The sequence below is a fragment of the Lathamus discolor genome, chromosome 6 (genome assembly GCF_037157495.1).
Source record: "Lathamus discolor isolate bLatDis1 chromosome 6, bLatDis1.hap1, whole genome shotgun sequence".
NCBI lineage: Eukaryota > Metazoa > Chordata > Aves > Psittaciformes > Psittacidae > Lathamus > Lathamus discolor.
In genome coordinates, this window is record NC_088889.1 from 27760792 (window position 1) to 27832880 (window position 72089).

Consider the following 72089-nt stretch of genomic DNA (forward strand, 5'->3'; position numbering starts at 1 on the left):
ACTGGACCAAGCCCTGAACAACCTATTCTTACAGGTGACCCTACTTTGAGTAGCAGGTTGGACTAGAGACCTCCTGAGGTTCATGCCAGCCTGAACTATCCTGTGATCCCAGGGCCCTGTCTAGACATTCAATTCCCTCTAATCCCATGAACTTCTTTGGGAACTGCAGTTTCTCAGCACTATTATGAAGAGAAAACAGATTCACAAGATCACGTCTTGCACTGGTGTAAAATGGCAAACAGCTGCTGAAGAAGCAGCATTACCCAGAGACTAAGACACTGCGTCAGGCCTCAGAAAATGTAGGCATTCCCCGAGAAAGGCTCTTTTATCTTCTGGCTGTCTGTTCCTCTCTCTTTTTTCTTCTCCTATATTTCGACAAGGAGTTTCTTTGGAGAGCAACTGCCTCATGGCACTTGCAGTCTATAATAAAGCTAAGTTTCAATTTCACTTGGGACTTCATGGCTCAGATATTAGGTAAATAACAACAATTCAATGCTTTCAGTAAATCTGTGCCAGTTTACACCCTCATAAGGGATAATGAAAGCCAAAAGGATCATGTACTTTCTAATTATGTACTCTGACCTCCAAATAAAAAATTGACTCAGCACTTCAGGCAGTGCAAATAATTACTACAGGATTGAGGCCCTGAAATAATATACACTATTGTTTCCAAATACGCATTTACAAATTTAAATTCTCCACCTTAAGATGTCTAAGCACAGGCTACAAAAGCCAACTCAAAAATGAATGTTAACAAATGACCTATCCATCAGCCTCAAATACTTGGAATATGAGAGTACACTCAGAGAAAATGGATTTAGATTTAACAAGGACAGGCATCTTTGAAAGTTGACCAGAGACTGGGAAGGACGACATGTTTCAAATATTTGCTGCAAAAAATACATGCAAGTGCATGGACTGTCCATCAACATCCATGGGACAAAATCCTGCCCTCCATCAAAACTAATGACTCCACATGCAAAGGAGAGTGATAAAGGGCAAAGTGGGACTGCTGTAGGAATGTCTACCTACCAAGTTCACACCTGAAAAATTTTGCTGTCTGGCAGTCTGCCTGAGCAGAGGAGGATGGGTCACACTGCAGAAAGGTGAGGCTTGAAATTATGAAATGGGTTAGCTTATCACTCATCCTGGCAGACTGCAAATACTATAAAATCCTCTCTGACTGTGGCTTGCAATAAGGTATGTAACATAGTTCTATATTTGCTCAGTGTCAATAGAGGAAAATTCCTCCTGCATATTTGCCCTTAGAAAGCAACCCAGCCATTAGACTACATGCTCAGAAAGATTCTTCAAAAAATTTGCACACAAAATTTGCAAACTCTGTCCTGTAATTCCTTGCTCATTTGAAAAGTCTATTCAGCCAGTGAGTTAGCTCCAAGGCATTCAAAGTCAAAGACTGATTATTAAAATTGTCCACTCTCCTTAAAATCGTACATATGTGTGTCTACCTTGTACAGTTGTACAGACACACGTGCATGCCCAAACAATCACAGCATCTATATTCGGTTTATGGGAAGGCACGGGGCTTGCATAGGCTGACAGGCAAGTCCTCCATTCTGGACTGGGAGCAATTTAGTCCAGAACAGATACCACCAGAGGTTCTTAGAATATAGGGCAGCCTGAGCAAATAATTTGTTGAGGTTGAGGGGATTCCTGTCAGCAATCACAAAAGACAGATAGGCCTTTTTCCTCACAGTCTAAGAAGACAATAGGCAGATGTAAACAGAAAGAGGGAAAGCAATAATGGATACTGGGACCCAAAGACAAAACCTGGTTAAAACCTTGCATCTGTGAAGTTTTTTGTCATTACTCAGTTCTTAAGAAACAGATAGCAAGTTACAGTCACTTTCCACGCTGTCCTCAAGTGTGCAAGACCTCCCTGCAAAGAGATCTGATAGCTGTGGGGAGGGATCATAATACTATGGACTGCATTTAAACCCAGATCCTCTGGAGCTATTGCCAGTAGACAACTAATAATCTGCTTAATAGAGTTTGTCCCATGCTGCAGTATTTTATGTAAGGCCAGTGGAGGAGATGACAGTTTGGAAGCCATTAAACAACAGTTCACTAGTAATTCACTTCTGTGCAATGAGCCAGTGTAAACAGATAATTTAGTCCAAAGTGTCATAGTAAATATTTGAAAATAAAAAAAAAAAAATAATGAAAGTTTAGTATGTTGGCTTTTGGTTTGTGTTTTATTTGGAGTGGTATCATATACTAGCCAAAAGTCATGTTGCTTTCACATAGTTCAATTAAAATCTTGGGTTCAGAAGAATTATGTAAATTGATGATTCAAAATCACTGATGAGTGGTTACAAATATTGCCAGGTAGCTTTGCAATCATTTGTATCATTCATTCAGCCTAAAACATTTTCCAAGAAAGCTTTAAAATTCCATACAGAAGCTTTCGTACAGTGCTTCTACCTGTTATTTCACTAGCTTAACTACAGCAGTCTGATATGTCAGTGGCCATGGAAATCCTGAGGGGGTGGAAGGGAGAAGTGAAAGAGATCTGAAAGGAAAAGTGAGTGTGAGGAAAAGTAAAGTTTAAATTCATCCAAGGAATTAGTCTCAATTTCAAAGTAATATTCATAGACCATTTAGAATGTCACCATACTTCTTAAAAGCTGTGATTGATGGTATCTGTTGGCAGGATAATGTAACATGAAAAAGAATATCGGACTGTATTAATTTTTCCCACTCCTTTTTTTTTTCTTTTTTTCCCCTTTCCAAATTTGTGGGTGAATTTTAATGTGTATGAGACTCAGAATGCTCCTAGGGGCCAAGTGTGCCGTATGCAGGAGCTGAAAAGGCATCTCTGAAGGTTCTGCCACCATATGTTCTGCCACCCCTTCACAGACCTGCACATGCTGCTTCATACTTCTGCTCTACTTTGGGCATTGACTCATGGAGGACTTTGCTCCATATTGTTTTTGCTGAGTGATGCTATCCCAAGGGGCTGTTTCATGATGTGATCAAGAATGAACTAGAATGCATGAGGTGACTTAACTGAAGCAATATTACTGAAGTTCATTCTAAGAGTTTTGGATGAGAAAAACCTAAATTTTTTATTTTTGAGCCCCAGATTCACTAAGGAGTCTTGCTGGGACTTTCCCCTGTGTCCTGTTTCTCCTCTGGTGAAAGCATCGTGGTTTGTAGGATGTACCCCCAGGCTGCCAAGCTCCATGGCACTGCCTGAATGGGTCATTTGTCATAGGGTCCCATGAAATTAATGATGATGCACACTAGCAGAAACAGAAGATAAAGGTGCAAAGCCCCATGATGGCTAGGATATAAGGGAGCTCCCACTGCCTTCTGTACATGCTATGGTAAACTGGACCCAACCGTCACTTGCAGGCCCTGGAGCAATGTCATCATTTCAGCAGATGCATCAGTAGAAGAACACAAATGAATATGTCCATGTGTTACATGACTTTACTCTGCAAGTTCATTTTTCAACCTGAAGGCAAAGAAGGTGATGAAGACACGGTGGTGGAGTAGACAGAGGCATTGTGGACGGGACCATAAAGGTGTTATGACCCAGCAGCTGCTTCGAATCTGTTAGGAGCCTTCTTTGTACCACACTAATAGGCAGACACCAAGCCAGGATGATCATCTCAAATCCTCACATATACAATATGGCATAGGAAAAGCACTATCAAGAGGCTTGAAACAATATTGTTTGTCAGGACTGGTTTCATGCATAAGTGATACTGGCAGCTATGCTGCAAATGCCACGCTAGGGTTACGATGAGTGCTCTCACCATCTCCGGGCTCTGGCAAGGGGATTCAAGGTTTCCAACAAGAAACACAGAGCAAAATGCAGACGTTGCAAACTCATGCAAATTGAGACTGAAACAAAGGTCAGTGCAAACCCTTGTGAACTACTATTAATCTCCAAGATCCTCAAGGCTCTGATTGTGCATTTTAATATATTGAAAGGTTTTCACTTTTGCAGAACTAATCAGGACACTGACTGGATCCTACACCTAGAGAATCAAAAGCCTTTCATTTCCCTTGGCATTGCAGGCAGAACCTCAGGATAGTCAAACCCAGTCCTGCAAGGTTTTAGTGATTGAAATTCTGTGTTTGCATGCCAGTTTTCCAACTGATAACTCTTAGAGTTGTCAGGACATAAAGACCTGAAAATAAGCACATTTCTAGATGACCATCACTGTATAATTAGTCCATTAAAATTGTCAAGATGCTACTTTTGGTTAGTTAAAAGATGCATCAAAATCATTCTATTGTTTAAAAATTGAAGGCAATTTCCCCCTAAGGAGAAAGAAAGCTTATTCCTTCACCTGTGATTTATGATCAGGGGTGTGTTGCTGTTATAGCACTCTGCTGACTTCCCAAATGGGCTTGCTGGTAATTTTGAGTTGTTGATTTCAGTGTAACTGCATGTAAGCAAGTTAAAGTCAACGAGAGCTGTGCTGGGAATGTGTAAAGGTGTGCAAAATTTTAAGCCCTCTGAAAAAAATCAGACTCCAGACTTTTCGTTGTGAACACTCAAAGACAGCTTTTGACTTCACCTCAATCCCCATATGTAAAATGGAGATGATAACCGCGCCTTGGCACACAAGGTTTCTGTAATGATCAGCTCATTCAGTTTGTACAGAACACAGAGGATCAGAACCTCCAGTGCCCTGAAGCTCCAATCTTTTACATCAAACAGTGACCTGGCCTCAGGCAGAACATCATTCATGCCAAGAACCCTTCTTAATTGGTGGCCATGTAACACCGACATGTTGAGCTGGTTTCACTGTGATGCAATGTATTGTTAGATGTGTACATTCTCTGATAAGAAAATGTTTTGCAATGCAGCAGATTCTTGTTTTTACATCAATAATTACATTTTGATTGTGATTTTCATTTTGCAAAGATAGTTTTGAATGAGCAATACTTGTGTTCACAAAGCTTGGAAAAAGCATGCACAGTGTTATAGGAAGCTAGAGGAGCTACATGATTTGAATTCATATGTTCCTTTTGTTCCTTTTTTTTTTCATAGTTTTAATAGATAAACACTAAGAATGGATGATTTGTAATCAGCTGTGTGAGCCTTGCTCTGTATGCATGGCATAGTTTTCCCATGGAAAGCTTTGTTTTCAATGCAAAAGTTTACTTGTGAAAAATTATACATATACAATTTTCGGCATATTTCCAAAGAAGAATGACAAGGCTGTCTCTGACAGTTTGGCCCCAGAAGTCCCAAATCTGCAATGCTTGTTTAGATGAGTTTGTTTTATTTTTGTTGAACTTTTTTTTTTTTTCCTATCCAACTTGTACAAACTCTTTGCATATATTTTTAATACACATGAATAAAAGATATTCCTGCGGACTGATGTAGTACACAGGATTTCCAGATCAAATGTTTTCCTTCTCCAGGTGAAATGTGGAATTGAGAGATAGCGTTGTCATTATACTGTATTATTTGTTTGTTTGAACAAATATGGCCACAGCAATCATTTTCATCGATTTTCTGAGAATAACAGGGTTTTTTTAACAGAAATCAATAAATGCAAAATTTTCCATAAAGCCTTCAGTGAAAAATATTCCTCCTTCAACCTCATGTATATTAAAGTGCACAGAATATGCTGACTACCATAATGCAATAAAAGTGATTACTGTGAGGCAGTGGAGGTGATTAAATATCACACAGTAGTCAGAGTTACCTGAGAATATTATGCATCCAACACTCAGGAGAGTGGAAAAAAACCCAACATCACAACAAAAAAGTTATTTGGAAGTTTGCAACTCCCAGCCAGACATGCTGTTCCATACATGGCTTTATAGATGGAGTTTTTAATGGATGCGTGACTTATACAATGCGGGCATAGAGCGGGCATTGCCTTACACAAGGCAGAAAAGTTCATTAGAAGGAAGGCAGCTGAATGTCCATTGTAAGACACATATTTTGACAAGGAAGGTTTAGGTTCTCATGAGAAAACAACATAGCCAAAGGATGTGCCTGTTTACAATTGACGTGGTTAAATATTGAGGAGCTTGTTCAACTGGTTGCTGAGTGAACTGGAGAATTTACTGTTGGCACTGGGGAGACTAATTCCTCACTTGATGACTACATGACTTAGCCACACATTTCTAAGTCCAAAATACAGTAATGATTTAAAGCAGGGAAAAACCATCAATTAGTCATTTTCAAACTCCCCCGAGGTATTGAAAGTATGGAAACTATTATTTGCAGTGGGTAGAAGTAACTCAAGTCTTAAAGCAGAATATGTTGATGATGGCATGAAACTTTAACAAATACAAGATTCTTTGGTCTTCTTACTAAATTTATTGTCAATATGGGCGAAATCTGAGGAGGGAGTATGAGTAATGAACCACAGATCAGAGAAATCCCCATAGATACTCTTCTAGTCATTAGAACATACATTCTCTGTTGAAAATAGATGTACTGGAGTTGATTTTTTCTACTGGACCTCTTCTTCATATCCTCCATCTCCCTGTAGTGCCAGACTGCAGCTCTTTGTCTCATTGCAGACCCCCACTTTTAATGCACTACCAGCTTGCCAATCTAGTTTTTTTTCAAAACTCTCTAAGCCTCAATTTATTCCAGATCTTCCTTTAAATGAGAGGCATGAGAAAAGTAACATAAACAATGGGTCTGGTCACAGGAGTTCTTAAACACCTCCAACTCTATGCTACCTTCCGTGGAAACTGTAAGTTCTCAGTTCACCTTCTCTGAGGCCTGACTTTTGATTATTCATCAAAATATTATGTTGACTCCACACCATTGATCTTATATCTCCTCTATTTCTTTGCTATAAATACACACAGTTTATTTGGCTGAAGGTATCTGCATTTTAACTTTCTTACATCCCTGTGAACTGAGTAATTTGGTCAAAATTTGTATAAGTAACATTCCTTTACATAGATTTCTGCTTCCTGGAGTCCTGAACAAAGTTACTGGTCAGACTTGCTCCCATGAAAACATAGCCTCTGAGTTCTGTAAGCACAAAAGTATACACTTAAGTCACACTGCCCAAGCTGGAAGAGCTCTGCCCTGCTGCTCAGCCCTGCAGACCTGTGTCCATCCAAGCATGGCTGTGTAACCCCCTGCCTCATGCTTGATTTCCTTTGAGAGCCACACCCCCACATTTAAATCCCTTGGAGGGAGGAGCGCAGGTCTAGCCCAATACTTTACGCATTTCTCTAAGGAGGAAAAGGTCTGTGGTGTTCCAAGAACTGTTTATGCATTCTACCAGGTACTTTTTCTAATCTGTATTTCAAAACCTACCCTAAAAGCAGAATACCTAAGTCAGAGGCTCACTTGCAGTATCTAGCGGGAACAAATGTTGGCGAAGGATTGAAAGAGAATGTATTTTGCTTGAAAGATTAAGAAAAATTGAAAAAGCATCCAAGATTTAAAAAAAAAAAAAAAAAAAAGTCTATCAGTGTCTATTCACTGAATTTGGTAGATTTTGGATTTTAATGGGGGAAAAAATCCTATCTGATCTTGTATTAAAAATAATTTAACATGATAAACAAAACCATCATCCTAAAGCACCTGCTGTCAGAAAAGGTTTCCAAGTGCTTTATGAGCTGAAGTATGAAGAATATTCTGCAACCCCTGTGTATAATAAGGGAAATATCAGATGTAAGTATCTTGGCACAACTCCTCCTTACATATTCCAAAAACCCAAATGCTTTTAGAAATTATTGTGTAGCTTCTTGGGTTTTTTAATCTCAGTTATATTTTTTAAGCGTTATTACTGTTGCTATTATTATTAGTTTATACTACCAAGGTAATCTAATGACCAGAAACAAATCTAAAAGACAGCAAAGTTCAGGACTATATTTTTCACTAGCATTTTTTCTTCATATTCTCCATACTCCTGTCTTTCATCTGAAAATAAAAATCACTTGAAACACCTTTATAAATGCAAACCTGGCCTTTACCCTGTTAAAACAATGCCATGCTGAGGCCATGCTCAAACACAGTAAGCCAATGGCAGCAATGAAGCTCTGATTGTGTTTCTCATTTATCTTAATAGGATGATAGCTTTAAATAGGAAAGCCTACATTGTTTTCCATTGAACTTTGATGATAAATTTCTCACTTGTTTCAATGGGGCATGCCCTGGGACAAGTGAATTGAAAATGCACATTATGTTTAAATCATTGTTATGAAATGGTAAAATAATTTATACTGTTTCCCTGTCTTTTTCTCTTGGATTCAAAGATTTTGCTTTTATTGGTTAGCATAGCTGTGATCTAGCAGAAACACAATCTAAGCAGAATGTGTCTATGTACAGCTGGGTCACTTTGAAGGGAAGGAAGGAAGCTGAGCTGAGAAGGTGAATTGATGAGCCTGAGGCATTTCACCGGTATGAACAGGGTGGATTACAACCAGATTCTTGTATTAAAAGCAGAGCATGGCCATACTCCAGCCTAGCTAAATACAACCATAACTAATTCTGCTGGGCTGAGGATAGCAACCCAAGAAGTCTGGGTCATGGATAGCACTTATGAATCCAAGCAAGGCTGCAGATTGGGTGATATCTGGAATTGAAAATAATAACGTCAGAACTAAACTCATAACTTCAAAACTGAATGCCAGCTGGAGAAAAAAAAAGAAGGCACAATGTAAGGACAGAACAATTTTCTGAGGTAAATCTGGATAGACGAAGATATATGAAAACACCTTTTGATTGTTTTTACACTTTAGTCATTGTTTTTGAGTGAGACAGCACAAACAAGGAATGCAAATCACTGCATTATTGGGAGAAATCATAACATAAAGACTGCACTCCAGATGTCTCACTTTAGAAGATGAAGAACATAATGCTTACAATTTCCATATCAGAAGGACACAGACACATTTTTTTTTATCCTTCTCTTGGAATTTCTTTTATTTACCACAATTTCCAAGACTAAATTCAGACCTGAGGTGCTTACTATTTTAATAATTATTTCAGAACCCTGTCTTTTCGTTATAGTAGCAGCCAAAGCCCTAACATTCATACCCACTTTGCTACAAATCATCCTATGTACAACCAAGATTGTACCTTTTCTCCCCAAAGGCAAAAGTTCTATTCCAATTTCCTCGTGTGGCACTTCCAGTAGGCCAAGCTGCAAGACTAGATGCAGAATCTCTGAACATTTATCTGCATTTACCCATAATCAGAACTGCTGGACATGAACCATTCCTAAACCAGAAGCTATGTAGCCTTGTTAGTACTGCACTGTGCCTGATCTAACCCACCTTCCTGAGATTCAAGAAAGAAGTAATAACATGAAGAGATGGAAGAGGTTAGGGAGAGAAGGAAAGAGAGAAATATTGTTTGAGCATGTAAGTACATAGTCATATTGAAAATGCTGATGTAATGAAGCAGCAAGGCTGCTTATATTGAAATGTAGAGAAAAAATATCGCTGCTTCAAATCAGTTTTGTTACCAAGGCGAGAGTGTGAACAACTAGATTAAGTGAAAACAAAGATAAAAAAATTACCACAAATCCTTCACACTGCCAAAAGTTGTATCCCACTTGGTGAGACATCTATATGCTCTATGTCCCAGCCACCTATACTATCAAGAGAATTGTCTTATTCATGTACACAGAGATTGTCTCCAAGGCTTAATTTAGCACTGACCTTTGGAACAGATGTGGAGTCATACCGTAACCCAGAGAAAAACAATAATAATGCTGAGTGGATAGATATAAAAATTGCAATCTAGGCACCTCTCATCAGAAGTTTAGACAGGTCTGGAAATGTTGCAGAAGGTTGCAAAGTCTATCTAAATGTCTTCTGGATTACTCACCAAATGTATGTACCAAATCATTCCCACGAATAAAACACCTGGCAGACAAGTAATTTCAAAATTTGCGCTGTTTTGAAAGTTTTATACTTTATACTGTTGGGTTCGGTTTCTTTAATCATCATTTATTCCTTTTACAGCAATCCTTTGGGTTTCATTCAGGATTATAGAAGATCAAAGGTGTCATATTTGTCTAAATAAGGTAATGGTGTGCCAGTTAGTCATAGAAATAGGGCGGCTGTTGTCTTTCTATGTCACAATGTGGCTGCACCAAAATGCAAGATGAAGAGTGCAGTTAAGTGACCGATCACAATCTTCTCAACCAAATTGCTTGGAAGCAGCCTGTCTGCTAATAAAAGAACAGAAAAAGAAATATTAAAAATTATGTCAGGGATTTAGTTTAGTCTTAAATCCTTTCAAGACAAAGGAAAATATTCGTCAGTCTGAATAGATTGTGAACTTGGTTTAAAATCAATGGGTCATTAATATAGGTGAGAATGTCATAAAATAGAGCTACCTTGTGTGAATAGACACACAATGAAATGAATTAAATTTAGACCTAGATATATGACAGAAGTGTGATTGATACTGAATTCAAATCAGAAAATTTACTTTGAGTATACAGTGGGATTTTGAGAAATGCTCGAAAGTATAATTGTATATGGTCAATGGATAAAGAGAATGATACCTTACCAAACACAATAGTTCTGGAAAAAGAAAAAATAAAGTGCCACACATCATTTGCAAAGAAAAATATTATAAAGAAAATTGTCAAAATGACTTTATGGCTACACCATCTAAGGAGAAGCTATTACTGCTGGACCAGCAGTAACCCACTTAATTTGTGTATGCCAGTGTAGTAACACAATAGTTTCTGCAGACAAACACTTCCCACAGGAATTAATATCTAGTCGTTAGTTATAAATTTCACTGTTATTTTAAAGAGCAGTGTCATAACATTTTTGTATTACTTATTTCCACCTTCCCCCCAAAATGCTTCAGCAAGCTTTTGTATACCTGTTTAAAGATAGCTCTTAATTAAGTTTGTGTGTCATTTGGGCATCACATGAGGTGATCAGCATAAAAGGCACTTAATATTTGTGGAAGGTTTTTTCTGTTTAGCTTTGTTTCGTGGGTTTTCTTTGTGTGTGTGTGTGTGTGTTTTGTTATTTGTTATGTTTTGTATTTTTGTATTTGTTATTTGTATTTTGTTCTTTATTTTTTAATATCTATCATATTTGTGTGTGTGTGTGGGGGGGGAATATTTGGTATATATAAGAAGTCTGAAAACATCTGTTCTATTTTAACTTGGGTAATAATTCCACCATAGTGTCCTGACTGTATGAGGTCTTGCACAATCTTCATATTTACAGCTTGTGATACTAACAATCTTGTGCCCAGTGCTTGTGTACAGCAAGGTTCATTTGCCTAGAGGCATAACTGATATTTTACTATTCAAAGTGTCAGTCACATTTACTGTTGTGAATTATATTTTGTGTGTTGCACAGAGCTGAACAGACAAAAGGGTGTTTGTTGAAAAAAAGTAGTAAAAAATACAATTCCTCACTTGTGCCCATGTTTCTTCAATATGATCCTGTTGCTTTCCAAAAAGCCACCTTTATTTAAACTAGTGTAAACTCCAAGACACAACAGTTATATCCCTGCTAGCAAGCCATAAAATCAGACCTATTGCCTGAGCCCAAAAAGTTCCATGCAAACTTCATGCAATCCGTATCATACTGAAATTCAATTTAACCCTTGACATGATGTGTCCTGAGAAGAATGCTAAAGACTTTAAGTTCCTCACTGGAGGTTATTTAATAAAACCCCTAAAGGATTCAATATATCAAAAGCCTGTTGGGCAGAGTGATAATAAATAAAGGCAAATTACCTTTTTGACACACTTGAGGTTCTGCCTTTCATGACTTATGAACCACTTTCTCTCTAGTGGAGATTATTTGTAGTAATGATGTACAATAGATTGGCTTGCTGCTATCACATACACTTTTTAGTATTAAAGATTAAAAGTATATCTGTGCTATATAGATGCATAAACACACATGTAAACACATGAACATTACAACTGGAGACTATTGTACATACCTTGGAAGGTTTAAATCGAAACGAAAGAAAGAAGCAAAGACAAGCTGAATGAGGTCAGTAAGTTATTGTCAAACCCCAGACCTCTAGTTTCAGCAGTAAAAATAAATGAGATCAGTTTCACCGGCTTTATGGAAGCAAGACACTAGAACAACGTATTAACTCTCTAAATATTCCATTATGTGGTCAACAGTAAATAAAACATCATAACCTCTTATTATGAAGGGCACAAAAATGATGTGAAGACTAAGTCTCTATTTGAACATGTTTGTGTCTATTTTGGTTTTCACAAGAAAACATTAGCTTGAATGACAGGTAAGAGAAATCTTATGTTTATGAGAAAAAATTAAATTATTATATGACCATTAGTGTAAAAACTATTATTTGTTAAAGTCTTAATCATTCTCATGCTATCTGACCAGAACAAAGCTCAGGTCTTTTCTCAAAGTGTTTACCTTCTATGTTTCTATAATTGTCTACTTTCATGAATACAGGCTATTGACTATTTCTCATCTGGTTTCTGCTCTTTAACACCTCTGGCTTAGACAGCCCAATTCCTAGGGAGCATTGGTAGGAAAACTATCCAGGCCCTGAATTACTTAAAGCCTGATGACTTGCAGAAACTGTTGACATATTTTATGAACACATGAGGAGTCTATACAAGTATGTGTTAGGGTTTTAGTTTAAGCATGTTAACAACATTGGAATAAATTTCAATGTTGTATAACCTTCTGTGGTCTACATACAATTTTGCAATATATTATTGAATTAAATATCTCAGTTTACTTACACATAGACTGAACTCCAATCAAAGGAAATCTAACTGCATCTAGTAAACTACTGAATGCTTGTTAAATATGGAATAAGCTGCATGGAAATATAGATGACATTGCTAGTGAACAAGAGCTAGAAAATCTGAGAGGAATAGTAGTCTCCCAGCAGAGTTTGGGTAATATTCTCTGCTGCTGCAGTATGTAGGAGCTGTTTGGACTGCCTGTAAACTATATTAACGAAAAAGGGAAATATAATCCCCATTTTCAAGAAGGGGAAAATGGATGACCTGCGGAATTTCAGGCCAGTTAGTCTCACCTCTGTGCCTGGCAAAATCTTGGAGCACATTTTCCTGGAAGGCATGCTAAGGCACATGAAAATCAACAAGGTGCTTGGTGACAGCCAGCATGGCTTCACTAAGGGGAAATCCTGCCTGACCAATTTCGTGGCCTTCTATGATGGGGCTACAGAACTGATGGACAGGGGTAGAGCAGTTGATGTCATCTACCTGGACTTGTGCAAAGCATTTGACACTGTCCCGCACGATATCCATGTCTCTAAATTGGACAGACATCAATTTGATAGGTGGACCACTCGGTGGATAAAGAGCTGGCTGGATGGCCGCACACGAAAAGTTGTGATCAATGGCTCTATGTCCGGCTGGAGACCAGTAATGAGTGGTGTCCCTCAGGCATTGGTGTTGGGACCAGTCTTGTTTAACATCTTTGTCGCTGACGTGGACAGTGGGATTGAGTGTGCCCACAGCAAGTCTGATGATGACACCAAGCTTGTGGTTCGGTTGATATACTGGAAGGAATGCCATCCAGAAGGACCTCGACACGCTTGTGAGGTGGGCTGATGCCAACCTTATGAAGTTTAACCATGCCAAGTGCAAGGTCCTACACCTGCGTCAGAGCAATCCCGGGCACAGCTACAGACTGGGCAGAGAAGAGATTCAAAGCAGCCCTGTGGAGAAGGACTTGGGGGTGCTGGTTGATGAGAAAATGAACAGCTTTAGTGTGCGCTTGCAGCCCAGAAAGCCAACTGTATCCTGGGCTGCATCAAAAGGAGCGTGACCAGCAGGTTGAAGGAGGTGATCCTGTCCCTCTGCTCTGCTCTCGTGAGACCTCACCTGGAGTATTGTGTGCAGTTCTGGTGTCCTCAACATAAAAAGGACATGGAACTGTTGAAACAAGTCCAGAGAAGGGCCAAGAGGATGACCAGGGGACTGGAGCACCTCCCATATGAAGACAGGCTGAGAAAGTTGGGGCTGTTCAGCCTGGAGAGGGGAGGGCTGCATGGAGACCTCATAGCAGCCTTGCAGTATTTGAAGGTGGCCTGTGGGGATGCTGGGGAGGGACTCTTCATTAGGGATTGTAGTGACAGGACGAGGGGTAACGGGTTAAAACTTAAACAGGGGAAGTTTAGATTGGATATAAGGAAGAAGTTCTTTCCTGTTAGGGTGGTGAGGCACTGGAATGGGTTGCCCAGGAAAGCTGTGAATGCTCCGTTCCTGGCCTTGTTCAAGGCCAGTTTGGACAGAGCCTTGGGTGGCATGGTTTACTGGGATGTGTCCTTGTCCATGGCAGGGGGTTGGAACTAGATGATCTTAGGGTCCTTTCCAACCCTAACTATTCTATGATTCTATTATCATAAATTAAGATCTGAGCAGACCACAGATATGGAAGAAACCATACACAGACCATAGATCATAGCACTGGAAGGAGTTTTACAGTGCTATCTCAGACTTCATTTTGTTCTGTACATTTTGATAATGTACACTGGGAAAAAGGAGACTTTCTGCTTCATTATCTTTCCCTTCCTTGTAAAAAGAGAGAAATAATTCTTCCAAAATAAAGAAAAACCCTTCCATATCCACTTGGATTTTTAATATTGTCAGCATAGCTTGCAGAATGATTCCCTTGGAGAGTCCATCTCACCAAGTCATTGAGCAGTGCCTGTGCAAAGTTAACGAGTAATATATAGAACATGCATTAACATCAACACAATGAAAGTTTGGGACATTATTGCCTTACTTCACAGATTGAGAAATGGGATTACAGAGATGCAAGAACACAGAATAAGTCAGTTAGCAAACTGGTGTGAAGAACTCAGATTAAACTTGAACGCCAAAGGTCATGCTACACGGCCTTTTCTCTGAGTCACCCTGCCTAAAACAGCATTACAAACTCAATAGCTCAGCAGATACTCAAATAATATAAATCTTCTTTTTCTAGTATCTACCTAAGTTTCTTTATAGCTCAGTTACCTTAGACAATCTGTGACTTATTTAATATGTCTCAAGCTGCCTAGCTGTAGAACGGTGGCAAGAATAGTAACAAGATGTTTGGGAAAAAAAATGGTATTTCACAAAAATACACAATATGAGGGAATTTTTTTTTCTTGGTTATGAAAATCTGGACTTCAAAATAAAACTTTAAGATTCTCTGTAACTTCTCAGACAATACATCTCATTTACAAAGAAGTTTCTCCAAAATTCTGTCATGAGTACAAGGAGATTCTAAACCCAGATACTCAAGTGTGAAGGAGGAAAAGAGCTGTAACTGTGGATTTCATTGCTCACTTCCAACCAAAATCACAGATCCACAGGACTTTCTACTTAAATGCAAGTCTTTAAGCTAGCTTTGTGAGCAAATACCTTGTGTTATCTGTGCTACGAGTAAAAGCCAAAAGATGAGATGTAAAAGCTGTTCCTAGAAGTAAACACAAATCCCACTAAAACGATATCCAGTTCTGCCTTGGCTTTATGGATCCAAAGTGAACAGATGAAAAAGGATCATAGGATCAGAAGAGCACACTATTTTCATTTATAATGCTTGCATTGCAGTTCATGAAAATACAAACACAAGGTATAAGACATGATTCTCCGAGTCAGCTTTTTGCTGCTGTTGGCCAGTGGCATCATGGGGCCATGCTTTGAGTCAGACTGGCATGGGAAAACACAGCAAGAGCATGTGCATTTTATCACGGCCTCCTCAACAAACTGCAGCTCTTAAGCAATTCTTTCACAGTTAAACTGCAGGCTCCTTTGAAGACTTATGTCTGGTTTTCAAATATATATGTATTAAAAAAACAGTAGACAGATTTCCAGTTGGTCTGCTGGGGCAGGGGGTTTGGATGCAGGGGAGAAAAAATGGGGAAGCAACTGAAGCCTGCAGGGAAAAAATGGAGTCAAGCAAAAATATGATTCCATATGTCATTGATTATCACGTCATTGATTAAAAGCGAGTTTCTTGCCTCACTCCCCCCGCAAGCCGGTAACCACAGCTATTTCATAGGGGCTTTCTTTGCCCTGCTCATTTCATATGCACAAAGACTACTGTTGTGGTTCAGACAGTTTACATTTGGTGTGTTTGAAGAGCAAGAGAGAAAATGTCCCACTGTTTCCTACAATATACTGTTGATGCACAGAAAGTGCTCCTAATTTTAACTGCCAGGATGCAAAAGTTTTGCCCCTACAGTGGATGAATATCTATCCTACACTTACTTTGTTTGAATGACGAGGGATCGAAGGGCTTTCACTACCTGGGTAGCAATGCACTGCCTAACGGGTAAGAGTTTTCCATATGCTACAGACATGCAGTTAAGCACATCAGATCTCTGCAAAGAGGATTGCAGGTGTGTTGCTTTGTAAGCTCTGAAGCACTTACTGTAGACATAAAGCAAACCTTGAAGCACAAAACCCACAAGCAAGCAGAATAACATAAACAATTACTTTTAAATCCTGTGGCAGGCATCACTGACATATTTTCAATGTTTATTACACACTTAAAAAAAAAATATCCTTGCCACAGAACTGTGTTATCATGAAACTACATATGAACAGAAATTGTGAATAAAAGTTGTGCATTTCTGTGGGCTTTTTGAATTTGAAACTGACTCTTACTACTTGTTTATATGCTTTCTGAAGTGTTTTAATGCTTTTGAAATCCTGGTCTTGGTCTTAAAATCCATGTAGTCTCTAGTCAAAAGTATAGATTCTAAACCTGAAAAATAATGATCACAATGAGCTCAGAGATAACCCTCCCAGCATTTCTGGAAGATTAAGGAAAACAAATTTAGGTACAACTGCACACGTGTAGCAAATCATAGAATCATAGGATCATAGACTGCAGGGAAAAGAAAGTGAACAATTCTCAGACACCACACATGACACCGTACCCGACACCCTACACCCCAGCAAAACAAGCAAACTCCTGCTCAGCTTTCTAGAAGAAATGACCATACAGATTCTGAGAAGATGAAGGCCAGCTGTATCTGGTTCCTTGTATACTCACTTAGTACGCCCATGCCTGATTTGGCAAACAATCCTATCACAGAAGAGGTGATCAGTGTAAAGGAATATTAAATCAGTCTTAGATTATATATCAAGTGATTAAAACTGAATATTTATATCCCACATTACAAATAAATAATATTTGCTTCTGGAGTGGTGGACAAGATGGGCTTGATATTAAATACAGAATTCAGCTTGGGATGTGAATAGTAGAATTTTAAAATTGTGGCAGTCCAGAAAATAGAATTAGGAGTACAGCAAGATTTGCATATGAAGATTGCAAGAGCTAGAGTGATTTAGTGGTGAAAAAGAAACACCAAAAGAGATTTAATTAAGGCATTTAAGATTAAGAAGGGTAAAGTCAAAAACTAGCCGATCCATCTTTTTAACTGTGTCTCAGAACATGAGAACAACAGGAGGGTCACTTGAAGTTAATGACAGGTAAATGTAAAACAAAAGAGAGAGAATAATACTTCACACAGCATGTAATCAGCCTGTGGGATTTCTGTCATGAAGGGTCACTGAGTCAAATACTTCAGCTGAATTTTAAAAAGGGGAAGGTAATTTTATGACCAAGATGATAATTTTATGAACAATGGTATTTATGTTTGCTAAAATAGAGATTGTTAAAATTCACATGGCCAGGCATAAGACTATTACCAGGAATACATTCTACTTCACTCACTATCCACTTCAGACTTCTCCCACATGGCTTAGCTGTCAAAGGACATCTTCTGATTTGATCACTACTGTTTTAAACATAAGTTGAATGTCATCCATAAATGATAGGGAGATTATCCACTCTAATGCAGAGACCTGAAAACTGGACTTCTGACTGCATCATAAGCCAGTTACAACCCTCCGAAGCTCTGAGGATACCATGGACTAGACGTAGCTCAGGTTCACATGACTCGAGAAGGTCTACCACTGAAATCTGTATGGCGTCTATCAAAGAAAACTCCATTCAGAGAAACTCTAGAAAATAGACAACTTCCTAAAGTAAACACTTCAGCTGAGCTAGAGGTGATTGAACATTGTGCTGCTTACTTAGAGAGCAAGGAAGAGTAATTTCCTCCAGTTTAAGAATTACAGAGTGAAATGTTATGAATCAAGTGATGATAATGATCTGAAGAGACCGCCATAATGCATTCTTCTATGAACAATACTTGGCCATTTTATCTTTCTGTCCTGGTATCTTTTGATCACATCAGACTTCTTAAAAATTATTGTTACTGTTCAGTGCCACAAGATTATTTGAGAGGTGAGTTGATAGGGAAACAAGTGGAGATTGTTCATATTAGTCAGCTAAACTTGACCTATCAAACTAATTAAAAAAAACCCATACTTTTCTCTGTATCTTCCATCCCTGAAAAGTCTTGTATTTCTGTATTTTTTGGGAAAGTTCTATGAATAATTTCAATATACAGTCTTCAGTGTGAACTGTTAAACATACAAAACCTATTTCTCAGAAGTCCGCAGAGAATCCTAATGGTTTCTTTAAAGTTTTTAGGTGAACTACCTAGACTGAAAGCTGCTAATGTGCAGATGTAGTTTTGAGGAAACTTGCACAAAATCTAGTAAAAATTATGTTCAGGAAAATAGCTGCAAGCTGGTCTGTAACGTTACTTAAAGATACAGCAGGAAATAATTGGTTCCACAGTACAAACCTACCAATATGTTTCATTAGCAGCTTTATTATAGAAACAAAATTAATTCCTATAAATAAATGTCCATTAATTTGAATTAATGTGTAAATATATAGCAATTACGTAAAGGAAGGTGAAGGGGAAACCTTATTAAAATAGCATGGAACATAAATAATAATAATAAAAGATAAATATCTTTAAATTCTCAGCTTCACAACTTGAATTCTGATCCCATGATAATAGCATTATTAATGTAATGTTTAATTACTAATAAGTAAAATAATGGTGATTATTAACATGGATCTAAAAATCCATTTCCCTGGATGCAGAGTTTAGATTGTGACTCTAATCCTCTTTATTAAAAAAAAAAAAAAAATTGTAAAAATAAAATCTGGTAATTAGTCCAGAACATAAGTCAATAACTAGGGATTGCAGAGCTGTGCTTGTTCTTTCAGTACTTTCATCTCACAGAACATGTTTATGAACAAGGTTGCAAGTTCTGAGTTGCTGCTGAGCCATGTGATTACAAGCCAGTGCTGTTGTAGTCAAAGGCTTTTCAGTGTGATTTGGATCACATGGTAACTTGCAGCCAGCTGAATTTAAAATCCCAATCATAGTACTGACACTGGAAACCTGTGTCTAGCAGTTACACCACTCCCCCAATCAGACAAAGGAAATGCAGTATGTAATTATATTTCCAGCAAACAGAGCTCAAAAATGAACTGCAGATCAAGACATCTTCCTAACGTATTGTCAGTAAAGCTGTAAGAGCAAATGCATTTGAGAAAATCACAGCCTAATCCCAAACAATTCACAGAGACAAAAGTAATTCATTGAGCAATTTATTAAAATACATTCAGTTCTGGTTTACACTTACATGAAGGTTTTAATGTATCTGAAAAACCTATAATTTTTCCTTCTCCCTCTTTGTTCTTTAAAGCAAGTTAATTTTCTCCATTTGCAGTAGAACTGCTGTTACAGCTTCAGCCGTATTCTGCATTTTATCATGACCAGATTCTACTCGCCGGGGAAAAAAAAAATCCATTTTAAGGTAAACATCATTGCCTACCCACAGATTGTGATGTTTACTTAGAAAAGATTCTTTTTAAATGGAATGACATTGCAGTGAAAATGCATAAAAGAAGTTTTTCATCTCTGAGGGCCTGATTCTATTAAAGTAAGTTCAAGTGACTCCATTGACCTCAGTGAACTGTGGTCACAAATTGTCTTAATTGAGAAGAATTTAATGTGTGTGAGTGTGAATAGATGAAACAAGCTATGATACAGCTGAGGTGGAGAAAGTATCTTTGATGATCAGAGAAGTTCACTGAATAACAGTAAGAGTTCTAGAGTGAGTTAGACAAACATCTCCCAAGAATGACATAGATGCTTTGAGAGAGTTGTTAACAGCCCACCACAATCTAGGAACCAAAATAGTTCAAAGGACTGCTAAAGTAAAAGCTGAAATATTTCAAAGAATTTATTTTAAAACACTAAAACTATAAATCAGGGAACAGTGAACTCATTTTTAAGCGTCAAATGCAAACATTTTATTAACAAGTATACATAGAATATAGTTTAATACATGCAAATGCATCTAAATAAATACTAGTAACATTTATAAACTTAGCTGCATTTCTTGAACTGCTAGGAAAGATTATTTGACAGCAATATACTAGATATAAATTTTGCTCCGGCCTCATTTGTTTCATTTAAAGGAATCTCCTCAATTTTGCAGGTGGGAACCTCAATATGAACATAGGTTTAAAAGAAGGAGAACATCAATCTGAAGTAAAACCTTCTTATTGTTATCTAATTATGACAAGTGGATGTACTTAATTTGTCATCCTGTCTTTGGGCAGACTAGATCTAACCTTTCACCTGAGTTTTATATCCTGTGGTTACCTAAACCAGTCTGCTCTTGGTCTGTGGTCAGTTCTAGCTGTGGAGGTTAAAAGTTAATTCTTTTTACAGTGTTCTTGTCTATGACCATTTCCTTTAATTCATCTTTCCTTGACATTTCTTTTTGGCCTTAGCACAAAAGCTGAAGTTATAGAGCATCCTAAGGCCTATGGAAGATCTATAGCAGCCTCTTATCATGACTACATCCCCACAATCATTCTCCCAAAGGAGGTGATCCTGCCCCTCTATTCTGCTCTCGTGAGACCTCACCTGGAGTATTGTGTGCCGTTCTGGTGTTCTCAACCACTTTGTTGGAACAACTCTGGGAGAGGAGGGCCACGAGGATGATCAGGGGACTGGAGCACCTCCCGTATGAAGACAGGCTGAGAAAGTTGGGGCTGTTCAGCCTGGAGAAGAGAAGGCTGCGTGGAAACCTCATAGCAGCCTTCCAGTACCTGAAGGGGGCCTATAAGGATGCTGGGAATGGACTCTTCATTAGGGACTGCAGTGACAGGACAAGGGGTAATGGGTTAAAACTTAAACAGGGGAAGTTTAGATTGGATATAGGGAAGAAATTCTTTCCTGTTAGGGTGGTGAATCACTGGAATGGATTGCCCAGGGAGGCTGTGAATGCTCCATCCCTGGTGGTGTTCAAGGCCGGGTTAGAAGAAACCTTGGGTGAGTGAGATGGTTTAGTGTGAGGCGTCCCTGCCCATGGCAGGGGGGTTGGAACTAGATGATCTTGAGGTCCTTTCCAACTCTAACTATTGTATGATTCTATGATTCTAAGTTGTGTGTTAGCTTGTTTTGTGATGTATATATTAAAAAAATCTTAAAAATTAAGGAAAATCTTTCCATGTCAAATCCAGCTGGACAGAAGCTTAAGGAAGAACTACTGATGCTGATGATTATACAGCACAGACCCAAAGAAGCAAATCATATTATCAAGCCACACTGATTCATGATGTTCACTCACTGAGGTGAATATGACGGCGATATAGGTAGTAGGTTCCTCTGTTGGATCCGCATTCCTGTGGGGACATCGACATTTGGAGTTGCACTGTAAAGTCATTCTTTGCTTCTCAAGGGCATATGTATTGTATGGAAAATCTCATTCTTGCATTTGTCCAATGATGAATGAGCACAGTGCAATGAAAAATTACAATATTTTTTTATTGGCAGCCTTTATACTGGCAAAATTTTATACTGCAAGCTCTCTCCATGAGGTATCATGCATTCCGTCCTCATTTGAATGTGGTCAGAGTGTTACAAGAGGTTAAAGCTTTCTCTTTTAATGGAAATGTTTTTAACTATGTTTACTTTAATTAAAAGCTAAAGCTGAAGAACTCCTTGACAATGCCTTGAACTCTTGGGTCTGGGGCTTTTATTTTGTGCTGAAAATGATAGTTAAAGTTACCTGTTCTGCACTTTAGATGAATAGATGAGAGAAAATGATAATGTGTTAACTACTGACATCATTTACTACTTTGTTTCCAGGTTTCATTAACCTTTGTGTGCCAGTAGTCCAGGGAATGCACAAGTAAGGAAGTAAATCTCAGGCAGTTTTTCTTTTCTTTCCTTTCCTTTACTTTCTTTTTCCTTTTTTTTTTTTTTCTTTTTTCTTTTACTAATAAAATCTATACTTTGTATTATTGTTAGTGCAGTCAATAGCAACATTTTGACTCTATGCAAAGCATTCTGGCTAAGACGTGAGGACACTGCAGACCTTAACTGGTGTTCATTCATTTCCAGTAAGAATATTAAACTTAGTGTGTGACTGGATTTTATCATCTTTAAAACTGGCATAGGGAATAGCTCATTCCCCAGAGAATTTCACTGAGTTAATGCAGTTAGTCATAAATATTACACGTCACTAGGAACAGAAAATTAATAAAATCAAGGCATCAATCAATGTACAAAAAATAAAAGAAAGGTAAGACAAAATATCTGAAATATTTGCTTCTTTTTTTTCACCAAAATTTTACATAGGACCATACTGACCATTGCACCAAACCACACCAGGACCAGATTTTCAAAAATGTAAAGATTCAGCTGAGTATGAATACCAAGTGCCTTGTAGGACTGCTCAAAAAGGTGGAAAATCAAGACATTTGTGAATAACCAAAAAACACACATTAAATCAGTGCTACATCCAAATGCTACATGGTTGTCATTATTAATGTATGGCTAAATGCAATATACTCAACTGTTCTCAGAAAAATATGGGTTACTGGGATGCTCAGAGCTGAAAAGACATTTGACTATTCATCTCACATTTTTATTATGAATATTTTCATTTAAATTTACAGCAACATCTCTAAAACTAGGATGTTGCAAGATGCCAAAGATTCACAGGAGACTGGGAATCTGGTAATAAGACTTTGGTAGAGGAGATAGGATGTACCTAACTACATCTATTTATAAATTATGTATGATAAGTCTCTTCTAAAATGTTTTAATCATTGGTTTTCTATTTGGACAGCCCAAAAGCATATGGACATCCAAAAGAGTTACTCTTGTCAGTAAGTAAACTTTCATTGTGTAGGTGGTAACTGAGTATTTAAGCAATAGACCTTTTTTAACAGGACTTGAAAAGACTTGCAATTCTTGATCCAAGCTGAGACCTGAAACAACCTGAGAGCACCTGAATGCTTCTATAGCAGGCCAGATCATAAAAAATGTAATGAGCCAACATTCATGTCTCAAGAAAGCTGTTTCAGCTGAAGCTGATTTCTTGTTGGCATGCTCCTCAGCATAAACAGCAAGGGTAAAGGAAAACTCCTGTTTGACAGAGGAAATCTTCCATATCAGACTCAAGAAAGACTGGTAGAACAGGGTAGAGGATGCTCGCTGCTGAGTTTTGTTGGTTTTAAATCATTAAACAGAGGACACCCATTTCCAATCTGTTAATTCAGTGCCTTTCACAGGCACTAATCACATTAAAATAATGTGGGCAGTGCTTTCTATTGAAATTTTATCATTCAATATATCAGAAGAATGCATTTTCTTTCATGATTTTAGTTTATATCCTGGCAGCAGAGCAAATGTGATTTCTTTGACTGATGGCTTGTTGCATTTGTGTGCATATTTAATCAACAATAGACTCAACATATAAACAGTATATGCATCTATGGAGTCATAGCCAGCCACACTCTGCTGTCAGATAAACCAGGGTAGTTCAACAGTAAATGCCACTGAAATCAGTGGAGTTTCTATGGGTTTACAGTGGCGTAGCAGGGAGCAGAATCTGTTCCCCTCTCTTTAGCTGCTGAAATACAACCACAGTGTACATGAATAAGGACACCAAATTGAAACCCCTGGTCTTTCAGTACATTTGAAATTCTTGCATCTGCATTCTGGCTTTAAATAGTTTAAAAAGAGGAAAGAATAGACTTATGGTTTAAGTTAAAGCTCTGGAATAGTTTTAATAACCTAATTAATTTGGGGGCAGAGGGAGATTATGTCTTGAGGTTCTGTGGTACCAAAAGCAGAAGCCCCAGTAGCTCCATCCCACCTTTTGGGGGAAACAGATCCTGATGGCCTCCCTGCCTCCCATCAAGGACAAACCAGGTCCAGGAGTCAACAAGCCCACTCCCTTCAGCCTTACAAGCTCAACTGGCAGAGTGGAGGCGGTACCTTATAGTTACAGAGGGGATGTAGCAGTGGCTTCCCATCCCCTCCATCTACGAGGTAGTATTTTTCCCCAAGAAAGGGATAAAGGCTGGCCCTGAAATTGTGTTATCCTTAAATGGAACAACTTGAGCCCTTGCTTTGTTTGTTTATTTTATTCTTTATTTTTTATTTATTTTTTATTTTATTCTTTATTTTAGAAGTGAACTTGAGCCATGTCTTGTAGAATTTTGCTATGAAAATCCATGTGCACTGAGCATTTTATAGTTTTGCAGTTCTACATGCCTTCTTAGCTCCAGCACAGGCTGATTCAATAAATGACTGTCCTGGGTTCAGCAGTAACAGTCATTTTTTCTCCTTCTTGGTAGCTGGCGCAGTGCTGTGTTTTTTACTTTTGGCCTGGGAATGGCACTGATAGCACCGATGTTTTTAGTTACTGATCAAATATTTAGTCTGACCAAGGACTTTCTGAGTCTCATGCTCTGCCAAGGAGGAGGGGAAGCTGGGAGGAAGCAGAGACAGGACACCTGACCCAAACTAGCCGAAGAGGTATTCCGTACCACAGCACATCATGCCCAAGATGTAACTGAGAGTTACCCGGCAGGGCTGGTTCATTGGTCGGTCAAGCTGGGTATCAACGGGTGGTATTGTATCCTCTTCCCTTGTTATTTCCCTTATCATTATTATTATTGGTGGTAGCAGTAGTTCTTTTTGGCGCCCAACGTGGGGCTCGAAGGGTTGAGATAACGACAGATCTGACCAGAGTGTGTCTAATAATATTTGTGATAAGCATTCATTGTTTTAGATTTATAGTCACTCGTCACAATGCTGATTTATTGGCTCTCAAATTGTTGTTCCTGATCTCACAGTTTCAGTATGTCATACCTTACTTACAGCCAATATCGCTGTGTTAGTGTTTATCAGGTGGGGGGCTTGGTCTAAGGTTCTTGTCTCATTGTACTTTATGGTAATGACTTGTAATAAAATAGAATCATTGATCATGAAACTGATCTGGCTTATGTTCCCAGTGTGGTCACCACCTTTATACTTTGGGAGGTATATAATAGAAGTGCTTAGCAATTACACATCTTGTTTCTCCTTCTCAGGTGGTCAACTCATGAAAAAGACATGCTCTTATCCTCCCACACACCCCACCCCCCAGACTGTTTACAGCATCGTTTGAGAGTTTTGAAGTTTTTGAATGGCCTTTAAATACCATTGAGACCTGTTTGCTGATTGTGATGGGGATTACCATGTTGGCATGCTTACAGAGTGTGTTTTGCCCACAACTATTTTGTCTGATTTCAAGAGTTAAGCAGAGTCAGGTTTGGGCCTTGTCTGGGGTTAAACAGTGATATAGGAGGACCCCGAGATATAGGATTTTCCCCAAGGCTGGACAGCCATGATTGGCAGGGTGTGTGGGATAGTATGGGCAAGTATCTAGGTCAGTGGGCCCCTCCAGTACTTTGGAATTTCACCACCGAAAAAACGCAAAATCCAGAAAAATTAGTAAAACACTTAAATGAGGTGTGTGGTCAGTCTGGCCATACCAGAGATGGACAAATCTTGACAATGTGCTGGGGCTTGGCCTATGCTTACAGGGCCTTGCTCAACACTATCCAGCACCTTCAAAAGGAAAAAAACGTCCCTGGATCTGAGGGCAAAGCAAGAGTCAACACAGCTACTCCAGCTCCAAGCGCAGCAGCTACACCACTGACAGTGATAAGTAGAGCAACTACTCAAATTTAGCCTGCAACAGGCAGCTCAGATACCCCAGCTCCAAGCACAACAGCTACACTTCCTCCAGAGACAAGTACAGTCGCTACTCAAATCACAGTGATAATCATTACAGCTAAACCAGAGGACCTTCTTTCCAATATCAGTTGCTCCTGTACACAAGAGGAAAAGCAAAAAAGAGGCAAGAAAGATGAAGCAAGATGAAGAAACAATGTACTCACCACCCAGGCCAGCATCTGATCAGGAGTCATCATCACATGATGATGAAGAAGAGGAAGAAGAGGAAGAAGAGGAAGAAGAGGAAGAAAACTGTCCCAGGACCTCAAACAACTGAGAGATGATCTATCTGATCTATCCAGCTCCTCACACGTACCAACACACATCTCAGCTATGAACAAAAGTGGTCCTACTGTTCGAGTGAGAAGATACAGAAGGTATATGCCACAGGCCACCCTATGGTTTTACCTGTCGGATCATGGAGAAGACATGACAAAGTGGAATGGAAAACCTACTTTAATTTTGGAGGAACAGGTGTGTGAATTGAAGAGGGGTGCAAGGGCCAAGAGCTGAGGCTTCAGTCTCTAGTGAGCAGGTTCGCAGACGGAGTGGAAGAAATTATTTTACTCCAGCTCCTGTGATAACGAAGAATAATCCCTTTCAACAAGACTTAAGTGTCCAATGTTGTGATGACTATTAGAGGGGCCCTGCCTCCAGCCAGGTGGAGGTAGGGGACAATCAGATTTACTGGACTGTGTGGATCAAATGGCCTGGCACATCAGTCCCACAAATGTATAAAGCTCTAGGAGATACTAGTGCACAGTGTGCCCTGATACCACCAAGCTGTCAAAGGGGTGGAACCCATCTGTATTTCTGGAGTGACAAGAGGATCCCGAGTTGACTGTACTGGTGGCTGAAATCAGCCTGACTGGGAGGAAATGGCGAAAGCACTCCATTGTGACTGGTCCAGAAGCTCCATGCATCCTTGGCATAGACTACCTCAGGAGAGGATATGTCAAAGATCCAAAAGGGTACCGATGGGCTTTTGGTATTGCTGCTTTGGAGACTGAGGAAATTGAGCTGCTGTCCACCTTGCCTGGTCTCTCAGAGGATCCTTCTGTTGTGGGGTTGCTGAAGGTCGAAGAACAAGTGTCAGTCGTGACCACAAAAGTGCACCAGCAGCAATATCGCACCAACCGGGACTCTCTGATTCCCATCCATAAGCTGATTGGTAGACTGGAGAGTCAAGGCGCGATCAGCAGGACCCACTCACCCTTTAATAGCCACATATGGCCAGTGCGAAAGTCTAATGGAGTGTGGAGACTACCAGTAGACTATCGTGGCCTGAATGAAGTCACACCGCCATTGAGCGCTGCTGCACCAGACATGATAGAACTTCAGTATGAGCTAAGGTCAAAAGTAGCCAAGTGGTATGCGACGACTGAAATTGCCAATGCATTTTTCTCAATTCCTTTGGCAGCAGAGTGCAGGCCACAGTTCGCTTTTACTTGAAGGGATGTCCAGTACAGTTGGAACTCACTGCCCCAGGGGTGGAAACACAGCCCTGTCATCTGCCACGGCCTGATCCAGACTGCACTGGAACAGGGGCAAGCTCCAGAACACCTGCAATACATTGATGACATTATTGTGTGGGGTGATACAGCGGAAGAAGTCATTGAGAAAGAGAGAAAAATAATCCAAATCCTGCTGAAAGCCAGTTTTGCCATAAAATGGAGTAAGGTCGATGGACCTGCACAGGAGATTCAATTTTTGGGAACAAAATGGCAAGATGGACGTAGACAGACCCCCACAGATGTGATCAACAAGATAGCAGCAATGTCTCCACCAACTAATAGGAAAGAAACACAAGCTTTCTTGGGTGCTGTGGGGTTCTGGAGAATGCACATCCCAAATTACAGTTCGATTGTAAGCCCTCTCTATCACGTGACCCAGAAGAAGTATGATTTAAATGGGGCCCTGAGCAGCAACAAGCCTTTGAGCAAATTAAACGAGAGATAGTTCATGCAGTAGCCCTTGGACCAGTCTGGACCGGGCCAGATGCAAAAAATATACTGTACACCACAGCTGGGGAGAATGGTCCTACCTGGAGTCTCTGGCAGAAAGCTCCATGGGAGACTCAAGGTCAACCCCTTGGCTTTTGGAGTCGGAGGTACAAAGGATCTGAGGCCAGCTATCCCCCAGCTGAGAAAGAGATACTGGCAGCCTATGAAGGGGTTCGAGCTGCTTCGGAAGTGATTGGCACTGAAGCACAGCTCCTCCTGGCACTCTGGTTGCCCGTGCTGGGCTGGATGTTCAAAGGCAGGGTCTCCTCTAGACATCATCCAGCTGATGCTACATGGAGTAAATGGGCTGCACTAATTACACAACAAGCATGAATAGGAAATCCCAGTCATCCAGGCATTCTGGAAGTCATCATGGACTGGCCAGAGGGCAAAGATTTTGGAATGTCACCAGAGGAGGAGGTGATGTGTGCTGAAGATGCCCCACCATATAATAAACTATCAGAAAGTGAAAAGCAATATGCATTGTTTACTGATGGGTCCTGCAGTATTGTGGGAAAGCATCGGAGATGGAAGGCAGCTGTATGGAGTCCTCGACGACAAGTTGCAGAAACTGCTGAAGGAGAGGGTGATTCGAGTCAGTTTGCAGAGGTGAAAGCCATCCAGCTGGCCCTGGACATTGCTGAATGAGAAAAGTGGCCAGTACTTTATCTCTACACTGACTCATGGATGGTGGCAAATGCCCTGTGGGGGTGGTTGCAGCAAGGGAAGCAGAGCAACTGGCAACGCAGAGGTAAACCCATCTGGGCTGCTGCACTGTGGCAAGATATTGCTGCCCAGGTGCAGAACCTGGTGGTGAAGGTACACCATGTAGATGCTCATGTACCCAAGAGTCGGGCCACTGAGGAACACCAGAACAACCAACAAGTGGATAAAGCTGCTAAGATTGAAGTGGCTCAGATGGACTTGGATTGGCAACATGAGGGTGAATTATTTTTGGCAAGGTGGGCTCATGACACTTCAGGCCATCAAGGCAGAGATGCAACATACAGATGGGCCCGTGATTGAGGGGTAGACTTAACAATGGACACTATTGCCCAGGTTATTCATGAGTGTGAAACGTGCTGCAATTAAACAAGCTAATGGTTAAAGCCTCTTTGGTATGGAGGACGATGGCTGAAGTACAAATATGGGGAGGCCTGGCAGATTGATTATATCACACTCCCACCAACCCACCAAGGCAAGTGCCATGTGCTTACCATGGTGGAAGCAACCACCGGATGGCTGGAAACATACGCTGTGACCCACACCACTGCCCGGAACACTATCTTGGGCCTTCAGAAAGAGGTTTTGTGGCGACACGGCACCCCAGAGAGAACTGAGTCAGACTGTTACAAGAGATGGAACCTGACATCATGGACCGAATGGACTCAGCAGCTTTATTCAGACTGGTTCACACACTAAGGAATGATCTCTGTCCCTGTGTGTGTATGTGGATGCATATATATAGATATGTGTATATGTGTAAGAACAACAGCATATTGAAAATGTGGGATCTGAGCATGATGTGAATAGTATGGAATAAAGGGTGGATACTGTCATGGGTTCAGCAGTAACAGTCATTTTTTCTCCTTCTTAGTAGCTGGTGCAGTGTTGTGTTTTTTACTTTTGGCCTGGGAACAGCGCTGATAACACCGATGTTTTTAGTTACTGATCAAATGTTTAGTCTGACCAAGGACTTTCTGAGTCTTGTGCTTTGCCAGGGAGGAGGGGAATCAGTGAGGAAGCAGAGACAGGACACCTGACCCAAACTAGCTGAAGAGGTATTCCATACCACAGCACATCATGCCCAGGATGTAACTGAGAGTTACCTGAAAGGGCTGGTTCACTGCTCGGTCAAGCTGTGTGTTGATGGGTATTATTGTATTCTCTTCCCTTGTTATTTCCTTTATCATTATTATCATTGGTGGTAGCAGCAGTGATTTGTGTTATACCTTAGTTACTGGGCTGCTCTTATCTCAACCCGTGGGAGTTACATTCTTTTCATTCTCCTCCCCGTCCCTCCTGGAGCCAGAGCTGGGGGAGGGAGAAAGGGCGAGAGGGCTGCATGACTGACTTACGGCCTGGGCTTAAACCATGACAATGACTTTTATTCACTCTCAAGACTATTCAGTAAGGGCTTTAATGAAATGTTTTCTTGTAACAAATAAAAAAAAAATGTAATGGACATTGAGATATAAAACTTCATTTTCCATAATAAGAACATTAAATAAATTTAGCATGAAAGAAAGCAACTACTCCGTGAAGTCCCAGCAGGAACTTAAGTAGAGAGTTTGAATTCATAGAACTGGTCTACATTTCTGGCTGAAGTGCTGTGTCCTCCTTTGCCTCACCCAAGCAGAGAATGTTTTCAGCAGTAAACTGCAGTGCCTACAGATTTTCCAGACACTTTCTGGGTCTGGGCACATCAAAAATTTCAGCTATTGATGTCATCTGTACACAAAAATTTGTGTTAATTGATGTTAATGCAAGCTAACCATCTATAGGGAAGTCTGGATGTATTTGAAATACTGGTTCAGCCATGACACAGTTTATTACTGGTAATCAGCCCTCCCTGCCCTTTTCTAGCCCTACAACACCCTCTCTTTCAGATGGAAAACTTACAGGCTTACATAAATGTGTTATAAATTCTTGTGGCAATGCTTACTGTTTAAGGACAGCAAGTTTGCATGTATTCTTAACAACTCAGTGGTACAGACTTCATTGGTACTGTTTTAAAAAATTTTTGATGCAGACAGACATTGAAAAGACTGCACCAGGAAACCTTTCAGAGCCTTCTGTTGTCTCTCTATCAGAATATGAACACAAAGAAGTTGGAACAGGACTCAGGCTTGACACCCCACATTCAGACAAGTATGGCAAAAATAATTCTGCCCTGGCTTGAGGGGAGAGGGTGCACAAATACTGTTCTTATGTCTACCCCAGCTGTGATTTATTTATTATATTTCTGGATCCAGTTAACACTTCACATGGCATGCAAGCAATGAGCTTTTGTGTGAAAAGATTTTTTGCACTCCCCTTGTGCCTGATCAGTGTTTAATAATCATCTGCCACTTTGTCTTTGTTAGTGTCTCAGATATGCCCTTGGTTATAACTTCCAGGAACAGAAAATCAGTGCATGTCATACTTTCCCAAGAACTGTATGAAATTATTGAGTGTCTCTAACACTTTTTCCCATTCTATCTATCTCCAGCTTCCTAGGTTGGTACTCCAAAATACTGCAGCAAATGCTCTACAGTCTAACTCCCTCCTGAATCTAGATTTTAACTGTAAAACTTGACACTGGAGCTCTATAATAGATGCCTAGAATATTGCTTTAGGGTAGAGTGTTATACCATGCTGATATGCCTTTAATGTGCTTATAGTGGGTAATGATCACAAGCTGTATGTCAAAACCACCTTTACTAAAAAATCCAAAGTGAGTCTGGCATGTGCTGCTGTCCAGCTACTTTATTTTTCAGAAGTGAGGGAGAGATCAAATATCTGATCACATCCTAACCCTCTAGTACTTGTACTGACTGGTCACCCAATTGTACCAGTAGAAATCAACAATTTAGAGAAAAATTAGGGAAATGTATATAGCAATATCCCAAATCCATCTCTTTCATGTTATGCTGGCACTGCAGTGCCTGCCATTTCTGATGAAAGTACCTGCCCTTATTCCAGACTGTTGTCCTGACTGATCATGAAATCAGCTTATCATAAACACTGGAAAACTACATCCCAATTCCTGCTCTGTGAGCAGGCTCTCTGAAGAGACCTGCTGGAGTACCAAACTGCATGGCTAAACAGATGATGCCACAAGAAGATCTCTGTATGCAAAGAGGGGAAATAAGGCTGGGGAAAGAAAAAAGGACACATAGGAGGAAACTATAGTGGAGAACTGGATGCTGCACTTGTTGCATTAGTGTAGTCATGTCTTGAATGTCCAAAAACTGCAGGTTATGGTGCTGTGATGGTATCCTGAGAGTAGACAGATCTGTGTCAAATGGAGAGCAGAGTTGTTCCACCCACACACGCAGGAAGAGAGATCATACTGAAGTGCAGGATTAACTTACTGTGCTAAAAATCTTACTGTTTTATTAAATGCTGGTGAGATAGATGCTTGCTTAAGACAAGTTTCCTCTCTCTTTCCCCCTCCATTTTGTTAATTTATTGATTTTCTATTTGAGAAGATTTGCCAAAAGATTAGTCAGCATAATCCATATTTCTTACATATCCAGGATGATGTTGGCAAGGCAAATGAAGAGAAATTGATACACACAAATTCTGTAAAATGGTCAGCAGGAAAAGGGCTGCATTGCTTAGGAAGATATGCTGTACTCACCTCTCTTTTCAGAGAAAGACAATTTCTCAGAAATACAAAAACAAGAGCTCATGTGTGTGAAACATTTCTTAATCTTAGAGTGGTTTATCCTTGTGCATAATGAATGCTATTAATTTCTTCTTTCTTCTGTGAAACATAACCATCCCTCAGTATTCTAGCAGGAACTTTTATTGACAAGATCTCTGAAGTTTCCTAAGGACATTTTTTTACAGATTTTTTTAATTTGCAGCAACAAAAATCCAGCACATTGAACCACTCTGACATTCACTCAGGCTTTTGCCAGCATCATTCTTAGTGCGCATTGTGTGACAGTTTTCCTCTACCTCTCTGACTGATATACTTCCTTGCCTGCATATGTTTAGCACCTACAAAATAGAATATGTCTACCTTCTCTCCTTCATTAGCCCTAGTAAATAATAATTTCTCAGCACCCATGAGATCACCTGGGGACCTAATTTTTATGGTGCATTTCTCTGTAGTTGTAAAGATTGTATTGATATTTCTTCTCCATATGTCCATGTGGATTGTTTTGGTTTGGTTTTGCCTTTTGTTTGTCTGTTTGGGTTGTGACTAAGAACAGATTATGTCAGAACTGGCCATGGTGTCAGCAGCGTGGTCTCTTCATCTCCACCAGTTTATCCTCCTTTCACTGTCTTCCAGCAAAAAATACAGTCTGATTACTCCTTCTCTCAAAATGCTTTGATTGCCAGGTAACTTGTGCATGGCTTCTTCAAGCCTGGTTATTCCCTGGAGTAGCTGAGCATATCACTAGCACCCATGCCCTCTGGGTCACCTCTGGTTTCCAGCTGTCATGATGGTTCTAGACTGGGATAATGTTTGGCATTGCTTTTCATTAAGCCAAACATGCTCCCAAATTGTCTTATGGGTCCCCTGTAGCTTGTATGCTGTGCAAAAAGGCCAGAAAAGACTACATGTGTAACCCTGAAAGGATCTGAAAACAGAAGAAAGATGTAAGTCAAAAGAATCTGAGAGTAAGGAATCCCAACTTCCAGTGACCTAAGTGATAGAAGAGCAAGAGAGGAGAGTCTTGGAGTATCTCTAGTTGAAAAGAGGCAGGTTACTGCTGGAAACCCTTTTGCCCTGGTACCCAAAGCCTTTGCTATGAGTGCTAATAGTCTGCACAGACTGAGGTCTTGTTGCAAAGGCTTTAAGTCTATCCAAACATGCACTGTTTCCTACTATGGCCCCTTGCTTTGCTTTTACCTTCTGAATCACTCAAAAGCATTTAGCTCTCTTCACTACCCCAGCACAGGGCCATATGTGCAATGCAGCCAAATATTGACGTCATTCTGTCTGCTCTTCAGGTTTAAAATGTCCAGCATTTCCTATACCCATGTACACAGTATATTGAGATGAATGTGTGACCTCACATTTTAAGGCCAGAAAGAGCTTTTAGATCATCCAGTCTGACCTTGTTTATGATTCAGAATTTATAATTTCATCCCTTTCTCTGTGTATGTGAAAGCCTAATGCACATTCTTATGTAATTGCCATGCATAACACGTGGTGCTATGTAATTTAATAAATAACAATAAAGTATGTCCAAATGGCACCTCAGTATAAAAGAAGGCTGAATTCACCTCGAAATATTATTGGCCAACTGAGAATTTCAGGCATTTGCTGGAAAGTTTAATGCAAGCTTTGAAATTTGGAAAGCATGCTTCTTTGTGTAAGAAATCCTCCATTTCTCATCATGAGTTTCTCAGAAACCATTAACATTTTTTATTTAAAGTAATAAGCTCAGAAGAAGGGGATATAGCCATGAGATAATAGCCTTTGTGAAATCACTAGGTGTGCTGAGGTGAATCCATGGGTACTCAACATAATGACAGGATCATCAGCTAATGCCTACTTTTATAGAGTTTTAATATTCTAATCACTTTTCCAAGAAATAATCTTTATATTTAAAGGTATAAGGACAGTCTTAGAGCCAAAAATGTTAAAATAATATTATGTTACTCTACGAATCTTGTAGACAATTAGTTTTAATAGAACCTAATACTCCAATTTGATTCACTAAGACAGTGAGGTTTTCAGCCAGAAGAATTACAGAGGCTATGTCTCCTGCTCATTATATTTCAGCTGTAAGCCAATTCAGTTTCTCTTCCTCAGAGTCCTCAGGCTCCTCTGCTTGGTGTCTTGATTTGGACATTAAGGGAGCCTGATGGTCCCCTGTGGCTGGCATTATGATTAAGCCCACACTGTGGCTGGGGTTCCAGCATGACTGTGGAAGTCAAGACTCACATATTTGACTACAGACTCATTCACATTTCCTTCCTATACAGGAATCCCTACTCCTAGCCATCTAAAACACAGAGATCAAACAATTTCTAAGTGCCAGAAGTTCTGATGAAGTGATAATTTTGCAGAAGGTTTGAGACCCCCATCAATACAAGTATATGTAGAAAGTGTTGTCCTTAGATGGTCTGCAAGGGAAAAGTTGTTAGTGTTAAAAAAAATATTTCTTTAAGCAATACTAATGTCTTGGCTGCTACGGAGGAGTTAGCAAAATCTCATTGTGAGAAGGGCAGATGGAGCTGGAGAATACCAATATATGCAACCACATACAGCAGAACCTACTGTGTCAGAGCAAATACTTCCTCTCTTTGCTAACCATGTATTTCTCCCAGGTGGGAGTTCACTGTTTCTGACAACTTATGCTGTTCAAATTGCAGAGAAAGTGGTTTTGTTTGCTTATATGCTTTCTTGAGGTATATGTGCTGTTCAGTATTCACTTCTGCCAGGACAGTCCCAGAAATATCAGACATACAGCTTACTCTGATTGTCTGCAGATAAAATATCTAACCTGATTTAGAGGCATGTACCTCCAAAGAATATGGCATCTCTGCCTGTTGTTATGTCTTTAACACAAGTGGGATAAACAGTTTTTTGAGAAAGTATACAGGACTAATTTAGATCAGCTGCCTAACTTTTAATGGGTATAATTAAGTGAGGACAATTTTTTAATTTACCTTGAGGTGATAGTACTTCAAAAATACTTCCTCATCCAGACCCATTGGCAAGTCTGCAAACACATATGTAGATGTTACATCTGGTTTAAAAAAGCTGTCAAGAAATTGTCAGTTTCCAGTTTGTCCAAATAGGCCCCTGGAAAGGAACTAAATATTTAACTCATAAAACTACTAGTCAGGCTGCAACCATTTAGCAACAATCTAATAAATTGTTAAAAAGGTATTTCAGGATAAGCAGACAAACTTATCCTCTCATAATTTTGGAGATCACAAGGCTGTATAAATTTTCTAACAGGAAAGTTCATTGCATGTGGGATAAGGCTATGTATGACAGCACAAGAAAACATGACCAAATAAGAGAAGTTTATTAACTGTATTCTGTGACAAAGCTGCAAAGTCATATCACTCATGTGCTTTCAGATACAATTAAATAGCAGTCATGGGGTTATTTTCTAATTATTTCTGACTGAAAATTCTAACATTTTCTGTGTTAGAAACTGCACTACACTACTTGTGATGCTACTGAGATCTAAGCATCCCTGTATTAAAGTGAGCAAGAAACATAATGTTACTCGAGTTACATTTTCCACTTGAACTGGCAATAAGATTGTGCATTCCTAAGCCACAAGAATAAAATCTTTGGAAACTAAAAGCAACCAACAATACATACTGGGATGTCAATGATCCATAAAGACTATATATAGATTTATATAGCAGATAAATACTATGCTGTCATTAGATGGTAAGTAAGAATTTAATATTTGGATCCTATGTCAGATTTCTGCAGAACATTACTTTCCAACAGAGAGTATAAAAATCTCTTCAGGAGGACAGAAAATCAAGAGACAGCATTCTCAACAGCCAGGCAGTCAAGTCAACCACATGGTTCAATGTTTAGGCTGAGAAAGTTGGGGCTGTTCAGCCTGGAGAAGAGAAGGCTGTGTGGAGACTGCATAGCAGCCTTCCAATATCTGAAGGGGGGCTATAGGGATGCTGGGGATGGACTCTTCATTAGGGACTGTAGTGACAGGACAAGGGGTAACGGGTTAAAACTTAAACAGAGGAAGTTTAGATTGGATATAAGGAAGAAGTGCTTTACTGTAAGGGTGATGAGGCACTGGAATGGGTTGCCCAGGGAGGTTGTGAATGCTCCATCCCCAGCAGTGTTCAAGGCCAGGTTAGACAAAGCCTTGGGTGGCATAGTTTAGTGTGAGGTGTCCCTGCTCATGGCAGGGAGATTGGAACTAGATGATCTTAAGGTCCTTTCCAACCCTAACTAGTCTATGATTCTATGATTCTATGTTAGCTTCACAGGGGATCCAGTGAGACGTTTGCGATATAAAGGGGAAAAGGAAAATATCTTGATCCATTCTGGCAGTTCCTAGTAAACCTAAGAGACAGCAATACCACCGCTTTGTGTCGTAGCTGGCATTGCAAGTTCACATTAGGTACTCAGGAAAAGTCACATGTGTCTCAGGAAAAGTCACGTGTGTCACTTTACTTTTGCCCTGTATTCGGTTTTCACTTCATGGTGACTTCTTGTTATAGAATTAGTGACTTTCTCAAACAAGGTTGTTGGGTTGTTTTTATTTTGTGGTGTTTTCTTGGTTTTGAGGGGTTTTTTTTGTTTAGTTTTGTTTTGTTTTGTTTTTTTTTGTTTGTTTGTTTTTTAATTTTCTGTCAATTTGCTGTGGGATTTGCTATTGTTCCTTATGGCTAAAATAGGGAGAGATGCAGAGACTATTTCTGTTTTCCATAACTCAAGAGGGGTTAAGAAAATTCATCACTGTAAAGGGCCAACCACTTAATCTATTTTCCTTGTCTGAATCTAAGCCCATGTCGTTCCTATCCGTATGTCCTTCGTATAACCTGAATCACTCTTGCTGCCATCACAGAACATGCAAACAGATGTCCCTTTCATCAGGACTTTTTGTCCTGTAAATATAAAGAGTTCTTTATAATATGAGGGCCAAATTGTATTATTGAACTCTTCCAGCTGTCAAACAACATGCCTAAGCAATATTTCCTTCCAAACAGTGAACACATCCTAGTATTCACCTATTTTCTATTTATTTCTCTTATATGCATAGTGACCAAGATGGTGATATCATGGGCCTTGTATTTACTAGTGGCTTAATTTTGCAGGCATCCTCGTCTCTGTTGTTAAACCTGACTCTCAATCATGAAAGTTCACGTCTCAAAAAAGGTTCAGTTTGTGACTGTTATGTCATGTTTTCATTACATTTTATTTTGAGCTGCGGTTTCTTGGCTGGTTTCCATAGAAGATGTAAGACTTATGGAAGGCACCCGGGTCTAGGGGCGAAAGACTAATCGAACCATCTAGTAGCTGGTTCCCTCCGAAGTTTCCCTCAGGATAGCTGGCACTCGGCCTTGGGGCAGTTTTACCTGGTAAAGCAAATGATTAGAGGTCTTGGGGCAGAAACGATCTCAACCTATTCACAAACTTTCAATGGGTAAGGGGGCCAGCTCGCTGGCGTGGAGCCGCGCCATGGAATGCGAGTGCTCAGTGGGCCACTTTTGGTAAGCAGAACTGGCGCTGCGGGATGAACCGAACACCAAGTTCAGGCGCCCGATGTCGACGCTCATCAGAGCCCAGAAAAGGTGTTGGCTGATCCAGACAGCAGGACGGTGGCCATGGAAGTCAGAATCTGCTAAGGAGTGTGTAACAACTCACCTGCCGAATCAACTAGCCCTGAAAATGGATGGCGCTGGAGCGTCGGGCCCATACCCGGCCGTTGCCAGCAGTGCGAAGCCCCGCGTTGCGGGGCCGGGGGGCTAGGCCACAACGAGTAGGAGGGCCGCTGCGGTGCGCCTCGAAGCCTGGGGCGCGGGCCCGGGTGGAGCTGCCGCAGGTGCAGATCTTGGTGGTAGTAGCAAATATTCAAACGAGAGCTTTGAAGGCCGAAGTGGAGCAGGGTTCCATGTGAACAGCAGTTGAACATGGGTCATTCTATGAAGTGCTGAGTTTATTACTTTAAAGAGTTAAAAACTGAATACAATGAAAATGTAAATTACTTCCATTGTGTTTTCAAGTTATTTTGTTTTGCTGTGATGCATAAATTTTAGGGAAATCAGATCATCATTTGATTCCCATACATTTACACACCACCATTTTGATTTGTGTTTTTTAAATCTACTTTTAGTGTCATGTCAGAAACCATGTATCTGTTATTTAGATGCAGATTACCTCATTGACTACTCAGCAGTTCTATCAGTTCATGCAGCAGCCTCGGTGCAATGGTGCATGCTTATCAATACCTTAATAGGAACTTCCTGGAAAATTATTCCCCCACTTTAGAAAATATTAGCTTGTCACCATGAAATCAAACCACGTTATGTTTTGATCTAAACCTTTTAAAGAAAAATAAAAGGGTTTTTTTCGGTTAAAAAAATTAAAATCTGAAGCTTTCAAAAAAGTGTATTTAATTTTAATATCCACATGTCCTCCACTGAAAACAATTAAGAAAACTAGGAGCAAACCACATTATGAAACACTAGACACACCCATTTTTCTCTAGTAATATATACATGCTCTTTTCTAAGATGCATCCCTCATTTCTTGGTATGACATGAGTTGAGACTTTTGAGTAAGAAGGTGAGTATTATGGCATTTGTTTCTGTCCCCTTAATCTTGTTTCTTTAGGATTTTTCTCAGACTTCTCTTCAGGATACATAACAAAGGGCAAATAGTCTCTGAGTATATGACACTTGCACAGTGAGGTCAGCAGTAATTAGGAGCTGTCATCAGTGTGTTGAAGTCAGGCTTGAGAGCATGAAATTCCTCTTAAGTGTGATCCAGCACCTATCCATGTTCACCAAAATCTTTGTCTTCACTGAGCACTTAAATCAGGGAATGATAGGCAAATATTTAAATAAATAAATATTTATTAATGTTTTTTAGCTAACATCCAGTGAGAAACTTTATTCCCAGTTACCTTCTTTGTTATCAGAACTTCTTGATTATTTTTTTTACTACATCCTATAAAAGCAATTCAGCTCTCACATAACTAACACAGGACTTTCGAAACAGGAATTTGGCTGCCTATAGAAAGATATCCCTCCCATCTCATTATGCAACATGTTAGTATTCTATACTGTTATTATATTATAATCATGGTAATTTTCAAAGAACTTTGCCCTTTTAGGTTAGATTTTTTCAGAGAATTAGGTGAGGAAGGAGTACTGGGAATATGGTATGTGAACTAGTTATAGCTGGTTTATTTTCTTTAAATTTCTGAGTCATAATGGGCAAAGAAACTGTCATCATTATACCCCCATGTTGTCCAAGTCACTATATCAAATGAAATAACCAGTGTTATATTATTGTTAACTGAGGCAGTATTGGGAGATGTGAGCATAGAATGGGCAGTATTGTACATGTGTTGATGAAATATAAAATAAGATGCTTAAGCTTGCAGGTTTTTCTTTAAAAAAGTTTTTTCATAAGAAGCCAATGATTTAACTTCTTAATTTACTATGTCCTACTCTGAATCACCTAAACATACCTAATTCAGAGGATTTTCTTTTTTGTTTGTTTGGGGGTTTTGGTTTTGTTATTGTTGTTTGGTTTGTTTTGGGTTTGTTTGTTTGAATTGGTTTGGCTGTTTTTCAGATCTGAATAGATTGGGTTGTGAAAGCTGGAGGCTGCACTGGCCATGAGATCGTGGACTTCTGAATCCTGAGAGAATAAAACAAGGAAAAGCAGGATCACAGCCCTGGACCTCAGGAAAACAGACTTTGGCTTGATCAGAGACCTATTTTGAAAAATCCTATGGGTCACAGTCCTACAGGGAAAAAAGTCAAGTAGAGCCGGCTGACTTTCAAGGATCACCTCCTCCAAGTTCAGGAGTGGTCTATGTCTATGTATAGAAGGTGACAGGGGGCTGGATGAACAGGTAGCCCCACAAAAAATCTTCAGACATAAGAAAGAAACATATGAATAGGTGGAAGCACTTGGGGACATAGTTTAGTGGCAGACTTGGCACTGTTAGGTTAACAGCTGGACTCCATGATCTTAAAGGTTGTTTCCAAGAGTATGGGTTAGGCAGTGAGGTTTACTGAAAATGGTCTCAACTGCTGGACTTGAAGGTTTGTGATCAGCAGCATCAAGTCCAGCTGGAGGTAAGTCACCTGTGGTGTACCCCAGGTCTCAATACTGGGGCCAGTACAGTTCAACATCTACTAATGCATCCTCCTGGGCTGCAGTGGGAAGAGTGTTGATGTCAGGCTGGGAGAGGATACTCAGCACATGTGAGTCATCTGGAGTGTTGGGTCTAGTTCTGAGCTCCCTGGTGTATGGAGGACATGAACTTACTGGAGCAAGTTCACTGAAGGGATGAATAGTTTATTAAGGGCCTGGAAGAAAACAGAGTGCTAGGACTGAAAAAAACCCCAGAGTGCTAGGACTGTTTGTCCTCAAGAAGAAAATCCTTGGACAATATCATGAGCATGTATAAGTACCTGATACAGAGTGGGTAGCCAGACTCTTAGTGATGTGTGAAAGGACAAGAGTCAATAGACACAAACTGAAATATAGAAAATCCAATTAATCATATGAAAGATATTGTTTACTGTGAGGATGGCTGAACATGGGAACAGGTTTCCAATGAATGCCAGATAATCTCCATCCTTGGAAACACTCAAAACCTGATTGGACAACAGCCCTGCGAAACCTGTTCTGGTTGAACCTGCTCAGACCAGGGACTGGAGTAGATGATCTCTAGAGGTTCTTTCCAACCTCAGTTGATTCTGTGATACTCCCCTAGGAAATTTTAGTGTTAGAAAGTCTGGTAGGAATTTTAAATGAAAGCTCTGTGAACTTGGCAATATTTTCCACTTCAGGGGGTAAAAGGGAAAGAAAAATATATATTAAAAAAAAGAGAGAGAAATAAAAAAAGACTTCACCATCCACCCCTCTTGGGTGCCTCTCAATTAAAAACTGATATTTGTTTGAAGCAATTCTTTCAGAAATCCCAGTGTGACTAAGGCTATTATAAAAGCTTTTGTTTACATGCATTAAATTACAACAGTCTTCCAAGAAATCTGTTTTCATTCAGTTATTTACGCTGAAAACAGGTTTCTTGAGGCCAGAGAGAAGGCTGCTTGTGACTGTATGGAATCCTCTGACCGTCGCAGCTTCCTCTTAGAAGTTCTTATCTTTTGCAAATTCAAATCGATCTGACTTTGTGACACTTTCCAAGGCAATTATAATGCATTTGGAGGCCACTGTATAGGAGAAATGAATACTTTCTCACCACATTCCCCCTTCTTTTTCACCCCCACAAGGAAGACTGAAAAAAGCCCAAACACTATACATTTGCACTCGAACTAAAATAGCACTGGTGGTTACATGAGAGTGGAAAAGTGAGATTCTTGGAGCTGGAGCTAAATCCAGGCATTTAGTGGTCATAAGTATAATACAAGCCTGTAAATTAAAGAGTGTATAATTCATAAACCCACTATCCCCCTCCTGTCTTTCTCTCTTTTTTTTTTTTTTTTAATTGAAGCCAAATTCCACTTTCAACCAATAGAAATTCCTGCTCCCCCAAACACCCTATTGTTGCGAATCTCTGGAAAGGCAAGATGTTGATGGCAGTAGTTCAGAGGAGAGAGGAGGGCCTGCAATATCCGCTGCCCTGTTGAGGAGGAGAGTGCAGCTGTGTTGCTGGAACCCCTCTGCCACTGTGGGCTGTAGTGCATTGTATGCTTCTATTGTGGTTTTGCCTAAGAACAAATGGCTATTAAAACTGGAAACTACTTAATGGTGAAAAAAACTAACATAGCCCCCAAAGGCTTGGAAGTTTAAATCTGCATTTGTACCCACTGATATTCTGTGGTGTGTCATGCTAATTCATGTCCTGTTTTTTATATCTTATTATGAGAAATGCTGCTTATTATAGAAGAGAAAAATCTGTCAAATATAATCAATGCCTTCATGTCTAAAATAGTAGCCTTTTTGTAGCCATATATGCTTAGGATTTAAAAGAAACAAAGTTTTTAGAGAGATGTAATTTCTTTCTATTCGAAAACCTGGCACAGGTGGAAAAAGCACATGCTTTTCAGGCACGGTTCCTCAGTTTTTAAATCCCAAGGTACTGAAATGTGTACAGCTGAAGTAAGGCATAACTGATAAATAATACCTGTATTCATGTTCTGAATAAGCTGGAGAACCAGATTCAAACTTAATCTTTAACTAAAGATTCCTATACTATAAAAAAAAAAAAAAAAAAAGTGGGAAAATAATGAATGATGTTCAAAGTCCCAAGTTGCTGAACAGCCATAAAATGATGCAACTCTGGATTTACAGAAACATTTACAGGTAGAAGTAAACCATAGTATTTCAGGTTTGTGAACATAATTTTAACACCATAAACAAAAAAATGTTTCCATATTTTACTTTTAAGCGCAGCTACAAAAAGTTAAATAAGAGACAAAACTGTCTTACCACAATTGTAAGCTGATGATTCCAATGTTGGTACATAAAATATTAAGATATAAATTGACTGTAAACAGCAGTGAAAATTATTGGTCCCTTTTTCATTGTGGTAGATAGAATCATAAGCAGACAGCACAAATCACAGAAAACAAATTTGATTTTTTTATAGTTTTTTTTTTTTTTTTGTAAAATGAAAAAATCCCATAATTTGTATGAGTTAACATAAAAATGTTTCTTAAAAAATCAAAGCCCCTGAAAAATAACAGATTAAATGGCCTGACAAACAAGATCTAATAAAATCATAAAGTCCTCTATTCCAACTTTTAAGTCAACCATCATGATCCCAATAAAAAATATTAATAGGCAGATATTTGTTCTGGAAGGGTCTAATATTTAAAATACATCCCTTGTATTGAAACTTTCCAAGATTCAGTCTGTCAATAATCCTTACTTTCCCTCAGAAAAGCCGAATAGAGAACCATGAGAGGGATTGATTGCACACCTACAGGAAGATGCCTCCTTGAAGCTTTTTTCAACTGGTTGTGCAAATAGATAATTCCCAGCCAACTTAGGATCAGACAAGATATACAGCCACCGAGGGAACACAGCAGTATTCCCTTCCTCCTCCCAAATCTGCATGGGTTTCTTATGCCTCACTCTGCAATGCAGAGACCACATGGACCACTCATACACATACACACTCCTCTCCAAAACCTACCCCGGCCCTTTTGATTCTTCATCCACCTCACCCTTATTGGCCTCCCTCATCACCTCCCTGCATGAACTTAAATATCCTGTGTCATTATCACAGAATTCAATTGTGGTCTTGGGGGAAGCCCTGGAAAAGTGTAAGCGAATGTTGCCTCCAGAATGGAAAAGCCTTGAGTGGGTCCTGGCAGTATATGAGGAATTGTATCATTCAGTGAGGAATGAGATCTGAAGAGCCCTATTCAGTCTACGAATCATTTACCCAAAAGACCACAATAGACACCAGACAGAAAATTGTATGAATACAGAAAAAAAAAAAAAAAAAAATGGCAGCCTCAATCCTGCAAACACTTATGCATGTACTTAACGTAATGTGGATGAATATTGATTTCAATGGGAATGCTTTATACGCGTAAAGCAAGGCATATGCATACTTATAGGATCAAGGCCAAGATTGTTAAGTACTGCAAGCTGAGCTTTAATGACTGATAAAGCAACTTAGAAATGCACAGAAATATGTCACAAAAACATTCAGGGTGCCTAACTGGTTTCAGCACTTATGAAATGGTATCTCTGCTCTCAGTCAGAAATAAGAAAAATAATTTCTTAGTAAATTAATGATAATCACTTAAAATTAGAATGTAAAATAATGTATGAGCAAAAGGAACACACATACATGGTTGAATAATTTTACCTCCTGCTAGAATGCATCCATTTCTGTTAATATGGCAGCTATTGAAGAACACGCAGAAACATTACCGTTTTTGTCAAGAAGGTGAATGATCCTCCCATTTGCAACTGCCAGGGAAAATTAAAGATGGAATGGAATTGCTCACAACAGAATTAATCCTGAAAATATACAGATTGGAATTTGTGAGGCCAATAGGTGCTCATTTCAGGCTCCACTGTACATCTCAAACAAGCTCAGTCTTAATGTAGGTGGACATACTAGCCACACAGATTATCTCATTCTCTGTATTGTAGTACAGTCTGAAACACTGATCTAATATTTTACCAAAATTTATTTTTTCTTCAGCTTCTATAAAAAAGAATTGGTATGAAATGTTTTGGGTAAATGCCACTCTAGTTTCTTTTAAAATGCTCTCATGAGACTGTTTAATTGCATAACCAAAATGACAGTGCAGGATGGTGACTGGTAACTTAATGCTGGAGACTTTGAAAACCTTAGTCTTAATTTCCCACTCAGTAACAACACAACTAATTTAGCAGTGATTAACATGGAAAACAGACCCTCAGCTCAGCCTGAATGCCTGAGACACTGTTTTCAATTATGGTGACCGATCTGGTCTTTAACAATCCTGAGTGAGAACGCAGTGTTTGTGAGCAGTGCTGGATTGACAGGCGAGAATATTCAACTTTACAGATGCTACAAGCCGCACACCTAAATTTTCTTAGAAGTATACTGCATATTTTATACAATCAAGCTGAGGGGATTTCTAGGAGTAGCTAACAGGAAGGAGACAACAGCAGTCTCCAGAGCCCTGTTGTGAAAAGGCTGTGCTGTCTCCAGCACTGAACTTAGGTGGAGTAGTCCTGCCACATGCATGGCACCTACGCTGGGTATAGTCAGAGCAGTTATGGAGGAATCTTCTCTGAATATGAGTTGGCAGGTAAATGTCTCTTCAGATCTGATCATCTCATCTAACATTACCAGGTCCATGACTACCAGTATCTGGTGAAAATGGAGTTTTGTATGAAACTTTAACTTCAGAAACCCCTCAAAGAGCTCTGTGAGACTAGGATTCCTGTACTCTTTCTGCTTAGCTCCAGGACAAAACAACCAAATTTGTAGCTTTCCACCTACAGTGCCTCAGAATCATTGGTCAAATAAGTAGAGTGTCCCCTACTGCACAGCTTGCTTATTCCTGCCCATCTAGGGCATTATTGTAGAGGCATACACGCACTTGCATTGTTTCTGGTTTAAGGTAGGTTCTACTCTGGTGTCTAAAGATCTCAAGAGCTGGTTGCACTCTGATTTACCCTTTCCCCCCCTCTCTCTGCCATGCATGACTTCTTGAGGACATTTCAAGTTTTCTGCATTTGAATTAGCAGCAATAAAAATCTGTGATCACTATTTGCCAATCTGCAATGCACTGAGTATTAAAAGACTATACAAGGGCAGAAAAGACCATGGTTTTTTAGTTTCAAAAGCATCTATTTTAATGAAACTTTATTTGTACTGTACTACCCAGTGCAGAATCGTGGTGCTTCTTTTTCTGAAATTGCAATTTAACATGTTCTTTGCCCCATCCCTACAATTTTCACTATGTCTATATTCTTCAAGAAAAAGAAAAACAATACAGGAACAGTCCAGTGAAATTAAACTGTTACCCCAGACAAAACAGGCGTCCCCTCTGCAAAAAAAGAAGCCCTAAACCAATAACCAAACTCTGAATTTTGAGGACGGGGCTTCGAAATATTTATATGTGCACTTTAAAAGCAGATCTTCAGCAGATGAAAATCAGCATGCCTCTGCTGAAGCAAAGGAAATGATGCCAAAACATGCCAGGCAAGTATTTGACACTCAGTTGTGCACAGCAATTCCCTGATCTGTGGCCACTTTACAAACAGTTGAACTGGCAGTTTGCTCAGGCAGGTTTTCGACTTGTCCGTGGAACTGCAAGGATTTTCTCACCTCTCATCAGCATGGATCTGTAGCCAACATCTTTAAAAATCCATCCAAATCTCATCCAGCTCAAAGTTGTGCATTGAAATAAGGCAAGTCCTGAGATGAATTAGAGGCAAAGGGCCTTATTGCACAGTTGAACTCTATGTGCGGCTTTCGTTGACATCAGTGTGAGCTATGTCTGCAGATCAGTGGCCCCCTTTTGTTATAGAGTAACAAATCTTTAGCACACAGCCTGCTTCTAACAGAGCCAAAGTCTTCCTTTGAACAAGAACATTCTTCCCTCAACTTCACGCAAAGACATCAACGAGGGTTGCCAGATGACATGCTCAGAAAATCAGAATGCTATCTCGGACCAGTAGGGTAGAGACTGACTGTAAGTACTGTGCAAATCTGGAAAAAACATGACTTTTACTCCCTATGTGAGATATCAGGAAAAATACCTCCAAAATAAAAGCATCCTGATTTTAATCACGGTGACTAAATTTTAACACTAACTAACTGATAGAAACACCAGTGACAGCAGAAAAGTGTCTAAGGTGTAGGCAAAGTGTAGTGTAGGGTCATAATAAAAATTTCTCAATACATAGAGGTAAGACCATATTTTACAGGAACTCATTTAAACACTTGTAAAAGGATAAGTTTTCTCAAGCATGCTAAGCATCCAAAAACTTCTGTTTTGGCTTTGTCTGTAACCAGATTTTCCAAACTTCTCTATTTCCCAAGGCTGAGAACTTTTGCAGACCTGAGTCTCAATCTGAATATTTCTGAAATGTTGACTGTATAATGTAACTTATATAACTCAGTCAAGAAAGGTACACAGCTCTGCTTCGGAGTCCAGTAAGTAAAGCCCAGTCACAGAGCACACGTTACTGACACATAAAGAAAATCTGTTTTGTTCTCTGAACTTCTAACCATGAAATGGTTAAAAATATGGAAGGGCCAGAACTATCAGCACTAAGAGAGAGACTGAGAGAGAATGGAAGGAGGAGTGTGGTACTACACTATGCAAGCTCAGCAGTTCTTCAGATGTGGTCTGGCATCTAGTTCATAAAGTCAAGCAAATCTGTTCATTTCAGTCATATATACAGACACATATGCACCAGCAGAGATATATACATAGATTTTAAACTCTCTGAAGAGTAAAATAAACCACTATCATGTACATCTTTAGTAGGCAGCAGAAACAAATGAAGTTAAAAAAAACATTGTTTGTAGTATTTCAGTACTAAAACACCAGCTGAAATTTTCAGGTATGTGGCAGCTCAGATAGGTTTTGTCTAAGAGGACATTGATGATGATACTATTTAAATTTTCTGCTTCACTTTGAGTTTCTCATCATTATATCTTTTACTGGAGTTGATAGGGACATGTTAGCAGAAAATACTTTCATCCAAAAAAACATTGTACTGTCAGAGCAAAGTAATTTCATTGAAACAAGAGTACTTTGAAAATATTTTGGCTAGAAATTTTTTCAGGTCTCTTTTGTTAATTCTGATTAGGAAGGAAAAAGAAAAAAAAAAGAAAAATGCAGATGGAAGGAAAGAAAATCAGAGGAAGAGAGAAGGATGCATATGCACATTCATGCAGGTAAAGGAATTTTGGCACATTTCTGGGCAAATGGTTGAAAGAGGAAGAAGCAAATTCCAGAATGCTGAAATACAGGCAGGAAATTGGGGTTTTCTCCCTATGTCTACATCAGTTTTTTCTTATTGGAATGGAGGAGTTCTGGTTCTTCTTTGTTCTTTCTTTCAAATATTCCATGAAATGTGGGATTTCTCGCACTGTGCCAGACTCAGCAGTGGCCATGCAACCAGACTTCACACAAATCTTAGATTGGCCATAACAGCTATCTAGAACAAGTTACAGGAGGGCCAGTATTTTCTTTTTTCAGTGTATGCCAGCTAAAAGAAAAAAAATTTTCAAGCTGTAGGACTGAATAATAGGATTTTAGGTGATGACTAGGGATGTTTTTTCTAAGCAACATGAAGATATCCCTACTCAGCAGTGGGGGATTTAGTGATAGACTATGAGGTGAGCATGTAAATCTCTGCAGGTTGAGAAAAACAGTAGATCTCATTCCATTTGTCTTTGATCAAATAAATAATGAAAGAAGCATTTTTAAGGCAAAAGAAAACAAGACGTTTGGTAGATCCTCTCCAGACTGAAGTTCTTATGAAAGATTTAGACAGTGAAAACGTGTGTGACTTTCTCAGTCTGCATGAAGCAGCATCTGATTTTTCACACACTGTCATGCCAACTTAGAATAATAAGAGTCTCTTGTTTCTACAGAAAACAGAAAATAGTAATTAACAATAAAACACATGCTTCTTTGGCTGAGAATGCCCACTGCCATCTTTTGGGTCATTCACACAAGCAAATGAAGAGCCCTTTTATAGTCTGTTCTTTCTGTCTCCTTGAAGCAGAGCACTTATGTTGTGCTACCTAAAGTAAATGTGGAAACTCAGTGTTTCTGCAGTTTTGGCATAGATGAGCCCAAGGGAAGCCTATTTACTGAGTTTTATCCTGCTTAGAGCAAGTTAGCAACTATGATGAGTCATATTCATTTTTCCTATCTATTCCTTTTTCAATCTGTGCTGGTTATCTTACCTCTCCACAGCTTGGCTCCCATGAGTATCACATGAAGATTGTCCCAGTCTTACAATAAGGATATAATTCTTAACATTGATAAAGAACCAGGCGAACATTCAGCAAAAATGACAGGTTGTGAACACAATATACTCATTGCCTGAGCAATTGATTACCACAAGGTCACTGTAGCCCATGGGCTGGGCAGGATTCAAAAGAAGCTAGACATTTTCAGGGTGAGCAAATGCAACAAGAGTTATTATTCTATGTGCGTGTGCATATACATTTTAAAGACATGTATGCACACATACATATGTGTATATGCACACAAAAGTAATATGAGAAAAGTAGGGCATGATTCAGAATAGAAACCAGTCTCTATTAAGACTAAGGAAGGCATTTTACTGGGTTGTGCTTTCTCCTCTAAAGCAGCCTGCACTGGCTCTTGGAAAAGACCATTTCACATGCCTGACCCTGTATGCCATTTCTTAAAAACTCTCAGCAAAAGGCAAGTTCTCAGACTTCAGTGCAAAAGCCCAAGGTCTCAGAGATAAATCTCCCATGCTACAGTCCATCTACTTTAGCTGCGTTTCCTTGTAAAAGGGAAGAACTTAAAAACTACAGCTTATGGTAGCCAAAACCAGTCATAGAGGCTTCTGGGTCAAGCTAGATCATGTCTAGTTAGTCAGGACCCTGAATCCTTCATGGCATTATATTGCACCCTAATGATGATGATAATGGTGATATCATAGCCTTATAGAACAGCTTAGGAAGCTTACTAAACCATGCCATTCTTTATACTCATGTTTCATACTCCTGCTTCCCAGGCCAAAGGGTGAACATAGCTCAGGGCCAAGCTGCTATAGCACAGCAGAACCTTAGCCTCTCTATAGATCTGCTTCCCTTGCAGCCTATGACTCTGGGAATGATGAATCTAAGACATTACAGATTTCTTTCTGGCTAATATGAAGTGCCCTGATGTCACCACCTGGGCAGGTGGGGTAGAGATAGGTGGAGGAAAGGGCATGACTGGAACAATGCAAGGTGATAACAAAAACCACCCAAGCCATTCTCCAGAGATTACCCACCTCCCATACTTCAGTCTAAGCTCATGTCCAAACAATGTTGGGATTACATTTAAAATAAACATGGTCTTCATCCTAAAACCTTTGCTTATTGTAACCAATGACAATTTTAAATTTAGTGTCTTGCTCCTAGTTTTTCTATTTAATGAATTATCCTCTTTATTATCAGATTGAGATCCCCCATAAACTAGCTGAAAATTATCTTTTGATACGTTCTTTTTGTTCTGTTTCTTTTCCCTTACAATGCAATTCGCTGCTGTATAGTAATTGTATTTGCCTGGGACTATGGAAAGAGTTAGGTAAATCAATTTTAAGCAAACCATATATTGTATGCTTATATAGTTTCATTTCTAATAAATAACCTGGAATAGCTAGTCAACTTTACATGCAATCTTAATTTGAGTTTCATATGCATAATGCAAGCAAGGAAAAAAGGGACTGACTTGAGAAGGGAAGAAAGATTATATGGCTACAAGCACAGTGCGATGTAAACTCATTTACAAGGGCATCTGCATCTGTATGTCCAGTCAAGTGGCACAGTGAATTGCGAGGGGATTATTGATTTCAAAATGACTTAACTGCAGTCATGCAGTACTGAGAATACCTTATTGCTTCCCTTAGCCTCATGTACCAATTTGATCATATTTTGTGTATGTCTCAGCAGTCACACATGTAAGTCCTGAAAATAAGGTGATAAAAAGGGCAACAACCACAAAAAAAAAAAAAAAAAAAAATTAAAGTAAGCAACCTCTCACCACATAAAGGCTCTTTATTTTCAAGAGCCACAAACACTACACTTTTTTGATACCGCTCTCGAAACTATCAAAATGTAACTTCTTACAGCACTGTTGAGCACAAGACCTCTGAAAATCAGGTTCCACCCAAACTGGAGGCATCCAGACAAATTTATGTCAGTTTTAAGGTTTGAATTTTTAACTTCCAGCGTCAGCATGGGTATAACTATATGAATGTGTGCACGACATGGAGCTAAGAGAACTTAGAAATGGTACACTGCAAGATTTTAAAACATCCATGTGCACACAGGGCTGCTAATTTTTTAAAACTATGTTTTAAGAGGAGCAAGAAAGAAACATGGTCTCCGCTAACATATGGATTAAGATTTTTACACTGAAAGTAATTAAAATACCATGACAAATTAAGAGCTGATAAAAGGCCACAGCTAAAGATTTACGATATTTTTTTTTAAGCGTCTTTAAGCTTTACCAAATGTACAGTGCTCCATGTACTTCATCTCTAACATCTGAATCCAGTTAGCAATGATTTTCAACTAACAGGGTGTTCCTTTGCATCAAAATGTGTAGCAAGATCTCTGTGTTACGCATGTCATCTTATGACAGTCAGTTAGCTCTCTTGCTGAAGTGCATTAGGAAACTGTTTTAAAGAGCTTGCACCTTTTGTCAGAGTGGTTAAAAAAACCCCAACATTGTTTAACAGCCCTGTATGTCTTACCGTTATACTCTCCACCTTTCGCAAAGGTCAGGGAAGTGTCATTTTGTGACTCTACTAATTTATTCAGAAAGCACAGACTTAACTCTTCCTGTGACTTGTTAAAATCATGACAACACCATATCGGGTGGGGGGAGGCAGGACTCAAAAGTGTAGACAACACACGTTTAGTGAGAAGCTTTTTACTTGTGTCTTACATCAATCACTCCTGACTTTTCCAAGGAGAAATCCTATCTGGACTCTAAAAATCTATTTCTTTTTCTCATGACAGCTGTGATTAAGGCAGGGCAGCTTGTACCATGCACTTCTCTAATGATGAAAGCAGCTTTTCCTGTCAACTTTCTTCTTAAAGTTGCAGTTATCAGAAATATTCCAATGTGAAATATTTCCCCTTTTATTTGTTCTGTGCATATTTCCAATTAAAATCAGCTTTACTGGGGTGGTGTACAGAGCTATTCCTAGAAGTCCACTGCAGCCAGTATGAAATCAAACTTTCTGATTTCCAAAAGGTAAAGCTGGTTGCCTCTCATCACGGCACATGGTATTTCTAAGGAATAGAAAATAGTAGTGCCAACTTGTCATCTGGAGCCACCCTCGCATTGCTTTGTATAATGTGAATGGGACATGAGAGCAGTTCAGTGCCTCGTGTTATGTTAGCGTTCTGCTCAGGGCAGTGTAGACTCAAATCTCATTAAATATGGTTGTTTGAAATAGCTTAGGCATTGAATGGCATTGGGTCTGTATTATCAGCACTTACAGTAGGTCCAGAGACTCATTGTCTGGGCTGTATCAATGCACAGTTTCACTGCCTTTCTTCACTTATCTGAGAAATACCCACACTAGTTAAAATTAGAAATGTTCTGACAGTGGATTATCTGCTTCTCACTCCTACCCACAGGTGAGGGTAAAAAGCCCTGCTTTTTGTTGAGTTAATAATTACCAATCTTTTGGGGAAAGAAAATGATCTATCTTTATATTTCTGATATAACGCAACACAGGCCTCCTCATCACATGATTCAGCCCTCAATAACCAGACTTCAGGAGACAAGAACAAGTACTGTGCTACATTGTAAGTCAAAAAAGCTTCCTCCTTTCCCCCTCAACTCTCTCTAGGCTACTAAAGTTCAGACTGTAGCTATCCACTGATTACTGAACAATTTTGAGCACTTCAACTTTAGAAGTTCTTTCTCCTCTGCATAAGGGGCACTGTAATTCTGTTTGGCCTCAGACAGGTTTTCAACATCAACCTGAGGTCAAGTGTATCAACCTCAAGACAAAATCAGGGCACATGTGGAAGGCTGTGCATTACTGTCCTACTCTATTAAAAAACAGCAACAACAGTAACTGCTTAGAAGTTCCTGGGGCTGAGCCTGACAGCAAAAACAGATGGATCACACTTCAGGATCTAATTTTCAGATGTGATTCCCCATGCAGATGTACGGTTGGCACAATTTATGATCTTAAAAAAGGTTAATTTTGAAAAGACAAATTCCGTTCTGAGATGTATGAGACATCAAAAGAAGTTGTGATAGCCTCTTGTGCGTGACATACTGTACTGTGTATCACAAACTCTGTCACACAGTATCTTCTTTGGAATAAACTCACTATGCTTCATGGCCTCTGACAGTTTAGCCACTGACCTGGATGCTCACTTTTCACCCATGTAATATGTTTGCTTCCTTTTACTCATTAGAGCAAGCAGTAAACCAAAGCTCAACAACATTATAGCATGTTCATAGCTAACTATTAACTCTGACACACTTTTAGACAACAGCTGAAAATAGGAAGCAAGAAAATAACTGTACAGAGATTATTAGATTCTGACTGATTAGTTTGCATGCTTGCCTCCTTATATGTGAATCAGAAAAGTTATGTATTGTTTATGGAAGAAAGCCAGGGCCTTTTAAATATCATTTATTATAAAAATCAGCCTGCCAGTCTACCACATACCATAGTGCAGGTGACTTTAAAGCCTAGGGCTTGAACAGGTTTGGTGGGGCTTTTTTTAGTTGGTTGATTGGTTGGTTGTTTTTTTGTTCTGTTTTGGAGTGTGTGTGCTAGAACTATGTAGGTGCTCTCCGTATAAACATGTAATAGAGAGATTGCTTGCATATACATTAACACACCCCACACACACCTACACATACATCCAAGCATTGTTATCATTACCCCCATACATAGGTGTAAGCAGAAAAAGAGAATTAATCCCTATGTATTTGTCTGAAGAAAATGGTCTTATTTCATAAAATCCAGCAATTAATCCTGATGAGTTTGTCTACACTGTATTTTATTAGGTGTCCAAATATTTTCTGAAGTTTTTATTTGTTCTCAATTAGGATCATTTTTAAATTGTGCTTTACTCACTTAAATGCACTTTCCTGAAGGTTGTGCACATAACAAATATTAGACCAAATTTCAGTTTGGATGATATACCTTTCTTCGGGTTTTACAGTGGGGAAATAACCCCTTTTTTTGCGTAATCCGCACAAGGTCCTGGAAGTCAATGTGAGTGCCTTTCACTTTAGTGAAATGGATTCAGATATTATGCACACCTATGTAATGACTGTTGGAGATATGAAAACATGGATGAGACATAAACAGAGTTTGGAGCTATAACCCTTTTCGTTTTCTGGTTCAGCTTGACAACAGTTCTTCATGACTCCATCCTGGTTTTACAGCAGCCTATGTGAAAACACAAGTTATTGAAACACTCATCCATATCTGCACTTGCCTACCTACACCAAAACAAGGTAAGCCAAAACGCAAAATGAAATGAAAAATACCCAAGGAACAACTTTTTGCAGCAGGCTAAAGAAAAGGTTTATAATTTTGATCACAGCAAGGTCTAACAATTCTCACTTAAAAAAACCCTCACACCACATTTGTGAAAGAATCAGCATAGGGGATATATAGTTTTTAACAGTAATCAGTGTGTAAAGATCACTTAACTTTCTTAAGTTTATAAAAGCACTATCACACTTGTACTGGATTTAAGGCAAAACAAGTCTTTTCTACGTATTACCCATTATTCTTTATTTCCTGTTGAACCTGGTATTCGTTCAATTAGCCACGTGTGTCAAAGCTAGACTTAATGATAGCTAATCTTCAAGGAATGACTGTTAATTTTACCTGTCTGTTTCTGGATCAAGATAGCAGGGAACTCCCCATTAGCTAATGTACCCTTCAAGCTCAAAAACTGAAGAACAAAATAAATGGCAGAAATAGATTCAACTGAGATTTTCTCATTTTTGTGGGAGATAGTAGTCTCTGCTATCAATTAGTACCATGGAGTCATTTGCTCCAACCTGCATGAATTAGGAAGAAACAAACATTATATTGTAGAAAAAAATTGAGTCTTGTTTTTTTCAATAAAAAGTCAGAGAGTTGAAGCTTTCAGAGCATTTCTTGCTTTTTCTTTTTCACCCAGCTTTATTATAGGAGGATTTACAGTTTGGAGAAAGAGCAAACATTTAAGGGAAATAACCACAGAGTTTTTGTTATTAAAAGGAAAGGAGTTCTCTTATCTTTCGTACTCCTGGTATAAAGTTTGCACAAACAAATAAGAAAACCAAGGTAGTCACAGAACTCCCCAACTTGCCACAAGGATTTTTCCCAAGCCACAATTACAAGCAACAAACATAATTAAGATTTCTTTAACAATCATTCTTAAAAATCACTTACAAGCCACTAAAGTCAAACAAGAACAGTTGAAGTCAAAGGTACAAAAGCCTGCATAATCAAATTAATACTAAATCTATTGCCTCAGCTAGTGGTAAAAGTCTGTCTTCTACTATCTGAAAGTAGAGTTAACATTAACATGTTTTGTGGATTATGCACATATTTCACGTAAAGTCCAAAATGTCAATGTTTATGAAACCCCCTTTGTGTTTGAATGGGGGGTTCCATGAATCTCCCACAGTAGCTGTTGAAAGTAAAAAAAGAAAAAAATGAGAGTAAAAAAGACATTTATTAAAGCTTAAAATATAAATAATGTCCTCTAACTTCTGCTTTCTGTCAGATGACATTTATCCTTATCAACAATAACATCTCACCAAGAATGCACTAGACATATGGCAGCAAGGCAGAAGAAAAAATTCCTGCCCCTACCAACAATACAGCTTTATGCTCATAGACAAGATTTCCTGAAAATAACAAGAAGTTCCAGGTACCCAACTTCTGACACTAAAAAACAATATGATTTTTTAAGCGCAGGTACCTGAAGTCTTAAACTACCTCCTTTCTCCAGCTCCAGTCACCTCAAAACTGAAATGCCCCTACTTAATATCTGCATTAAAAATTGCGCTCAGAATCACTTTCACCCCAGTTAATAAGTAGGTTATTTGCAAGGCAAATAATCCCAGTTAAGAAGTAAGCTATCTGCAAGGCAATTTGTATATCAGAGCTACATTTAACCCTTAATTTTAAAATGACAGACACAAGATATCTCTGACCTACCTAAAGTGGTCTTAAACTTCTCCAATACTAGAAATACACTGGAGAATTAGAAATGCACATGGCTGAATTTAATTAAGGGTTAAAAATAAACTGTTGCTGAAACAATATAGTTGTGCAGCATTTCCAATATGTATAATTCTCTTAAAGGACTGTAGCCAGTATCTTCAGCTAAATTTCTCAGCCAGTAAAAGCTGACTTAAACTGAGAAATAATAAATACACTCCAAGGCAGACATCCTCTTGCCTATGAGCCCACTCAACAATTTTTCCTCCAACTGAGTAATTACCATAAAGAACATTGTGACTTGCACTAATTAGTTAAATTGTTTCTCTCTCCCTCATACCACCCCCCCACTCCCCCCCCACCCCCCCTTTTTTTTTTTGGTGAAGTAGTTGCTATATTGTAAAGTAATTGGTTCAGGGGTTAATCCCTGGCTTATTTTCTGTCTCAGAGGCAAGTGTACAAGTGTATACAAATATGTCCACTCTTTAGAATGTTAGCACAGTGCCCTCTCTTGTCAAAAGTAAATCGAGAGGGACTAACAACAGATAAAGTGTATGGAATTTTCTTTTTTTTTTTTTTTTTTTTTTTTTTTGTGAGGGGCAAGGGGGAGGGAGATGTTTTGTTTTGGTTGGCTGTTTTCTGAGTGTTTTTTACACGCCAGATTCAAATGTAACTTTCTCTCCAAAGACTCTAAGCAGACACCTTAATGAATTGCTCAAATGTGTTGCTAAGCTGCATACGAAGAACAGACAATCAGAAAACTGACACCAGTATCACATATGTTTCATAGCATCACATTTTATCCTTAACCCTGAAATTCAATTATTTCCTCTAAACTGGAACAATAATTATGAGATTGATCCATGCCTATGATATAATTCACTTAATTTGTCCGCAGTTGTTTAGGGAATTATAAACTTTCGAGTGCATAAAGAGTTGTAAATGCTGGTAATAATTCATAGTCTTGTGAATGGGAAATTTCCATGTCATTAGGTTATGTCAGACAAATTTAACAAGAAATAAAGATAACAACGAATGCCCATTTTCTTTTAGTACATAAAAAAAAGCAGTTTCCTGCCAAATAGAAGACTCTTATTTATGTGAATTCTGCAAGGTAAACTTGCCACAGTGATGACGTATAAAATGAGAAGGAAAACAGATAACATGGAGTGACACACCTGAAGGAAACTGCTCCCTTTATGGAGAAATGAGGATTTAAGGTACAGTCTTTTCCCTGGGTTCCTCTTGTAATACGGAGAGGTGGACATGATTGAAATTTGCATTTAAATGGAAATGGTTAAAGGTAAAGGCACAATGTTTAGAAAAATGAGAGTATCCATTTTTCTAAGAGGGAGGCATACTGTTATTGTATACCATTAAGGTGTCACAGAGCCTAAAAATGTTTAGAAATATTAGACACTGCTACAGAACAAAGAACAGCAAAATGCCATTTGGAAATGACTATACACTGTAGATGAATCTGACCGAATACTACATCATATACTATTGTCTTTAATGCTTTCTGCTGCCATTACTGAATGCGAGTCCTGTTCACTAAGCAGTAGAAGATCTATTCGATAGCTTTCTGAGACTTTTCAACTGCAATATAATGCAGAATCCATTCATCATTCTATTCTGGTGATTTCTGCAGGTCTTTCTCCATAGGGCACCACCAGACCCTAAAATATTTGCCTGGTACACTTTCTGAGAATGCACTGTGAATTTTAACTGTGCCACATGAAAACCCTGATGCATTTCCATGATGCCAATGTGGAAATACATATTTTGCTGAATATAAGAAAATATAGGATGCAACGAGTCATGGAATTGTTCAAATCTTATGTTGATTGGAAAATGCTTTAGCAAATATTGTGTGTGAATCTGAGACAGACAGAAGAAAATATTGCCAAGAAGAATGGTAAAAGGCAGAGAATTCTTCTCTGCCTTCCTTTCCCTAACAAGAAGATAGCAAATAAACCTTGTGTATGTGCAGGCTCAATACACACAGGCACAAATATATGAATATTCTGCATTTTTTAAAGTAGAGAGTATAAATATGTGTGTGTGTATCCAGATATTAACAAATTTACACACTGCATTGTCTCATTTTTTGAAGTTTTGGGTCTGTTCATGCCTAACTTTTTAATGCAAATGAATAATTATGAGACTGAAAAGATTTTGGAGCTTGATATTTCTTTCACTATTATAATTTTCTGCATTTGTAGCATTTTTCTCTTACCTTCTCTTACCTTCTCTAGCCTCTTTTTCTCGCTAGTTTTATAGTGATGTTAACCCTCTACTTTAAAATAACATTGGTGCAGCTAAAATCAGAAGGTACTAAAATATCAGTCAGCAGGATAATTTTCAGAGCATTTCTGATCTGGAAGAAAACAGAAAAGACCGGAATTTTCTCCAGTAAAACTCCAAATGGGTATGAGTTTTAGCTATCACAGCCCAGTTCAGATGCCTATTATTTACCTCAAATCTACTAAGGGATTTTAACAGTCTTAGCTTTTCTGGATCCGTATTGTGAGCTCCATCTCATTCACCTCTCTTTTGTCTGTACTGATATGAAGGACTTAATCACTTTTCCAAGACAGTGGTATTTGGGGTTTTTGAACTCTTCGGCAGCTGAGGGAAGTAAATTCCAGTGCTTGGGTGGGGTTAAATCATGGGAGACAGTGCTTCTTCCACTACCACTTCCAGAGTCACCTGATAATAATAAAGCCACAAAAACTTACCCATCTGTGGTGTTCATGGTAGAAATATAGGCAAAGGAAGAATGTTTTGTCATCCTCCCATTAGGCTAGGATCATTTTGAAGAAGATTCACTTACATACCGGGGCTCATGAAACCAAGTTTATGGCTGTTAACTACTAAGCCACCAGAATATATTGATAAATCAGCTTCATACATATACCTGTGAGGTTTTTGTTTACATAAATAAATCCCTTGTCACTGAAGACAAACTTTAGCTATTTGCATACGCAGAAGCAGCATTTTTGCACTGTTGATACCAATGGAGAAGTGAACTTAGTCTTGGATGTCTTTGGTAAAGCAGTTAGCAAAAACACAGTGACAACTGCAAAGGCACCTGATGAAATGGAAACATCTTCATCAAGAACTAGACTTACATCGTAATTGAACAACCCAACAGAGAAAGCAGAAGTCTTCTCTGGTCTTTGCCCACAGACCCAGGTGCCAGAGAGCTAAGAGGTATTTATCTCAAGACTTTGTCATCCGATTCCTAGAAAACTGGCTACAAATATGGATCATGGACAACAATGGAAGTCAGATAATCTCCTTTCTGATTAACTGGTTCTGGTCCTTGCTCAACTGATTTCAATAGAACTGGTCTAGAACAATCCAGGCAGAGCAGCACTCTTAAACTGGGTCATTATTGATAAGAAAAAAAGGGGAAAAAAAAGGCGATCTTCAAGTGAACTCAAACAGATAGGCCCCTCCATAAGAGTCCACATTTTTATTTAAATGTCATGTATACCCCACATGAAAAGCAAAATAGTTCAAATATATACATCTCCACCATTAAAGATTCTTTTTTCATACACCTGTGATTTCCCAAGACTTCAACTGCCTTCACTGCCAGGGACCAAAATAAAATCGTAATTGAAATACAGATAAGAGAGAAACCTTTAATTTACCTTCTCCCTAAGCAACAGGACTTTTCCAGCTGCATCTGATATACTTTTCTTTTTCATGCCTGGGCCTGTGCAAAATTATCTTATCTTTAGATAAAATATTTTAGGGATTTGGGGATTTTGTGTGCCTCAGGACAAAGGACAGTGTTTGTGAGAAGATCACTGCCCTCTTTTTGAGGCAAAATTCCACCCTTATTGAAATTTCAGTGTAATGGAAAAGTATGCCATTTCATTACCATACTATCTGTCATACACTGTAGGCACTTTTACTGCAGGACTGCTTGAACATCAACAGCTGAGTGTCAAAAAGATCTGGTAGTAGAAAAATGACATATGTATTTTCTCAATAAATTCATTGGTTATTTTTTTTAAACTTTTGATTTTCTTATCAAAGTGGACCCATTTTTAGCACACTGCAGATCTATATGCAAAACTCTTTCCAGGAAAATAAGATTATGCTGTAACTTGCGTATCTGATAACACTGGTACTTTCAATATACATTTATGTATCAATGATGAATAAAACTGTAAAATACTGAAGAGAGAGGATTACGGTATGACCTCCATTCAGGACTGAAAATGAAACATTTTCTACTGAAACAATGAATAGGTTGGAAATAAACTCCTGGGAGCAACTTTTAATGAAAATATATGTCTGCAAACCTTTTCAGTTGAGCAAAATACAGACCACATCACCATTCTGTAAATATGGTAAAACCAGCTTTGAAGGAGTTATGCTGATTTATAACACCTGTTGATGCCGATAATTGAGCTCTACATAATTTAGTCTATTTCCTAAGCAAAATTTTCAGAAATGTTTCTTAAGACGTAGCTCTATGCTTTTACTGTATTACTTGTTTTAGGTTAGATCTTTTCTTCATGTGCTGCATTCTGTTTATAATATCATGTACAATTCAGAGTATGTTGCTATGACAAACACCAGGTCCTGGCAAAGGTGTTTAGTAACTTTGCCTCAGTTTACTTCATACATGTGTGCAGTGCTGTATCTGATCAAGATACATCTAAGCTGGACTTGTTTGATCTTTTCAGGTCTCAAAGCCTCTATTTCTGAGTTATCTGCATCTTCCCATTAGACATGGCATCAGAAGAGCATCCTTCTGCCCATCCCCACCCCATTTCCTCTTTATTCCAGATAATAGAAATAAGGGTGTTTTAATTATAAGGTCTTTAAGGAAAGGAAAATCATTAATTACTTAGCTTTGTAAAGGTTCCTTTTAAGTTCAGGCAGTGCACCAAAGCCATGAAAATTAACACATGTAACTAGCATGATTCCCATTACTCAGCAAAGAATCTCAGGAAGAAACGACGTTTCATCCAGCATCTCAGCTGGATGGCTAATGTTCCAAACTGCCTACCACCACAACTGCAAGTCATAGAAGAGATGAGAACACTCAGAGTATTATGATTTCTCAGTTTATATCTACATTTTTATTCCTGCAAATATGGACTCATATTTTCACTTTCTCATGATGTTTGGCACCGAGTACTCCAGTGTTAGGACCTGGAAAACAAGCAGCCCAGCTGTTTTAACTGCTTACAGTCCTTCCACAGCAAACCAAATTCCCTTCATTATTCACTATAGCAACTGCAACAAGGGACTAAAAGTAAGAAAAAATTTTCTGTCATACTCTTCAGCAGGTTTCTCATACACTAGTTCAGACACACTGAGTAGGCACTTCTGCTCAGTCTGAATTCACACATTTCTATTTTGGCCAAGAAGGTGAGGAATAGGACAAAAACATATGGTGGGAGGAGCCATGCCAAAACAGTGGAAGGAGGAAAATACTTTTCTTGCTGATAGACCCATGTAATTAATGATTGCCTTCTTCAAAGACATGCAAACCACATACATGTATAAATGTTTAACCTGTGTGTGTTGATTTTGATAGCATTTGTGCACAGAAGAAAGCAAAATGCATGAAAAAGATTAAATGTTAAGCATGAATAACATTCTGCACCAGTTTAAGATTTTGTTGAGAGTGGGGTGTTTTGATTTCAGGCTTCTACACTTTAAACTATCATTTTACTTTTTCCCAGAACAATCTTAGCACCAGTCTTTGTTTCCTATTTATGTGCTAATGTGCTCCCTGAACAGTCAAAAAGAGTCATTGCTGATTATTTGCACTCACTGAAAACTTAGCCTGTTAATAGCTGAAAAAAAAAAAAAAAAAAAAAAAAAGAAAAAGAAAGAAAAAACAAAGAGAAATAAAGAGACTGGATAACAGATAAATAGATAAAGTTCTGGGAAAAGTTTATGTAGAGAACAGGAAGAATAAAGGAAGAAAAAGCCCAATTGACAGACTATTCTTCCTCCTGCTGTTTCAGTGATAGCTATTAATGCGTTTTAAAGTCTTCCAGATTGGTCTTAAGAAATCAGTTATCCTGGTCCTTGTTTCAGTGGAAAGACCCATGGGAGCTATTAGCAGTAATCTAAGTTAATAAACTGAAAACTAACTTTTTTTTTTTTTTTTTTTAAGGAGGAAAAAACCCTACAACCTTTGACAAAATAATTGCACCAGTTATAAAACAGCCCAATGCCAGTTAACAGTCACATCAAGTCACTGGGGTGTAAAGAAGATATCCATAACCAGAACACTTCCAGTGAAACTGTTTGTTTTCTCTTGTTTAAAGTGTTCTTTTCTTTACAAAGGAATATTTCCTTTGCAAGCCGTAAAATGTTTGAATAATGTCTGATGGTGCTTATCCACTGGCTAAAGTCTCCAGTTAAAATAAAGAGAGGATTTAGAGCTTGATTCACAAAACACTTATCTGCAACTTATAGAGCCCTTTATGTGAGAGAAACAGGGCATTTGCATGCACAAAGTAACTAGCACTTTGAATCCCAATATTTCCTATTCACAGAATAAAACCCATCATGTGCAACTCCTCTGATATCAGCTAGAGTCTCTTGCATGTGTATGTGAGGAAAATGATAGAGTATATACCCAAACAAGGTGGTTTTGTGTTCTAGAGAGACAGCTCCCCATTGTCAAACATGCCATTTTCTTCCCTTTCTGACAGCAGCAATATTGACAAGAATGCAAAGGACAGAGCCTTGGGTGGCATGGTTTAGTGTGAGGTGTCCCTCCCCATGGAAGGGGGTTTGGAACCAGATGATCTTAAGGTCTTTTCCAATCCTAACTATTCTATGATTCTATGGCTGCAGTAGTAAGTGTACAACCAGTTATTCCGAAGATCCAAACAAGAATTGCACCTTTCAAGAAATCTTTGACCTCTCTGTCTGGATCATGGAATTGTATTTGTCTCACCTAAATAATTCCAATGGAATGAGAATTTTGGGTTTCCGTCATCTAAAAACAATCATTTGGGAGTAAAATTAAATTTAGGTAAAAATTTTCCATTGAATAAACTATCTTTTGACTATCTGAGTGCTTTACCTGAACATTCCTAACAATCTTTTGAACTTTAGCTGAGAGATAGACAAGATGTCGTCAGAAAAGAGCCCAAAAGACTCAATTCTGTTTCCTCTACCACAGCTTCAAAGGAACATTCGCATTTTTGTTTACGGAAACACTGGCTGCAGTTTGCTCATTTGGACATCTTCCACAAAGACACAAAGGAAGACACTATATAGACATGGATGGAGGTCAATCCTCTAGCACAAGTAACTCCCTTTAGTGCTGGTCCAGCAGCACACAGAAAACCAAAAGCTTGCAAACATATTATCTAGAAATTCCCCTGGCATCAATATTAGAAGGGACTGCAAGTGGAAAGGTGTTACAAAGAAAAAGTGTGTTTTCATCATCAAAGGTATATTATTCCTAGCATAACCTAAAAGATCCATTTAGCTTTAAGGAATTCAAGGGAAGCTAAGGACTAAAATCTTTTTTACTTTTCTGTTCTACTCACCCCTCTTTGTGTACCTACACATAGGCTGTAGAACTAATTTTTCCTCTGGTCTTACATATTTGACTTCTGTTGATCGGACAGCAGCAGGCCAATGCTCATCCAAGAGTTTTAAGTTGCCATCTCAGAGAGCGAAAAAGATGTGCATAATTTCTAGCTGGTCACACAATGCTGGGCTGCACCCATTCTGGTATTCCTGCAATATACAATAGCAATGAAGTTATAAATCATTACACATTGTTCAGTTGGTTAACTCCGTGTTTGTATTGCACCCAGAACAATCGGACCTAGTTGCAACCTGGACTTCAGAACACTGCTACTCTAAACAGAAGATCTATGCAAGTAATGAACACAAATAAGTTGAAGCCCAGTGGTTCATTATAAAGTATGGAATATCCCACTAATGTACTTGTTTTCCCTAAAAAAGAAATCTTTACCACAGTACATGAGTAAATATATTAGAAGGACGGAGGAAATGCTATTCCTACTCTGTTAACTACTATCTGTAGTCAGTCCTGTTGCAGCTTGACACAGTCTTAGTGAAATACAGTTTAAGGGCATGATATTGCAAAGGAAAATGCTCTTTATTCACTTCAGTTTTGGCCTTGGACAAATATTTGTTTTATTAGGCAGCTACAATAACAAATGTTTTGCACCAAGGTTCAGATCATAAAATGTATGTATTTATGCCCTAAATCAGGTAATACTATAGAAACATAAATAGCCAAACCCTTCTGTTTAGAGGCCCACCGGGACAATCCAAATAGAACACCCCCATCAGGGATATTTAATATCCAGAGCAAACAAAACAAACTGGCCTACCGACACCAGGGGTAAAATTTGGATTCCACCTAATCTGTGGTAAAACTACAGACTAACTGAGATGGAGTCATGATTTCACCCCAGATGCACATTCTGTGAAGGACCTCTGGTGACTTGCATGGGTTTAGGGGAAGCCAGGAGCATCTGCTAAACCAGGGCCCTCCAATTCCCTGCAGCTGTCTTTCATCAAGCTTGCAGACATAAGGCTGAATAGAAAACCCATCAAAATCAATTGGGTCTTTCAACTGGCTGCTGCTGGCTTTGCATTAGGACTACAGAGAGAAGGCAGATCATCATTCTTCCTTAATAAAAAGTATTTAAAATTTGTTCTTTAATAACTCTAATTTAATACATACTGAATACTGATAAAACGCTGGTTATACATATTTCCATCTGGCTCATACCCTGTGGAAGCACATCTCAGACTTTGTATCACTCTCTTCCTGGGGGCTGAATGTTTTGCACTTCTTGTTGGCTTGGGCCATTAATGTTAAATTATCTACAAGGGCCCGTTTATTTTTAAAACTCCCCAGTCTGCATGTGAGCATGAGGATTTTAAAATCTGGTTTGAGAAGTCCGAAGTTTTCTATGGGGATTATTGCATTTATACATCACAGCCAATCCAAAGGTTTGTAAAACCTCTAAACAACTGACACCATATGTCTGAGTACAATGGAATCTACGGAATTATCAGCAACAGCAAAAATGTCTCATTACACACCGAGAGCTACAAACACATAACAAGTGTATTGAGTAGCACGTATGCTTGCAAAGAAATTAATCGACTCACATGCATAGAAAGGGATTTCCAAAGTGCTAAAAACATATTTCAGTGAACAAATGCACTATGCCAGGCTGTGATTTGCAATATAATAAATAATCCTTATAAAATTCACTTAACTTTCACTCTGTCTAATGTGAGGCTTCACAGATTGTGCAGAATATGCTTTGTGTGACACAACACACAGAAAACAGCACATGAGGAAGAAAAAATAAAATCTTTTTTCAGGTCAGTAATAAATGTTCCCAGAATCCTGGCAAAATTTGCAGAATGTATTGTATTTGTCTATTTACTCTGTTTACGTATTTGTTTGTCACACGCCGACAGAATTCTACCAAACATTCACCTCAGATACATAGCAATGTCTACAAAATTAGAGCTGTGTTTTTAGGGGGGTGGGGAATACAAAGTGACGATTCACATCTAGAAATCTGGTTTTATAAAAATAAAATAAATAAAAAAAAAGGAAAGAAAACAGGATAGGGAACCGCTAGCATTATTTATTCACTTATTATCGTACAATCTGGACGAAGTTGTAAGAACAGAAATTTTTATGAGCAAGTTAAAAATAGTGAGATATAAATGGAAATAATAGTGGGTAATAATAAATCATAATTAGCCATGTTTTTCAGTGCAATATCATCTTTCATCCACAATTGCACAGTACCTTAAAGAAGCAGCTTATGAATTCTGAACCCCTGAACATTTTATTCACAGAAGTGAAACATAAGCATTCCTCCGAGTAAGTGCTCCAGAAGATGAAATATAAGGTCCTCGTCTGGCATAAAATATGAGCCCTACAGTATTTCTGTGAGGGTACATGTTACTAATCCTTGCAGGAGAAGAGAAAATTAAGAGGAACACACTGTAGATTTGGGTGCATCTTTAAAAAAATTAGAAAAATATTAATGTGAACTGCTGTTTAAATGAAATCAAATGCTTCCTGGGAAAAAAAAAAAAAAAAAAAGTGTGTTAATTTTTACCAATATTACATCTTTTGTGAAAGTTCATGTTTATTTGCAATTCTTTCTTCTTCTATTTTGATTCACCAGACAGGTAAACTTTTACTTTTAAAAATCTAAAATTACTTTCCAGAAAGTTATCAGCGAATCAGTGACCGTGGCAAAAATAATATCATTTACCTACTGAACAACATTGACCAATAAGCTGTTCATTGTCTTTAAAGTCTCTTGTGGATTTTAATCATGACACAGGAGTCACAGTTTCTACTCCCAGACAGAGTAGTTCATCCTGTAACACCAGCCAAACTTTTGCCTTTCTCACTGTCACCTTAAATGAGAACAGTAATAAAAGTATGAATTGCAAAAATAATCTGTAAATTACTTTACAGTTCAGTTTTAAAACTTTGTTCTAAAATATTTATTTTAATTTATTCACTACAATTCAAATAATTAGTCAGAAGGATTGTATTGCATTGCATTGTATTGTATTGTATTGTATTGTATGAATACTATCACTGATAGGAGAATATCAGCCAGGGAACAAACTGGTCTGATTCTGCATTTGCAAAGGTGAATTAAGCTGCTAAAAACCAATGTTTGTTTTTCTTTTTGCTGTTTTGCCTATCAAAGTCTTAATTCAAATATATAAGTACATATTCAAAACCAAGCAGAATAAAAGTTAAACACAAACATACATAATTGTTGAACCAAAGCCAAGATCTAAAAGACCTTATTGTCTATGATAAGTAATTTTCAATTTTTCTCACCTTTTCATGACACAGGGTACAGTTTGCAACATGATGAATCTGAGGTAGTTGGAATACCTAGAAAGGCTACAGGTATGTACTTCTAACTGAACAAACAAATCTTTTAAAGTGAAGTTCCTAGAGATTTCAGCATTATTTGCTTACCCATTAGCCCTCTTCTGCTGTTTCTGAGCATGAATTTAATTGCTTAAGTGAAAATTTTCTTCAATCTAATTGCAGTTTGCAAACATACTGCAAACTAACCTTGAGAAAAAGCACCAGTTCTCTCTGGATAGAAAATCTCAATAGAGAAGAAGTCCAAGTAGCACCTTATTTGTAGTCTATCAGTGGGAGATGACTTGGTTTACACACAGCTGTAACAATTTTCTTCAGCATTTTGCTAAGAGTCTTGGGACCAAAAAGGTAAATAACCATGTAAGTGATGTGGGAATTAGTAGGTGACAACAAAAAGTTCAGGTTTGGCCCTTGATAGTGAAGGAAATTAGTACTTTTATGTGAAAAGAGATATATTTCACTGTGGGTTGGGACAAATTTTCCATTTGAATTGCCTTTAGAATGTGGCTGAGTTGGGTGCTAAGGGCATATTTTTACAGCAGCAGGGAGCACACAGCTCTGAATGGGCTCCAGGCTCAATGTGCAACGTTTTTGTTTCAGTACAAAAGTTTTTTTGCAATACTATTCAGAGATCATTCTTCTGGAGGATGACACATCTGTGCCTGAATCTTGGGCTAGATGCTCCATCTCTAGAGCCGGAGCTGCAGTGAAAAGAACAGCAGTAATACACTGAGCAGACTACAGCTTTTGGTGTGCAGCCATACAGGTCAGAGAGGCTTTCTTGTTTTCTTACAGTGAGTGCACCCTGGCATGCCCGAGTCAGGTGTTTATTTGAATAGGGACCAAGCCATTCTCCGCTTCTGTTACTGCCCCTGCACAGGTGTTGGTTCTCTCATGCAGCCCACTATTGGAGTGGAGAGCATGAATTTGAGAGTCTTCTCACTTCAGAATGAAGAAAAAAATCAACCACCGACCCCATGAAAAAGCACAAACCTCAAATGAAATTATACTGGAGAAAAAAAAAATAAACTCTACAAGTTGACCTTAAATATCAGAATCTTGAAAGAGGATGATGATCCTTCATGCAAAATAAGAATGTACAAGATTTTCTATTCTCTCATTAGACTTTCACGGTGCTGTGAAAGAGTGTCAGAGGGGAACCCAGGTGAGCCAAACACTCACAGAGAGGGGAATTTGCCTTGCAATGACCACAGTTGATGTGTTTGCTGAACCAGATATAAGCAGAGAGCAAACACATGCATTCCTGGTGTTGAAGGAAAAGCAAAACAACCACAAACCCGAGCTTCTTTGGTTCTAACTTTTTGGAAGCAATAAATGTTTAGTTATAATTCAGTCTCTTCAGAAAAATAACTTTTGTTTCTAAGGTTACTTTTTTGGACCAAAAATAGAAATCTGATTTACAGAAACATTTTAACTTTACTGAAATGCTGGTTATTTTATATATTGGTTTTGAATTTTAAACTGTAATCTAAACAGCAATGTCTCAAAAATAGATTGTACAGTCATTTGTGTTTGCCACAACTTCTAGGATCATAAATTATGCTACTGTAATTTGGAAAGTTGCCCAAAGAAACTGGACAACTTTTAGTTTAACAAACTTACTGTATGGTGTAAACTGTTCTGAGAAACTACACATATAATTCAGACTCTTTGCACCCCTGCAGATACTTTGTTGTAAAAATGTCATGATATTTTGAATCACAAACTTAATACATACCTGCCAAATTATTTGACTCCCTAAAATGCAGGGTTTTGTAGGCACTTGATACTGAAGCTGCATTTCTTTATTCATATTGTATAGCAGGTTGCTCTTCATTGTTCTTCAAATCACTGCTAGAGAAAAAGTATAAAGCAGTTGTGTTTCTCTCTACTTTCCATTAAAAAAGGGTTGAAAAGTGAAATGGCATTTCAATGTCTATCCAACACTGTTAGCTGGGTAACAGATTACAGCAGGACCTATTGCAGATGGATGGCTGTAGGGTCCACTGAATAGAGCATGTATAGATAGATACCTTATAAACCAGAAACTGATAGTTAGATTAGATTTAGATAAGTATTTATCTCAATCCCACTGATTTCATCATTTAAAACAATATGAAATGCTCATGATACCTGAGTACCACCCTTTAACACCTAGCTCAGCATTCTTCACCCTTTTGTCACAAGCGTGACAAACAACAGCCCATGGGCACTAGGTTTACCTGAGAACCAAGAAGACCAGAGCTTTTATCCAACATGATTGTCTTACACATTCACTTATACACTAGCCTCCACAGCACTGTTTGCTAAATTTTGACTTCCAGCCAGGATCACTGCTGGCCTGAGAAGGTTGGATTATGATGTTATTGCTTGCCCCTGGGCATCCCTTGGCATCTGTTTTAATCTTCTTGATCCCTCAGATCTTCCGCACTTCCAGGATCTTTTCTCCAGCTGCCTTGTTCCTGGGCTACCTTCTTCTTTGAGACCACTTCTTTTCAGGAATCCTTTGGTTTAGTACCAGGTCTTCATTCTGGAACCAAGTCCCCCATTTTCACTATCCAGATAGTCAATATGCAGAAGCCAAACAGATGAGCAGTTAACTACTTGCAAGCTGTGTTTAATTTCTCTTTATTAACAGGGGCATTCAATATGCACCACTTTTATTTAGTCCAGGTATTATCAAAATTAACAGCCAGCCTGTACAGACTGCAGCCGACAAGTAGCAGGTTTCTGCTCAAGAGTTCAAAAGTTCAGTTTTAGACCTTTACCCCCCCACACACCCATGCACCCAATTATCTGTTACCTGTTATCATTCATAATGTAAGCTAATGTTTTTTCACCTGCATGCCATTTTTCTATGCTTTTGATGACTTTCTCTGCATTGCAATACATAAGAGTGATGGGGTTTAGAGCCATGTGACTAAGCCTGACCTTGTGAGGTCCACAGCATTCCGGCCACCTGCCTTTGTCAGAGGAAATGGAGATATTCAAAAGACCTTAGAAAAGCACCATCCCCCATTGAGGCAACACACAGCTTAAGGTGGAGCTGCCCCAGCCACCACAGACCTGCCTATGGCAATGCAGGTGCAAACACAGCCTACAGTCCTCAGCCTTGCCAGCTCCCCCATAAGAATTGAAGGACTTGACCCACCATAACACAAAACTTGATGAATAAAGCAATTGAAATTTATTCTATAATAAAACATGCTTCAAGGACTCATGCTAAAGGGGGGCTTACACCAATGTAACTGTATAAAGTTACTGCCAGATGTACCTACAGAATTGAGGCCTAAGCTACATTCCAGTGATTAGCACTCAAGGATATATTTGCAAATCCTTATATTGCATTTATTAACTGAGGGATGATGTTAAATGACAACAGAAAAAGGGGGAAAAACACGTCTGCTTTCCTGATCATGGTTAACTAGTGACACCCAGGCTATAAAAAAACAAAACCACACAGTCTCCTTAATCTGCACAGAGAACTTTACATAGATCTGTGGTCAAAACTCACAGGGGCTTTACTGTAAACCTCTGTAAGAAAACATATTTGTGCTTTCGATGTCTAACATTCTTACTACATAACATTTCTGGAATTTTTTTTTTCTCTTGCAGTAATGTTCACAATCTTCAGTAATATTTGTTTCTTGCAAAGCTGAAAAGAAGGGAGAAAAAAAAGAAATAAAGCACCATGAAGAGAAACTTAAATGGAATGGGACATAAAAATTCAGGGCATCTATGTTTGATGCTATCATTAAAAAAAAATAAAAAGAGGGAGAGAGAGAGAGGGATGACAAAGTAAAAAGAAAAAATGCAGCAACTCTTTTATGTGAAGATTACATTTAAAAATAACCAACTAACAGTCTGCACTTTTCAAAAGACTGACGTCCTGAAACGCATTTAGATTGATGCAGCCTGAGCCTGAAGTTCTCTTGCTGAGTAAACAGTCAAGTGTTCTTAATAGGAATTGCAGTTTCTCGACATCTGTTGGGGAAAAGGGAATGGTGAAACAACAATTTAGATTGAGATTGGTTTTGTTAAATGCATTTAAATTCCAAGATTAGTGGTGTTCTTTCTTTTTCAATTAGCATTTACTTGCAGAAAGGTTACAGATGAAGGGGCTGAGAAAGAGTTCTTTGGGGGAGGGGGGTTAGCTCCCAGGGCAGTACAGAATGCACTAAAATGTGTAACACAGACTAGCACAGAACTTTAACATAAACTTACAACTTCTACAAAAGCGAGTGCCTTTGAAAAGCTCTGTGAAGGAGCAAAAAAATAAAAATAACCCAATAACCGTTTAGCTCACGTTGTTGAGCTCCTAAGAACCAGGCAGGAATTCATATATGAAAAAAATTATTATTGCCTTTCAAAGGAATTTTCCAGCCCATTCATTCTGCAGTTCCCCATGCTGATTAGGCTGTGAGAGGACTGTGACTTCTTAGGGGTCACAGGGGGGTAAAAGAAAGGAAGGCTACAAGCAAGGTCCTGCATTGCCACTTTTAAAAAAAAAAAAAAAATAAAAAGTCTTATGAATTTTGTCAGGCAAGGGAAGATCCTCATAGCCCAGTGAAACTGTTGTTGCCATTTTGGGGAAACTGCAGTAACGAATCCTGGAATGTTCTGAACTGTCTTTCCTTGTTCCCTGATGGAACATATGTCAGGGCTTCAGACATCGCTCCAGACTGAGGCTACTGCAACTGCTTTGATTTCAGTGTGAACATTAAGTGAAGAAGAATACTTCCTAACCTGTACTACGCAAAAGATTTTTTCAGCACATGCATTTCAAGTAATTCCATGCTTTATATCTACATAACTTGGTAGTGTGTTATGTTGCTTTGGCATTTTCTTATCACAGTGCCTTTAAAGGTCTGGAATCAGGATGATGTGTTTGTTTTCTTAATTTGGAGCATTTTGGGTTATTCTTCTTTTTCCTTTGCAAATCCTGGAAATTTTTCATTATACCTTAGTCACTGACAGTGCACTCAGATCTGAACAGACATTGTTCAGTCCCTGCTTGAATACCTGGGAGATATAAAAAGAGATGCAAAACAAGATAAACCTTGGCCCATTTGGAAAACCAAAGAAAAGGAACAACTGTAAAGATACACTTTTTGCTATCACTGCAAATTCAAACAACGTTTTAAACCCTTCTTCCAAAGCATCTGCAAATCAACAGAAAGTGTCCTGTTGGCTTTGCTGTTTAAGTGCAAGAATCATTGTAAGGGGCAACACATGTGTTAGCGTTAATACAATGTGTTTGGTGTTCTCTGTGCTGGTAAAGCAATGTCAGCCTACAGGAGTTCTGTTTAAATCTCTCTCTGGACACTTAAAACTAGCTGAGATTGATTGCACTATTTATTGATCGCATTTATATTGTCTTGGAGATTTAAGCCTAATGCTAATCTGATGAAGTGCAGATGAAATAGGCTGTAGTGGTTAGACCTGTGTTCTTTATTACACACA